The sequence below is a fragment of the Aristolochia californica genome, unplaced genomic scaffold, assembly GCF_029961685.1.
Source record: "Aristolochia californica isolate CCGP_79_NKW_82.1479 unplaced genomic scaffold, dmAriCali1.0.hap1 SCAF_10, whole genome shotgun sequence".
Classification (NCBI taxonomy): domain Eukaryota; kingdom Viridiplantae; phylum Streptophyta; class Magnoliopsida; order Piperales; family Aristolochiaceae; genus Aristolochia; species Aristolochia californica.
The window spans coordinates 2,135,827-2,204,204 of record NW_027181771.1 but is presented as its reverse complement, the minus strand read 5'-3'; the positions used below and the strand labels follow the sequence as shown (position 1 = coordinate 2,204,204).

Below are 68,378 nucleotides of genomic sequence, written 5' to 3'. Positions count from 1 at the left end.
TTGTTGTAGAACTAAGTACCCATGACTCTGCAACATCCTAGTAAGGTTGTAGATTTTTAAGGTATATTGCTGAGACTAGATTTTCTCTTTGCTTTTCTTGAGTTGCAATATCTATTTAGTAAGGTTGAGAAAACTTTGATTCTTGTAATAGACCTTTGAATCTAGCAAAGTATTCAACAAGGTTGTCCTTATGCTTTGTGATACATATCTCTAATTATATCATAAATCTTTTGAAGACTGTTAGGAGTAGAATATAATTGAAGACATGTGTTCCAAATCTCCTTAGCTATTTTAAAGTGACAAAAATTATTTGCAACTTATTCTTCCATGCTATTTATTAGCCAATTGATAACTAAATTTTCCCTCTGACCACTTGTCATTGCAAGGTTCATCAACATGCATAAATGGCTGGTTTATATGTCCAACAAGGTCTCTAGTAATAAGAAAACGTTTGACAGGTTGAGATCATGAAGTGTAGTTACTCAAACCCTTGAGAGCAATTGTAGCGGTTCTCAAGGGATCATGCTTGCTTAAATTAGCATTTGATGAGGAAGAAGAAGAATTACTTGAGATTTCTGCCATGCTAGATCAATTACAAACACTCTATTTTATAATTAACTCCAGATATTAGTAAGGCAAATACACAATTTCAGAATTAGAATCAACACAAATTCACAAGGTATGTTTGAATAGTTGTAGAATAACTTTATGAAGAATATGACTTCATATTTGAACTAAAATGCAAAATTCGAAATTGAATCAATTCCAACAATTAAACATTGAATTAATGCTAAAAAAATTGATCACTAACCCACAAAATAATACACTTAAAGGTGGGATTGAAGGTTGACTTAAACAAACATTTTCCTTCAATAATTAACTTCAAAGTCTACTTTAGGGTAACATTGATTTGAAAACTAAAGTTTGCATTGAATAAGGGGAGATTTAATCCAGATTAAAAGGGATTTTTTTTAAATTAAATGCCTTAATTTTGGACATCAAATTTATGGCTAAACAATTTAGCTTTAAGAACTTATAAGAAAATTGGAATTCAGCCATACATGACTATGAAGAGACTTGTTTTTTTTTACTAAATCATGGAGATTGTAGCTAAAACGAAATTAAAATATTTAGGACTTTGATTTGGATGAATTAAAATGATTTTCAAGGATTAGGAACCACTTGTCTGATTTAGAACCTTACTGGAATTTGGAAAATTCAGCACCTTGCTTCCTTCAATGGTTGAAAAAAATTCATTTGCACACTTTACATTTTGGGAGTAGCTTTATTTGAAACCCTAGAATGTGTGCTCTGACACCATGTAAATTCTAGGGTTACATTCTTGGAACGTAGACCATAGAGAGATTCTTGTAAATGAGACGCTTGGGAGGGTCATATACACTTCTTCATGCCAATCTCTTTGTAAGAATGCAATGTTCACGGTCATCTAGTGTAGATCCCATTCATGTGAACTGACTACAACCAAAAAATAACATATGGTAACAAGTTTTGGGATTGGTGCAAATGTTTTATAAAAATTCATGCCTTCCACTTGAGTGTATCCTTTTTGCAACTATGTTGCTCTTGTATCATTCAATTCCTTTCATGCTTATCTGAAAAATTCATTTACACCTGATTGATTTCTTGCTGGGATGGAGGGATGTTTAGGTCCAAGTGCCATTGGCATGTAAAGCATGAATTTTGGCTATTATGAATCCCTAACTGTCTTATAATAAAACCCGAGTTCCTTTTCAAAATAAAAACTGCTAGATAAATTTTTATGAGTAGAAGAAAACCTATCATAAGTGACATAATTTTATATAGGAAAGAAAAAACTGAAAGAGGCCACTGAATGGAGAAGTGCTTCAGAGGGTGAAGTGAGATGTGCAATATGACATATATAATCCTTGAGATAAGTAGGTGGATGTTTATTGCAGGGTGGTTCTTCTAGAATAACTAGCATAAGCAGTTCTTTAGAGAAAGGCAACTAGTTGCTTGAGGGATTAGAGGAGGAAAGTCTTTGCCTATCTAGTGAAGTGGGTGCAGTCTCTTTTGGAATATTAAAGGAAAAAGAGATCCTCGCAGGTTCTTCATTGTGAAGGTTGGGCTGTAAAAAAGAAGGTAATGAATCGGGTGGGACATCAAGAATGCTTGATATGATAGTTGAGGAATAGTAGGTTGTGCATGACTCTCTATAACATCACCGAATGAAAATACATCCTCATAAAAAGTCACATCACGAGAAATACTTATTCCAAGAGTAGCAAGATCAAATAACTTTTGTTATTTTTCGACTAAGGATAATCAAGATACATGTAACAACGTGCATGCTTTGCAAACTTGTCCCTTGGCTGTTGATGAGTATAGCAAAAGGAACTAAAAACCCAAATCTAGGTACATGTTGGGGTCCATCTAAAGTGAATGTCAAAAAGTGTTTTCCTATAAAGTAAGGAGTGGATGTATGATTGATAAAATATGTAGTAGTCAAAATATATTCCCCTTGAAATTGTAAAGGTAAACTAGCTTAAAACATCAATGCTCCTGCAACTTTAATATGACAATGTTTTCTTTTGACATGACTGTTTGTTGGGATGTGTGAATACAATAAGTCTAATGTATGATTGTTTGTTTGTGTAAAAAAATATGTAATAGACAAGATAAAAATTATTGTCTTTGAATTTGAATAATCTTCACAATAAAATTATTCTGAGTCTTAGTCATATTGCAAAAATTCATTAGTAGATAATACACTTCAAACTGTTCATACAAAAAATATACCAAAGTGTTGTGAGAATGACATCGAAAATAGTAAGAAAATAATTTGCATTACACAAGGAAACAATATGATAAGGCCCCCAAACATCACGATGAATCAAATCAAAGTAGTACAATGCTCTAGTAATATTTTCAAGAAATGTGTGATGGGTCTATTTGCATGATGACAAATATGACAATTGTCCATTTTGTTTGGTAAAGACAATTGAGAAATGAGAGATAAAGCCTGATTAGAGTGATGTCCTAGGCATCGATGCCAAAGTACATATTTTTCTTGCTTGACTAGTTGAAATGTTCTCATCAACTAAGTCATCTCTTCCTTGAGCTACAATGTGTTATTTCTCCTTTTGAGAGATTATAGAATAAACTTTGCTAAGAGGTGACAAAGGACCCCTCCCTAAAATGTGAGATCGAACTATTACAAATGTCTTAGAAACTAGTCCCATAAAAAATTGTTAAACTTTTTCTTTTTCTCTTTCCTTTACCAAGGTTCCTCTTGTACCACAAGTACAAGTAGGAATCGTAGAGTAGTTGTCAAGTTTGTCCCACATTCCTTTTGAGTTTTGAATAGTAGGACGCAACAATGAGACTCTTATGACGTAAAAGACTTATATTTGTTTTGATTTGATATATACGAGACAAATCCCCTTAACAAAAATGCCCATTCAAATCATCCTCACATGTCCTTTGTTTTTTCTGCATAGGCAATGCCTCCATGTAGGCTCTTGTCAAGCAAATTAAATATCTATGAGATTATCATTGAATTGAACGTATGTCCTTTCTTTAACTCGATGGAAGTCAAACTTGGTTTGACAATGAGATTGTTAACAAAACCTAGTTTATTCTTCGCATGTAATGTGTTGATCGCAATGTGAGACCATGAGGCTTAATTTTTCCCATTCAACAAACAGAACATCAGAACCATACGGGGATTACCTAAGTTGTGATGGTAATAAGGTGAAGAAGCATCAATGAACTTACTGTTATTTGTAGCCATGTCTTAAGAAGGTGAAGATTATTGTGCTTTTGAGATTTTGTCTTTGATGCCATAGAGGAGAAAGAGGGAAAAGAAAAGAAATTCTTCCTTCACTGATGAATTATATGTATTGGTTACATGTATTTATAGATTTATAAAAGCAATCAAAATCAAGTAAAAAAATGTGGATCAAGGGATTATATACAAGAATGATAACCATGTGAAACACATGATTATCCAAGATATGTAGGATCCAATACACTAAATTATTACTTGAAATAGAGGATTTATTTCTTCAAAAAAGGAAAAAAACTAAAGCAGAGAATGAACTCATTCTTTCTTTAAAAGAAAAAAACATTCATCTCCTAATTGAAAAAATGAACTCAATCTCATATTACATAAAAATTCTAGGAAAAGAATGGATTCGAAGGAAGATAGGAAGTAAAATATTTTTTTTAAAGGAAAATAAAATAAAATAAATGGGAGTTTCATTCGTTTACTTCTTCCTCGACATTTTGGTTTCCTAGCAAGGCCTTTCATCATCAATGGTGTAAATAACCAAACTTTTGGCCTCTTTGTCTCATCGAGGTGGTCATCACATTGGTTTTATTTCATCACATTATTTAGAAGTGTATTTTAATTATTTTAGATACATTGATGAAATACATATTAATTTTTTTTTGTTATTTCATACAATATGTAAGAAAGAGCAAATAAAATAAAGTTCTAGTACTTTTACATGACATTTTTGCGAGAAGGAGGTCAATATATTTACATTATCGTAAAAAAACATGTAAGGAAGAATAGACTAAGAAAAGTTGTATAATTATTTTATTTTAAAACACATGGCACATAAATTTATAACAATTGCATATCTATATTTACTATTTATGTCAAAACGTAAAAAAAACTACTTAGGTCCTATTAGTGCACTCTGAAAGTGAAAGTGCAAGTATTTTCACTAGTGAAAATAACACAAAACCTAGTAGTGTGACCTGAAAGTAGCGAGTGAAAGTAAATTCCTAGGTAATTCACTTTCACTTATTTTTAAGAAAAACAAGTGAAAGTGAATTCACTTCCTAAGGCTAGTGAATTCACTTTCACTTGCACACTCAATCGCTCTCTCACTCTTGTTCTCATTTTTCCCTCACACTATTGCATTTGGATGTTATAAAATTAAGCATTTGTTTAACTATTTTATTTTATATATTTAATTAATTAAATAAATTGTAGTTTATTTATTTATTTATTTGAGCAAGTTGATATTTATCTTAGTTTATTAACAGAATAGTTAAATAAAATTATCTAATAAAAATTAAATGAATCAAAGTAATTTTAAATAATACAATACCTTCTTTTTTATTTATATAAAATAATAATTTTAATATTATATTTGATTTCAAATTTAAGAGTGAGAATTTAGATATAACAAAATTAAAAATTTTATTAAGTATTTAGATATTATATAAGTAAGTATTTAATTAATCATTTTATATTTATATATTTAATTAAATTAATCAATTATTATTTTTAAATATTAATTTTAAAAAGTGAAATATTATTTTATTTTGGTCAAATAAAAATATCTAAAATAAATTTAAATCTACTAAATTAATTTTATATAACAAACTAATTTTTTATATAAATTCGTTATTTTTAATATTATTTTAATGACTATTTTAAGAGTGAGAATTTAGATATTGTAAAATTAATAATTTGACTAACATTCGGAAATTATAAAATTTGAAAATTTTTAATCATTTTATTTTTATATATTTAATTAAATAATTAATATTAATTTATTAATTTATAACAAGTTAAAAATTATTTTAGTTTAGTTAAATAAAACTATCTTATAAAATTAATTTTGTATAACCCTCTTTTTTATTTACATAAATTTATGATTTTAATATTTTATTTATTTAATGTTTTAAGAGTGGGAAATTAGATATTTAAAAGTAACAATTTGATTAAGCATTTGGATATTATAAAAGTAAAATTTGTTTAAGTATTTTATTTTTATATATTTAATTAAATAAAATTTTATTTATTTATTTATTACTTTGAACAAGGTAAAATATATCTTAATATTTAATAAAAAGTGAAATAAAAACAATCTTATAAAAGATAAATCTATTAGATTATTTTATTAATAAATTTCTTATATAATTTCCTCTACTTTTCATTATACACTAACACAAAAAAAATATTTCCGCTATATTTTCCATTGAGCACACTAATACAAAAAAATAATTCAGTTTTAGTTTCTCTTTCACTAGATAATTTCACTTTCACTTTCACTTTCACTTTCACTTTCACTAGGTAATTCTTTCAAAGTGCACTAACCCCCTCCTCTCCCTTAATAATATTTTCATAATTAATGATGGTTAAGTTAAAAGTAGGGTTTTTTTTCAAATCTTAGATGGACTTAAGTCAAGCACAATAATCAGAATAGATCAACCCATTAAGAGTCATATTTATGATTTATGATTTATGATAGTGTCAACATTCGAACCCTCATTCATTTCAAATCAAAACCTCGATGGGGAGGTCATGATGCTAAGAAGACACTCCAAGGAATCTTCAAAAGGTATAAGGCAAGGATGATGAGACCTCCAAAGGTATAAGTCACTCTCATATTCACTATAGGCCTAACTTTGACCATTTTTGAATTATTTTTGCATAAGAAACTATTTTTGCCTTTTTTTCTTATAGCTATTTACAAATATTTAAAATGACAATGATTTAAAAAAAATATTTTTAAATTTAAAATCATAATTTATAAAAAAAAATTGCTTTTAAAGTCATTCCAAATTGAGTATTAGTCTCAATAGTGGTATCTTGGTGATATACAACATGTCATATCAAATATGCCCTAGTTTCCTAGGGGTGGCATTAGGTTAAAACCTCTATATGTGTAGTTCTTCTTGGCATGTTTAGATGTTATTGGGAATGTTTCAACATATATAATAATCAATAAAAACAATCATAATCCGAAACAGGCTATAACGTTTGGCAAAGCTCTATACACGACTAATCCAATATAAAAAATCATTTGGTACAAAACATACGAAACGACTGAGATAGCCGCTGATCGGACGGTTAAGATAGTGTTGATCGGACGACTGAGATAATCGTTGATCATGATCAAACAACTGAGATAGTGTCTCACATATTTCGTACCAAATGGTTTATTGTATTGAATCAATCCTCTGCCCTGGCAAATCATAGTCGAAGTTGAGCTAAGTTCTATAGACATGTACACAAATCTTGAGTTTTTGACTATTTAACTAAAAAAAAAAGGAAAAAAAAAACTTCATAAGGTGAGCACCTCAAACCAGATGGAGAAGAAAGATAGAGAAACCAGCTTATATTAAGAAAAAATACAAAGGTAAGAGATGAAGTCATGTACACAACTCCATTACATCAAATTTCCACCTTAGTTTTTTACGTGGGTTTTGTCTCCTTGTGGTTAAAGTGTTGATAGAGAGTGAGAAAGGAGACATCATGATCAAACTCAATCAGCATTCATGTCCTCATTTACCAACCAACAATAAGGAAGTTCCTCGCGTTCTTTTCAGTATCAGTCCTCGCCATTGAAGAGAAAACGAGTTATGTTTTGTGTTGTCATCGTCTCCCTCGATCTCTACTGCATCTGAAAGCTCGAAATCCCTTCTGGGTGAGTTAATGTGGCCTTGGTGCCCTCAGTGGCGTGGGCAAACTTAGAAACAGATTTCTCTCCTTTGCTTCTGTTGAAAGTCACGAACAATTCCTAACAGTTTCGGCACATTCCCCATCTCTGAAAGAATCCAAATCTTTTTCTCTGATGAATAAGAAGCTTTACTGACTAAAAGTATCCAAAGCTAGTGAGAAGTTGATTCAGCTCTCCTGGTTTAGAACAAAAGGGACCACATATTGAACCATTTTGCCTGTCGATAAAGACCCATACCTCATATTCTATAGGGGTTACAGAGCCATTCATTCCAACCACTTTCATTAAATCTGAGTGCTCTACCTATCAAAAGCAGTAGTCCATTGATGAGTTGTTGGGGACTTTGTCTCATTTTTCTTTCCAGCTAAGGGTAAGAGTTAGGGTTAGGGTTTAACTTTGGTGGCGTAACGTACTATCACTTGAAAATCCATAAGTAACGTCAGGATGCTGACCCTATTGTAAACAAAGAACCTGACCTCTAATTATCTGTTTGGAACCCCATGAAAATGAAATAATGATCAAATTCTCATCTTCAATAACTATTCTTCTCTTTTCTTTTCGATGGGGTTCCAAACAGACCCTAAGAGTCTCTAAATTTCTTCATGGACAGAAGCTAACAGTGCAGTTTTTGGTTCACAGTGAGGCATTGCCAAACTCGCCATAGAATATCATCCCTGGAGGACACCTTCATAGGTGCCCACAACCCACTGTCTCATTAGATTCTTCTCCTCTCCCGTCCTAATCTCTTGATGAGTACATCTAACTACCTCTCTCAAGATTCTGCTTAGAAATTTGTCTCCCATCATTTTCAGCTTTTTCTCTTCTCAAAGGCTTCCTCAAGAAACCCATCACACTTGAGATTTATTATTCTTCTTAGACCTGAGAAAGGTTAGGAAAAGCCAAAAATTTGCTTATTATTCTGCTTAGCCAGGAAAAGCTAGCTTTTGATCTGTTTACTGTGATTGGAGGACAAAAAAGTGATACCCACTTTGTGTTTTCTTCCCACACTCATGCCCATGGAAGCCATGAGAGATGGCTTTCACCTCTCCTTTCCTTAAACATAGCATGTGTTATGTTACATTCTTTAAACATTGGTGAGTAAATTGCATCTATATGCAGAATTAAATCTGTTTTAACCAATTATTTAAACCTTCTTCTCCATTTAATTACGTGATTATCGAACGATAAATAATCATTTGGTAATCTATTTTCTTATCTCATAATGTGGACAAACAAATAAGCCACAAAACTAGTAAGTTGTTTGGTGATAGTTCTCTTAGATATTGTATTATTCAAAAAAACTTTGTAATCATTAAGATAATTGAAACACCATTAAAGGAGATGTTGCTTCAACCTATTTTCACATTAATGCTCACTAGTCGTTTGTCGATAGGTCTAGTTGAACTCAGTGAAACCATCTTGCCTTTTTTTCTCGACTTAAAACAACTATTCCCAATCGGTAAATTCACAGTGATTCATATGGGAAATGGACCATATAGAATAACAAATGAAAGCAAGAACTTTTGTTGAACCATGAACAAAGTTTTAGCTAATGAAAAGTCGAATTTCACTATAGTGATAGCTTATTAAACATTTGAGAAGAATCCTTTAGGATCATCTTGTAATAGGTTTTTTTCCCCTTCACATTGAAAGATTTTCCTTGTAAATTTGATGTTATGTAATGTGTTTTTGTTACAATGGGTGAATGTCTTTATTTGATTTGATGTTTTGTTTGACCAATTTCTACCTTGCATATAAAAGTTCAAATATTATAGTATTATGTCACTTATCATTGGCAAAAGTGGTGTCAATTAGACATAGAGAGAAATAATGTATGAATAGTTAGCTTGAATGGAAGTAAAAAAATGTATAATCAAGAAGGTAAAAAGTAAAAAATGAATTGCAAACTAAGGATAATGTACATTTTGATTTATGATATGGAAAAGAAAATTGAGAACTCATCTCTAGAAGAATAGAATATATTTCATAGAAAGAGTGACAATTAGTAATTGGAGTTTATGACTAAAAGCAAAATATTTTATATGGTCATCAAATTTATAAAATGATGTTCTTAATATCACTTAATGGTCATTCCATATTTGCATACCTTGAAACATAAATCAACCCATTATTTTGTAATTCTCATAATTACTACAAAAGAAACAAATGAAAAAAAATTCAATTCTACAGAAATTTTGCATTTGCTTAATATAAAATGCTTTAATTAAACCAATTATGAGATACTTAAAATTTTATTTTATTATTTTTTATATTTTCTTTAAATATTAGGACTGACCCTAAACCCTAAACACTAAACCTTATTTAACCAATTACGAGATGCTTAAAATTTTATTTTATTATTTTTTATATTTTCTTTAAATATTAGGACCGATATTTCACATGGAAAGTTTCAAATACATCTTTCGACCAACCTCTACACTAAAAAATATACTACCCATTTCTTGACCTCTATAATCACTTTATACTGATAAATATTAAATTATGCTTATTTGATAAAATATTTTTTATTATTCTACAATTTTTATATAAATTACTTGAAAATTTTATGATTATTTGTCATTGTTTGTAAATAAATTAATTAAGAATTTAATTCATAATATCACTTTAAAATAATTTTTAAGACATTGCTCGAATGATGCGTTCCCTTGTTTATACTTACCATTTCTTTTCATGGAAATGTGTTTTAGCTTTCAGTGACCCATCATCTCTTAATCTCATCGTGCAATGGGAGTTAACGAAAAGTTGAAGATAAATTAGTTTAACATTATATCATGAGATGGTCGACATTCCTTTTCAAATGACATGATTAGGCCTTCGTGGGATCTTCCAAACTCATTGGAGAATAAAATCATCACTTTTTGATTTGTGGACTTAATAAAGTATAAACAAAAGAAAAAAAAAAGCAGGTTCATTTCTTCCTCGATGCAAAACGGCAAAATTGTGACACCTGCTCTCTTGGTAGTCATCGGAATTTTGTCTTTTTGTTTCTGCTGCTGAGTTCTGTAAATGGGTGTTCATGGAACCATTTTCAGTATCTGTCTTTAATGTTGCACTGAAGAAAATGAGAGGGAAAATGTTTTTTTTTTTTTTTCCCGTTCGCAAAAAATGGGTTTCTTAGGTTCTTGAGTGGCAATATTTAGATTGTGTGCTTTGTTTGATTGTTCTAATTTCATAGGTAGTTCTATTTGCTGGAAGTGCTTTTTAGTTTTTTTTTTTCTGGGAAATTTTATTGCAAATGGGTATAGTTGTTTTTTTCTTCAGAGATTATTTCATGCGATGCAGTCTCACTTACTGGGTTTGATTTCTGAAAGTCTTAGTTTGATTTCGTAGTATGAGTCTGCTCCTCTGTCTCTCTGTCTTGATGCTTTGGGTTTTTCGTTTGTTAATTATGTCATCGGCAGTGTGTGTATCTGTTGCTGTGGTGTGGAATCGGAAAACTCCCTTCGACAATTTCCGTTAGTGTATTCTTTTTGTTCGTGGGTGAGGTTTCTGTATTTATCATTGCTTTCACACAGATAATTTACCTTGTTCCTTGTGAGGGATTTTGAAACATGATTAGGCTGTCTTAGTCGGGTTCTTGCCATTTTGGGTGTTGTTTCAATGGGTAATGTTAGTGTGAAAGAGGAAGGAAGAAGCTCATCTGGAGTTGGAGTGGAGGAGGGCCAGTTCCAACACGGCCAAGCTGAGGACGAGGTTACCTATCATGAACACAAAGGACTGGAACTGATGGGGCATAGTCCTCCGCACAGTCCAATAGCTTCCCAATCACCTCTTATGTTCTCTCCACAGGTTCTCTCTCTCTCTCTCTCTCTATACCAGTTCTCAGGAGTAACATGTTATTTTCTCTATGGAGGAGTATTGACCAAAGTGGGAATAGAAAGGGGTTGTTAGACATGCTGATGAAATGGAAGGCCATTTACTAATTCAGAGTTCATGAGACTGTTCTGCTGTGATTTTCTTCAGGCAAATTGTTTGTTTTTTTATGGTAGTCATGTTATATGGAACAGATAATGTGTTTTAGGTGCTCGATTGTTCAATACTCGATTCCTGGAATTTTCGGACCTTTGGAGCCGCCGTTTAACTTTTTTATGTTTTGTTGAAGAGGTGCCGAGGCAGATTTAGATGTTGTTCTTTCAATTATGTGACTGTTATATGAGATTACAGTGCATTGTCACATAATTATGCGAAAATTATGTCTTTCAGTACACTGGCCCTTTTGTCATTTCAATGGTCCTGTGATGTATTGTCACTTTGTCCTCTTAAAAACATAGGCGTTTAAAAGGAGTTTCTCTATCCCACCTGAGAAGTTGACACAAGGTATTATGTTGCACTCATGGGCATGAGGTAATAGACATAATTGATTGTTTACAGAATTCTTTGCGCTGTCACTTATGATATATTTCAAAATTTTGTTCAAACGAAGTGCCATAGCTTTCTAAATTGAGTTTTCTTAGTACAGACAACAAGATTGCCTCATACGCACTGGAATCAATTACCATTGAAGCCTTTTTCATGCTCTAGAACTCATCTTTTTTGTCCTTAAAATTAATATTTCTATATTGTGCAAATCAAGTACTGCTTTTAACTTTTCTTCAGGACCAGATGTTTCAGAGCTGCTGTCATATATAAAACCATCTCTATTTTCTGTAATCTTATCCTTTCTTAGTCTGCAGATCCCTATGGTTCCATTACAGAAACCTGATGAGCCACATATCCCAAGTAACTCTTGGATGCAACAGACTGATGAACATGAGGACATGTTCTCGGAGCAAGGGATACCGACCATGATTACATGGACTCATGGAGGAAGACTTGTTGCTGTTCAAGGATCATGGGACAACTGGAAGACAAAGTAATAGATTCCAACAGTACATTTATCTGAGCCTGTTTAATTCCATTTAGAGTTGGGTGAGGGTAGAGCAAAATGAAGCATTCCATGTTGTTGTGATAAGGCTGATAATGATGATCTCATTTTGCATTAGTGAAAGTCAAGTCTACAATTGTCCTAAATTTGTTTTAGAGCTTTCCAGTCTAACTGTTTGAAGTTTAATGACAACAGGCTCTACTGACCTGTAACCCTCCAAAAGACCTCATGAACTTTCATGGCGTTTGGGATGATGAGATCCTGAAAAATTATCTGTTTTTCTTTCTTCTTTTTTTCTTTACTGTTTTTTGGCCTCTTATGCTGATCTATAAAACCATCTGATCATGGTGTATAACTTTTGAAGTAAAAAGCCCACTACAAGTTATTATCTCTCTTCTTTTCACCAAAATGCTAAAAAAGCTTTTGGTTCCTCCTAGAAAAAGTTAAGCAAACATAAAGAAAATGTAGACGACCCCCTCACCTAAACACATATTAACCATGAAAATCTGTCATGACATGGTGAACTTCTTTATTTATTTATTTATTTTTGGCAGAAAACCCTTGCAGAGATCTGGAAAAGATTTCACAATCATGAAAGTGCTGCCTTCAGGTGTTTACCAGTATAGATTCCTAGTTGATGGAGAATGGAGATATGCTCCTGACCTTCCATGGACTCATGATGATTTTGGGAATCCTTACAACTTGTTGGACTTACAGGTATATAAAGATCTCCATTCTTATCCCTTTATTATCCGCAGTGATTAGTTCCATGGGCCACTTTTGATTCTTCTTGTATTTATCTGATTTTTAACTCTGGTGCTTGGTAGCTTCTTATCTTAATAAAATTTCTTGTCTCTATAGAAAAGACAAAAAACTGAACTAACAAGACAAGCAGCTGAAGCGTAGTGGTTATCTGGTTGTAGTGTTCAAATGATCAGGCTGGAAGTTGCCTGAACACTCCTTTGGTTCCTTGTCAAATATTCCAGTCTTTTCTGTGCATCAAATGTGTTGCTTTTATATATATTTACAATGACTAGTAGGTAGTAAAAAATGGAATATGCAGTGGTATATTCGATCAGTTTACTGCATAATGGAACTTGGTAAACTAGCATCCATCAAATGCCTCTGGAACGTGCTTAATCCCAAAACCTCAGCATATAGAGTACCCTGCCTCATTGATGGCTATCGATGGCTCAAGTTTGAAGATATCCACTCATCTGGTTGCTTCTCATCTTGAAGGTGACTAATTACTGGTAATAGTAGAGGGGAGAGGGGAAAGGGTGTGACAGACATAATTCCAATGATATATCCAGTGTCCTTCTCTAGGGCAACAATATGTAAATACTATAAACTTTCTGTCCTTGGCTGTAAGATCAAATCCTCTTACTCAATTTAACAAAAAAGAAAAACCCTCTTACTCAGTTTTCTGTTGCAAAGTGGAAGTTAGTTTGCTGGGACATTTTTTTTTCCCACTTTTGCTGCCATCCTGCCCTAAAAAAGGCATTCCTATTTTGTTCCGGGTAAAATGTTTTGATTAACTTAACAGATTAAAGATTGTTAATATAATGTTCACCCTGAAACTTTTCAAAGATTTGTAAAGGGAGACTCTTGCCTTCGTCAAAGCGTTAGTTATGTCAATTGCAAACCTATATTTTGATAATTATCCTCAATGCTAAGCTAGAAGCGTACATATGTCTGACAGTCTGTTGTCAGACATTATGGGTCTGTTTGGAACCCCATGGAATAGAAAAGAAAAGAAAATGAGAATTTGACCATCATTATTCCCAAAAATAGTTAGTGAAAAGGAAAATTTGATCATTATCTCTTTTTCATTAACTATTTTTGGTAATAATAATGGTCAAATTTTCATTTTCTTTTCTTTTCTAGGGGTTCCAAACAGACCCTATATGATGTGTAGATTTTTTATATATCCAGTTCAACACTTTTTATCAGTCGATAGATCACAGTTTCTATTGTGTACTGGTTGTTTTTTATTGTACTTTTGGTGAAGCAATATATTTTTGGTGATTCATGAGACTTGCAAAATTAAAGCTTGTATTTTGCTATTCAATGACCAACATGTCCTGGATCTACTATCCTGTGAATAGTCTAATTAATCTCTGGTGCAGGATTTTGTTCCAGATGACTTAGAAAGTGTTGCTGGTTTTGAGCCGCCCCTGTCCCCAGAATCAAGCTACAACAACGTGCCCTTGGGTTCAGATGATTATGCTAAAGAGCCACCGCTGGTCCCTCCCCACCTAAACTTTTCCCTGCTTAATGTGCCTTCATTCATGGATGGTCCCATGCCCTTGTCTAAACCACCACATGTTGTGCTTAATCATCTATACGTGCAAAGAGCGAAAAGTGGTCAACCCACTGTTGCACTTGGCACAACACACAGGTTCCAGTCCAAATATGTCACTGTAGTTCTATACAAGTCCTTGCAGAGGTAGGTAACCTGCCTATTTTCCTGAACTGTATGATGTTGAGGACAGGTAGGGAGCGGGGCCTGCTACAAGAATGAGATTGAAGGTGTATCTATTAAGTACCATATCCATATATGGAACTAGAGGTGAAGATTGAGCAATGGCTTTTGGAACAAATATTTCTGGTTGCAGAAACTGAAATTCAATAGAAAATTTCATGTTTTCAACTAGTTGCTTTGAACTATCAGTTGTTTTTCGATGATGATGAGTTCGGCCTGTTTAGAAAGCCGAATTTGTGAATGAGAGTTTTCCACAATCTCCTGTCTGTTTGATGACAGAATGTTCTGTGTTCTTCTGTTCACTTCTGTTTGTGATATTGATGAAGCAATACGACTGATATTTACCGAGAATGCTTGACATCTTGAACTTAAAGTGGTTCAAAATCCATAAATTCTTGATATCCTTTGACGATTATGGGGATTTTCAAATTTATAAGCTAATGTGCATGGCCAATCCTTAATGGTGTGGTTTGCTTCAATAGGAAATCATTGGAAAAAAGTGTCAACAGAAGAGTTTTCTTTTGAGCAATTTTTTCTGGGTTTGTGTCAGTTATTTGGAATAGAAAAAAATCACCTCAATTCCTCTCATTTCATAGAAAACCAAGGGCAATGTAAATTTGTTTTCTATTGCCTTAATCAACCTACAAGCCACAAATTTAAGAAAACTGATAAAAAAAAAATTTCAATGGGAAACTTAGTCAAAAGAAAAATAACTTTCCTATCATTTTGTAACAACACAAACTGTCTTTAAGAGGGTACAACTACATGGCCTAAATTGAAGATTTTATCGTTTTTGCACGTAAAATTACTTTTTCCAAAGACATAATATTTATGGGATCAAAAAGGGTTGAAAAAAGAAGATAGTATTGAAGTCAGACCAAAACTCTTTGATCAGAAGACAAATTTGGTTAAAAAACTCGGATTTTAGGAGAAAAGGAAACTCAATTCACTCCAATGCCTAGAGAGATAATAGGAAAAAAAAAGAGATTTTCGACCGAAATGACTTTTGGTACTTCTGATATCAATTTCTCCTAAAATATAACTCAAAATCACAAACATTTATTGCTCAAGAAGCTAGATACGAAGAGATTTAATTTGATACTTAATTTGATGCAAAAATATTCATTCTTGAATCTTTTATGACCTCTTGATTATCTTTGTTTTATAGTTTGACCCTTACCGATTCCAATGCGAATATCTCTTTAAATAAAGATTAGATTGACATGAAATTTTCTCTTTCTGAAACTAGAATTCAGTAACTTTCATCCAAGTATAAATTATGTTAATAAAATATAGTTATCTTGAGATAAATAATCTGATAGATTTTAGACTCTGTAATTGGGCCGAATTGGGTACTCTTTCTTTTTTGGCTAGCTTGACCATTGACTCTTTCAAGATCATTATCTCCTTCTAGAAAGGTCGGATTGAGAATTGGTTGAATAGGTAAGAAAATAGGTTTAAAAATATTTATTTTGATATATAACTATACACATAGAATCTCATTCTTAATGGCATAAAATAGCTCGAAAGTTAAAATTTTTTGTTACTGCTTGAACCTCTCTTGTAGTCTGACCTTTGCTGCTTCAAATATTGATTTCTTTTTGTAGAAAACTCCAATTGCCAAAATTCTTTTTGCGTTGGGAATTAGAGTTGAGGATCTTTCTATCCATATATAATTTAAATATGAAAAGTTCATTATGGAAGTGAGAATACCAAGAAAATAATAACTACTGGGACTATAAAGAGAAAAAAAAGAAGATAAACTATGAACCTAAACTACTAGAGATGATAGATCAGAAAATGATCATATTATCTCTGTAGGTTGACCAAGTCAACTCATATAACCTATTTTGATACCATGTTGAATTTCTGGAAAGATAAAAACTTCACTAACTTGTTGTAATTTGAGTACATAAACCTCTATCTATAATAGAAGAAATTAGTAGAATCCAATTACAATTAAACTACCCTTGTCCAAATTACACCCAAAGTCTATCACTTAAAGATAAGTCCTAGTATAATTAAACGACTGGACATAACTAAAACTCCTTGTAACTAAAACTCTTTTGTGAGACCTTATACCATAATAATTTTGGCTCTATATGACTTCTTATCGTGAGAGGTACGTAAGATTCTTCCATATCTATTCTTCAACATATTTTGTATTTTGTAAACATAAAGATAAGTCAAGTCAGTGCTTAATTGCACATGCTTAAAGCGCACACATACACACATATATATAAAAAAAAAAATTCAGAAAAGTAGTTATGAATTTGAAGCAGAAAATCATAAATGCTCGATGCAAAGAGTAGTATTCAATTTGTATAAAGAAGACATTTAGTTGTTTGCCGGTAGCATTGAAGTGGTGGAATTGCAACAATTAAATCAACATTCAAGACACAAGTTATGAATTTGGTTGGCATTTGGCTGTGGCTGAAGATAGAATTCTCTGTTGCATACCAAAGAGAAAGAGAAAAGACACAGCAAACAATTAATGAAATGGGTTACCATAATTTTTTTATAATAAGCTTTTGATCTTGTTTTTCTGGGACCCAACTTCCCCTTTTATGCTTCCTAGTCTATTTTTTTTTTTTTTTTTTACAGAACGATAAAATGATGATTATATATCTCCAATGTGTAAAATAAAAACATTTTTAAATTACCCTTTTTTAGTTTCTTCTTGCAGATTGTATTAAATATGGAACCAATGAAATGATAACATCCATTAATGGTCTTCATTACAATGTCAATGCTACAATGGTCTTGCATTAAAGAGCACCTTGGGCTTCATAAACCTGTGACTTGATGACTATTTACTCCTAACGTGCCCACCTCCTCTGGAAAAGCTTCTGCAATTAGGAAAATATCACCTCAACCAACTCCCTGATTAATGCTGTGATCATTCATTCCATTGGAAATTAAAAGAGCTTTCTACATTTTCTACTGAAAGTTGGTTCTCTTGTATGAACAAACATGTCAGTTTTCAATTGTCTATCTATAAAGCTAGTGAATTCAAATCGAAACAGTAAGTACCACACTATCAGCTCGTTCCATTTCTGGTTTCTTATTCAGCTTTCTAAGGTACTGTTTATCCAAATCTTGTTTGTTTTGTTGTTCTTTGTTTCAAGTTTGAGTAAGGTTTATAAAATTATGATCTTCTTCAGAGATGGTGGATACTAACATTGCAGTGTTCATATGAAAAGAATCGGCTAAATGGAGACACTTTGCGAAAATAGCTGTGAATTTCGAGTTCACAGGTTCGAACCAGTTCTAGTCTATCCAGCTACCCAAACAGATGTGGAGTTTTACTTCCTCTCGAACCTTGACCAGAATATCGCCGTAATCATGCAAACAATCCACTTCTTCAAGGGAGAGAAGGGAAAAACTTTAAATGTTTGTCAAGTGATTAGGGAAGCTTTGGCAAAGGTACTGGTTCATTTCTACCCACTTGCCGGAAAACTCACTGTCAGCCCGGAGGGAAAACTGGTGGTCAACTGCACCGGAGAAGGCGTACAGTTTGTGGAGGCTGTTGCTGACTTTGAGATTGATGTGGTTAGTGATTGCAAGATGCCTTGCTCCAAGACACAGGCTAACCTTGTTCACACAATTCCTGGTGCGAGGAGTATCTTGGAAGTTCCCTTAGTAACATTTCAGGTAAGAACTCTAATCTCCCCTTCACCTTGGTGAAGGTAGACTAGCTCTACCTTGATTTCTATATTTCAAGAACTTTCTTTGGTTCTGTAATAATAAAGCAATTGTCCCAAGAAACGTTTCTCTGAGTCGGGTCTTGCTGTATCAAACAAATAAAAAAAAAACTCCAATACAGGAGACTCAAATGGTTTCTTGATGAAACTCATTGTGAACATGGAAAGCCTTCTCTTAAGAGCTCCATATTTTTTTGTTTCAGTAAATCTTAACCCTGTTTCTTAAATCCAAGTCTTGCCTTCAGGTGACAAGGTTCAAGTGTGGAGGGTTTGTTCTTGGAATGGCAATGAATCACTGCATGGCTGATGGAGTATCAGCATCTGAATTTCTGAATTCTTGGGCTGAAACTGCCAGAGACTTATCTTTGTCTACTAAGCCATTTATTGACAGAACAATGCTGAAATCAAGAGAACCGCCCAAGATAGAGTTCCCCCACCATGAATTCCAAGAGATTGATGATATATCAAACATTGAGAGCCTCTACAAAGATCAGCCAGTTGAATACAGGTCATTCTATTTTGACTCAGAAAAACTGCTACACCTTAAAAAGAAAGCCATGGAGGATGGAAGGATTGCAGGATGCACCAAGTTCTCATTGCTGGCTGCGTTTGTGTGGAGAGCTAGGACCAAGGCACTGAAGATGGGAGCTAACCAAAAGATAAAGCTACTCTTTGCCATTGATGTAAGATCCAAAATGGATCCACCCTTACCAAAAGGGTTCTTTGGCAATGGCATTATCCTCGCACACTGCCTATGCACCGCCGGCGAGTTGGACGAAAGACCGTTTTATTTTGCAGTGAAGCTTGTCCAAGATGCTATCAAGTTGGTAACAAAGGACTATATCAGATCAGCCATTGATTACATCGAAGTAAAACGAGCACGACCTTCACTGACTGCAACTCTGGTGCTCACTACATGGACTACATTGTCGTTCGATAATGTCGATTTCGGATGGGGGCGGCAAGTGCAGACCTGGCCTGGAACTTTACCAGAAAGGGATGTAGTTCTCTTCCTCCCCCACAGGAATGAGAAAAATGCCATTGACCTGATACTGGGTCTGCCATCTTCTTCTATGAATATCTTTGAAGAGCTGACACAAACGAGAATGTGGTAAGGGAGTTCTCAGAGCTGTTTGTCTGAAGAATGGATGGAAGTGTGAAGAATTTCTGTTGTTGAAGAAGGTGAGAAACTAAAGCATCGATAAGCTAATATATATGTATGATTACTCTGTAGCCCTTTCTAGTATATTGATGAGAAATACAGTCTAAATCTTAACATTAAGTGGACATGTTTGAAAATTTGTGTCTCTTTCTGTGGGATTTATCCTTGTTTGTGTACAATGGCAGAACATTAGCAATACAAACTGAAGATCCAGATCCCATGTTTGTGTACTAATGTAGATTTTAAACTTTTTCTCTAATTTCATGGGCGATTTTGATTGAATAATTCAAGTTTGATGCAAATTAATATCACAAACTTGCACAAGTGTTCAATGACTCTACCTAGGGTTGTTAATCCATACTCAATTCTCAAAGTGTTTTATACTTTGGAGTTGATTCACAAACTTTATAAGCCCAACAACACTTACAACTCAAAGTCATAAAGACCAAATGACATTAATGGTTGTTCAATATTTCTTCGACTCCTATCACTACACAAAGCAAACTACAACAATGCTCGCAAAGAGTTTACGATAGATTACACAAGCCTAAACCCACTAAGGGATTTTCACAAACATAGACATGCAAAAGTATTTTTCTTAACTTACTAGGGTACACAAACCTAACCCCATAAAAGGATTTTCCTCCATACAACTTTAGCTACAAAGGTTTTATTCTTTGTTGTGAATTGGGGTTCTAGACTTGCACACACAAGGCTTATCCAAATACACTAGCAAGGTATTCTTACTTTACAATGTAGCTCAATAAATGTCTCTTAATAGGTATAGGCAACAATAGAGCACCAAAAAAAGAAAAAGTGCAACCCATATGACCTAACAATGATGATAGTGGCTCAATGATATTCAAATGTTATTAATTTGAAACTTAAGAGCAGATTTGCAATTTCAAATGAAGATCCAAAAATTAAAAGCTCTCTTTCCCGATAAAGAGGTGGATTTGAAAATACTAGCTCATGTAAGTGGGAAGTTCAATTTGAGCAGCAATGGATTTTAAAACTAAACGCACTAGTTTGCTCAGCTCTAAAAAATTGCTCAACATATATACTAGAATATATAAATTGATCTAAAAATCAAAGAACAATAGTTATTGCATGATTAAGACCACCAATAGTTTAATTTTTTCAAAACCCAAAGCTCTTAATATTTTAGATTGCTATTTTTATAGTCATTTAAAATCGCCATTTTTGATTGCTACTCCACTCCTAGGGAATCCTTGCTATGGAATTAAAAATTCTACTATTAATTACCAAACGACATCTACAACTTAGAACCACAAAGGTTCAATTACAACATCTACCTAAACACCTTCTTAGGGACATGCACCTAGACCCAAAAGGGATTTGGATTACAACTTACTCATCCTAGCCTGATTGATTTATGAGCAAAGGTTACTTGCTTATGCAATGAAGCTTACAAATGCCTCTTTGTAGATAGATATCAAATTGAAAATAATATTTATTTAGACCAAGTTCCTAGGAACTACTAGATGATCAACACCACTAATACATATACATATCAAAATAAAGTGAAGTGATGCTAATTGAATAGACGTTTTCAATTTGAAAAAAATAGTTCAAATAGAAGAAGTAATCAAAACTTCTATCGCATTTAAAAAGTATTAAACATATATAAAAATAAAAGCAAGAATGCTTAGCTTTTTGGGACTAGAATTTGGGTAGTAGACTTCGAATCTCAGATTTAAAAATCCAGCATTAAGAAACCACTAAAGATGACAAGAGAGTTTTGAATTTTTTTTTTTTTTTTTTTTTGTGGAGATGATGTTGTTTAGGCTAAAAAATATATGGGTATTTATAGAACGAAATCCCAGTTCAAAAAATTAGTCGTTGCATACAATTAGGTAGGCTCCTAAATCTTGTAAAAAATTAGTGAAACATATTCTAAATTTTTTTAAAAATAAACATTTTGTTGAAGTTGGTCAAACCATCATGCTTTCTATGAATGTCCCTCAATATTATTGGCCTAATGCAGTCCTCACAACATGTTTTTTTATTAATCGTATGCCCTCTAGTGTGTTAAAAGGTCAAACATCATTCTCTAAATTGTTCTGACTCGGCTCCTTTTCCTCTACCACCTTAGGTTTTTGGTTGCACCTCATTTGTTCATAATTTAGGTCCTCATCAAAGTAAATTCAATCCCCAGGCCATTGTGTATTTTCCTGGGGTATTCAAAAAATCAAAAGGGATGTCTCCTTCTTTGAGGTCAAACATTTTTTTTAGTGAGCTCTCACCTTGTTTTATACCCTCTACAAGGATACCCAAGCCAATTATTTCAGTGGACCATGACCAACCACCAAATGACTCTCTCTCTCTCTCTCTCTCTCTCTCTCCACTAGTTGATCACTCACCAGTGGAGTCACCAAATTATCCTAAGGTATGTTCTCGTCCCTCTCTGGTAGTCTATGGACCACCTTATGACATCAGACCTCTTGCTCTTTGTAAGAACCCCGTACCACTAATCTTAGACCTCCCTCCATTTCTCATCCCATTTCACATTGTGTCTCCACTCATCGATTCTCTCTAAGTTGTGTTTCTTTTTTGTCTTCCTCCATTCTACCAATTACGAGAAGGCTTCAACTGATCCAAGGTAGAAAGCTGGCATGGAGGAAGAGATCCAAGCCATGTATAAAAATTCCACTTGGGATTTGGCATATTTTCCTCACAAAAAAAGGTAGTTGGTGTAAGTTGGTATTATCCCTCAAGTATAATCTAGATGGCACTATGGCAAGGTACAAGGCTCAGCTGGTTGCAAAGGGTTATATACAGTCAAATATTGTTGGTTATGATGAAACTTTTTTACTCGTGCCAAAATGAATTTGGCAAATATAATGAAGCTACCACTAAGTTTACACTAGAGGTGGTATAATGAAGCTACCAATGGTTTGACACCAATGGCTACAACTTCATTTGAGAGTTGGTATGCCAATGCGACCCAATATCTAGTTTTACATGGTAGTGTCATAAAGGAATGTGACTTGAAGTGTGTAAAATCAGATGAGAAAGGGATGGGCTTGGTGTGTTTTCTTTTGTATGATATGGGCCTTCTTTCAAATTTACCCACCTCTATTGTATAATTCGGGTCAAGTACTTGATAAAACCTAAAGGGCAGTTAAACCGGCTAACCCAGTCGAGTTTATTGGTTAAACTAGTAACCCGGTTGACTCGTCCGGGTCATTCTGAACTGGGATTAAGGGGCAAAGAAAATGAGGATCGGGACCTTAATGTTTCCTCCTTCCCTCGTACTCTCTTTTGCTCTACTGGATCAGAGCCCTAACCGCTTACGAGGAAAGCTTGGGGATTTCTGGCGGCGGCTGCTTGGCCATGGCTCGAACGGCGACGGGCAGCTGCTGACGATTAAGGCATGTGATGTTTTTCTATTTGTTTTTTTTTTAAATGACACATTCATAGTTTTTCATGAGTTCTTCATTGAACTCACGTTTTCTTGTATTGGGCTGTTAATGGAAGGATTTCGATGTTGATATTGAGGGCAAAGGGAAGTTCGGGAGGGCTAAGGGGAAACTGAGAGCCCTGGCCGGTGTGGTGAAAATCCTCTTCTGTTTTTCTACTAACTCTCTTAAGAGATTTTGTGGCAAAAAAAAAAAAAATGTTTTCTTTGTTTGTTTCCCAATTTTTCAGTATTGAGGTGTGCCCAATCTTTTTTGGTCCTTCCCTTCCCGGCAGACTATACTTCAAGGCTACACAAGAGTAGTGCTGAGCCAAAGATTGACTCGAGAAGAGCGAGTCCAGGTTGACTATTGATGGGATATTGGCGCGCGTCCCCTCCTACTCCTAGGTTGAAGGCACTGAGTAGGTAAGGGAATACGGCTTTGAGTCGGGGCACCCTGCCCCGGGAAACCCCTCTTGTATCCGTTGGCCTAACTTTCTCGTCTTATGGTCGACAGCGTAGTTTCTCCGGGGTATGGGAAGAGTCACTTTAGGGTTAGTGAAGCGACCTTCCGTAAAAGCATCACGCGGGCAAGGCGCGAATACAAATACGAGACACTCAACCGGCGTGAAACCAATCTTAATTGCATTCCGGGCGGCTGTACCCCGTACCCCGTACCCCCCTACCTTCTCCCCCTTCCCTGAATTTCTTACGACCGAAACTGACCCGCCATCCAATATTTTTCTTGTTTTGGAATCAAAGCACCTGGACTTCCTAGCTGCTGCTACCACTCCTTTCTCTTGGTAATTCTGTTTTGAGTTTTTCATTGATGCATAGCGAGTATTACTCCAATATTCTTTCCCATTTTTTGTATTTCATGTTAGTTCGGTTCTAAAAATGCAGTTTCTGCGATCTCCATTTCAGTTTTTGCATTTTTTTTGTAATTATCAAATTGCTTTTGTTTCGATTTCAGTCCTTGCATAACTATTTAACCAATTTATAATTATTCCTTACTGCTATTATCATATTGCATGACTGTGTCTTTGGTGAGAATAAGACCATTTGAGGCTACTGATGTCATGTTTTAGGGTTTAGGGTTTTCAGGTTTTCTAGTATTATTTATAATCTATATTTACATTTTAGTATTCATGTCGCCGTCCCGATTTAATCAGCTGGGCAACCTGGTTGAACTGGCTTGGCCCGATCCTGTCATATTTCTGGGTCGGTTACAGGGTCGGGTTTGATAACATCTACACTCAACAAGACCCACCTACTGAAAATGACAAATTTAACCGTGAGAGCTTTCTTTTCTACTTGCTCATTAACCCACTGGATTTCAGTGCAACAATAACGGTCAGCCGGAGGTCTCTCCCTGAGTTAGAATTCGCGAAACTTCTTTAGTTTCAGTCCAATGGCGGTTTTTGATTATGTCGGGAACATGTATGATATCAAGTTGAAGCCGAGATTGCTCAAGTCTCTGATAAAAGATTGTTTGCCGGATGAGAAACACCCGTTTCCGAGTCCCTCAGAGCTTTCTGCCGCCATTTCTTCTGTCAAAACGCATGGACTACTGTCCGAGGTTTACGGAGAACAAGTTGATCGGAAGCTGGTTGATAGCTGGAAAGCTTCTATAGATGCTTGGGTGGAACGATTGCTTTCTCTTGCGTCGAGCAAAATGGTAATTTTCAACTACACTTGTTTCGAATGAAATCATTCGGTGTTGGGTTTGCGATGTTGTTTATTCAAGATGGAGCTAACGAACCACCCTTTTTAACCAAGTAAAATATGTTTTTTTTTTTAATCACTTTTGGTTCTGTTTTTTTCCAAATCACTTTTGGCAATTCCTTTTCTTTCTTTCTTTCTTTTTTTTTTTTACCTGATGACATGGTTGGATTATTATAGTTAAGTGAACTGGTTAGTCTCTCCACTTCAAGGCTTATTTGTAGTATTTTTTATTTTATGAAGAGGGGGAATTTGGAAGTGGAAAACCTTTGTTGGGATCATTATTCAGCTGCAAGGTTGCATCTTAATGATTTCAATTTTCTTTGATGCAAGTGATGGTTTATATTTTTACTTTCTGTTTTCTAGCCAGATAAATGTTGGGCTGGCATCTGCTTGCTGGGGGTCACTTCTCAAGGTTGCAGCTCTGATCGTTTTCTAGCATCTTATTTTGTTTGGTTTCAAAAGCTCCTATCACACATTCAGGTCATATTTTCAGTATTTATCTTTTAATATTCCTGAGCAATTTCTGCTGAGTTTGCTCAATGCTGATCCTTTGTATTTTTTAATTTTTTGAAGCAGCCCCCTTCTGATTCACACTTTGTTAATGTGGCCTGTTGTGCTTCCTTGTCGGACTTGTTCACAAGGTTTTATTTCTAATACCTGTTGGAAAAACATAATTTTACAGAGAAAAATTGTTTAAGCTTGCTCCTTGAAGTGTGTAGGTTATGGATATTTTGGGCTTCAATCATCTCAGTATCATTTGTTAGAAAGATAAACATTTTTTGGGTAGTCTGAAAGATGAACACATGTAACTACTTTCTACTTGGTGATTACATACATGCTGACTTTATCCTTATTTGACTTTTCTTTGTCTCTAGGTTGGGTTGTTTCCCGAATGCGAAGAAAGATGGGACATCCCATGCTGGGAAAGTCATTCAGCCAATTCTAAAGTTGTTGACTGAGGATGAATCAGAGGCTGTATGGGTCAGTAGCTCTTACCATACCATAAACTTTTATGCCCCATTGTTCTTCTCATATTATTTTTTGAGGGAAACAACATGTCTTCCATCTTTTTACTTGTTTTTTAATATCATCCTCCGAGACTTGATATGTTTTTCTGAAACTTTAGTTTATATATTTTTTTTATTGTACTGCAGAGAATTTTCTGTGCACTTTTGCATCTCCATTCGGAAAAAAAGAAAAGGAACATTCAACTTATTTTAGTTTAGTAAAACACCATGTAAGGTTTATAGTGTTCTTCATTTTGGTGGTTCTATGTGCAGGAAAGCGCAGTCGATCTGTTATGCACACTGTTAATATTTTTTCCAGCTTCAGTTCATCGCCATTACGACCGTGTGAGTTAGAGGTTTTTGTTTTGTTATTAACTCTTGCTGCACTATATGTGACATGAATTGAGTCTCAACTAACTGACACTTAAAATATTCTTTGTACTTTGCATCTAAACCTCTTCTTGCCCTTTGCTCAAGAAACTCTTCTTTGAATTTAGGTCATTGTAATTTGTTTGTTACATTGTCCATCTAATGATAGAATAGATGATTTCTTTTCACTGTATTTCAAGTTTACTTAGTTTCATTTCATGATCTCTTGTTAAAGCTTGCTTCATCTAAAAAGGGTCATGATGGATCTTCTTTTTAGTCTAACACCTAATGCATTGGCATTTGGCTGTCTGTTGTATCAAATAGTACCATATTGAAAGGACGGAAAACTCTAGAATTGGTTAACTTCCCATATGCTTTGGTTGTTGCCACAGGTGTAAATCTGTTCCCAGATGGTGAACCTGGGGATTTTTTTTCTCAGCAAGAGAATAAAAATTTGTTTTTTAGGGAGAGCGCACCTAGGTAGTCTCTTGTTACCTGAAGTAGCTCTCTTTACGAAGGAGCATACCAATCATGGTGATTGTAACTCTGGATTTTAAAATGTTAAAAATTACAGGTAACGTAGATATTAGGGCCATCTGACTAATTTATTCCCCGTTAGAGCTGTTCATTCTTTTAACTTTGAGACTGAGTGCATACTTTTGAAATTAGATATTCTACTCTGGTTAAAATGTTTAACTTAGTTGATGACTAATGACAGGTTGAAGCTGTAATTGTTTCAAAAATATTGTTAGGAAAATGTAGTTCAAGTATCTCTAAGGTAATCATTATTTCTTTCTTGTTTTTCTTTTTAATTTTTTTTCTGGTCCAAGCAAGAAGGTGCCGATTTTTTCTTGTTTGAACTTTCTCCTGATTGGAACTTCCTTTTTTTTAGAAATTTTCACGCTGTTTATCACTACTTCCAACTACAAAGGGTGATGAGGATAGTTGGTCCTTGTTGATGCAAAAGATTCTTATCTCTATCAATACCCATTTAACTGATGCATTTCAAGGCCTTGAAGAAGGTATGAGAAGTCATCTGAGTTAAATAAGTTCACTCTTCTTTTTCTGTTTTGGTGAGATCCAACATTTCTATTTGTGTATGCTTTGCAGAAACTAAAGGTACCGAGTTTCTTAGACTCTTGGTTCCACCTGGGAAAGATCCTCCTCCTCCTCTAGGGGGTGATGCAATGACAGGTGACCATGGATCTGGTCAATCAACAAAAAAGTTTCAGAGCGTGTCTATTTCTAGCATGTCTTCATTGATAGAGTGTTGTTGCATGATGCTTACTAATACATATCCAGTCCAGGTAGAATGCTTTAATGACTTCTTTTAATGATTTTACATCCAATTGTTTAGGATTGTCTACCGACTGAAACTAAAGAAACAAAATTTACAGAACCACGGAAAACGAAGAAAGGGTAAAGAGGATTTTCTCTAAATCACTATTTCGTCAAAGAAAAAAGACGAAAGGATTGATCAGAAAATTTATGATCTTTGAAAAAAGGAAGCAGAGAGAGATGGAGAGAGAGTGGAGAAGAAAGAGCTCCAAAAGAGAGCTGCGTTAGGGGTCATACACGACCCCAACCTATTAATTTAAGAGATTTGATCAAAATTATAAATATGCCTCTTGCTTTAAGTGAAACCCTAATCTCCTTATATCTTCCATTCTACATGTCCTATATACATGAAAATTGGATTATAGACATAATTCAACATAAAGAACAAGATTACATCAAGATATACGAGTGAGGGTAAAGTGAAATGACCAAAATGCCTTTGTACTTGTTTTTCAACAATCTCTTTTTGTAAGTAGCTGATCTTCCGCATACCTTTTGGAACAGGTTACAGTTCCTATCCGACCCCTGCTAGCTCTTGTTGAACGAGTACTTGTGGCGGATGGTTCCCTCTTTCAATCACTAGTGCCCTTTACAACTGTCAAGCAACAAGAGTACATTTGTTCACAGCTTCCTGTATTGCAGTCTTGTGGTTTGGAGCTCTTGAGTTCGGTCATTAAGAGTTTAAGGAGGTAGATATTGAATAAGTATCGATATTTCTATCACCTCCTGCATATAAAAAGCTTAATAGGAAGAATCTTTATCTAATTTGCACTTTTGGGAGATGTTGGGTTTTAGGACACTTTTCTGATGGTATTTATAATTTCACTATTTCCAGTCAACTACTACCACATGCCGCGGGAGTAGTACGCCTGCTTAGTAATTATTTCAGAAAATGTGCGTTGCCTTCATTGAGGATAAAGGTCTACTCAATTATCTGTACTCTCCTGATCTCTATGGGTGTTGGTAATAAATTATTTTATCCTTTATTCAGTTATTCCCTTTAGAATTATTTTTCTTTGTTTTGCTCTTATATGACTGGTATTATGCAGGAATGGCGATGTATCTTGCTCAAGAAGTAATAATAAGTGCATTTGCTGATCTGCAATTTGTGAATCATGAAATTAGAATTGGTTCTTTTAACATGTATGCTTCAAATGGTCCTGGTGAGGCATTACAGCCTCACAGCTACAAGAAAAGAAAGCATGTTCCAGACCCTCTCGGAGAGGTGCAGAGTGGGGCTGGTTATGGAGTGGAGACAGCTAAGTGCAAACAACCCATTGCTGTTCAGATAGCTGCTCTCCAGGCACTAGAAGCTCTAGTAACTGTGGTAATGCCTCAGTTGGGGGTCCTTTTTTTTTCATTTTATTTCCTATTCTTTTGGAAAAAGATGTTTCATGTGGTTTTCATGCTCAAAGTATTGAATTTTAGTATCTAGCCTCAAAAGAAAAAGAGTTTCCAATCTTAGTTTTGCAAGGGGCTATCATCTTTGATGTAAAAGTAAATTTTAGTCATTATCACATCTTTTCTTCTAAATGTTCGTCTCTAAGGGATATCGCGATATTTAAGTTTATAAGTTCTCTCAGGAATTTTACAATAAATTTTACTTTATCTGCATCAAATGTGAAAACTTTTTATATCTTAAAGTTTTTGTGGTCTTTGCTCTATATTTAGAGGTATTGATGGCTTTTTTCTGTGCCATTATGTACTAGCTGATATTTTACTGGTTAAACTGGTGTTCCGTAACACATAAACACTTGCTTAGAGAGTTGATTTATCGGCTCTTGATTGTTTAAAGCTCTTTCATTCTGATAAAATGAAAAAAAAAAAGTGAAAGTTGTGTGTGGAGGAAAAGAAGGAAAGTTTTCTTTTTTTAATTTTTTCTTGCTCTCTCTGCACTTATAGCCAAAGAGTTCCTGTGTTTGATGAGTGTGTAAAATATTACTCTGGATTTGCCATGATGTTATCTCTAGGGATTATAATATGACCTTAGGATTTATGCAGGGTGGTGCCTTGAGATCGGAATGTTGGCGGTCAGATTTAGATAGGTTACTGATAAATGTGGCTACAAGTGCTTTTGTGGGGGGATCTACCTATGATGCTGATAAGGATTTTGTCCTTACTGAGGAACAAACTTCTACACGAGAAGATTTCCTGCTGGCTGCATATCATGCTCTCTTGGCTTCTCTACTATCTCCAGCTCGTTTTCGCCCACCCCATCTATCCCAAGGCCTTGAACTTTTCCGCAGAGGTAAAAATTCTTTTGCAATCATTATTTGAAGTTATCTTTTAGTAATAGGTCAGTTCTTTTATTCTGTAACATTATTATCTATGGAAATTTGTTTGCAGGCAAGCAAGAAGTAGGAACGAAGCTTGCTGAGTTCTGTTCTCATGCTTTGTTAGCATTAGAAGTGCTCATCCATCCCAGAGCACTTCCTTTATCTGATTTTTCGGTCTGCAACCAAAGCACTCTTGAGGAAGAATTTAATCATGGTTTTGCTGAAAACATATTTTCTGGAGGACGGAAACCTAATACAACATTTTCTAGAGTTTTCGGGGTAGATGAGTTTGAACCAGATACTGACTTGTGTGACAGCTGGCTGGGGAACGATGAACAGACTGAAGCTCAAACAAGCAACTTTCCATTGGATATACCAGTGTCAAACATCAACAGCTCTTCAGTTAATTTGGTTGAGCCCGCAGTCCCAGCACCAAAACCCCAAGATGTTGTCTCTACAGCTCCAATCAGAGATGAGACAATGATCGACTTGGATCGGACAGAAGTTCCCAATTCAAGTACAGAGCCGCAGGTACTGTCCGGTGAAGAGGTGCCTCCGAGGAATGATGTTCCATCATCCACTACTGATGCTGATGCAACTCAGGGGAGTAGCAGAGTAGTGATTTCTGGTGGCGATGATGGATTTGCTACCACAAAAGATGTTTCTGTTTCTTCAACTCTGATTCCCTGCTCTGATAAGGGTAAGGGCTTTAAGTACTCTAATTCTGATACATCCTCTTTAGATTCTTTGCCCGACATAATAGATGCTGATCCGGACAGCTCTGATGCAGACTCCAGTTAGTTCAAATGTTTCCTAGCCAGTTTTGAAGAAAATTTGCCGCATGTAGTGATGTTTGTTTTACGAAAATGAAAGTTTTAGCTAAAAGCAATTTTCTGGCCTTCACTATCAGTGCAAATAGTCGCTGCTTATAAAAGACAGCAACTTTTAGAGAGGTTTATTCATTCAAGCGAGGACAGATCTACATTTCTTGAACGCTGCATAATTCGAAACGATGGAATGACATTTTCTCCATTGCTATGAACTGTGTTCCTGAGGAGAGTCACTTTTCAAACTTTAGTCTAAGCTTGTCCATCGAATAAAACAGACTCGCATTGGGAGATAAAAAATTTCTGATCATTACCTTGGAAGAGCTCCTGCAAATAAATCATATCAATACCAAAAGGAAGCATTTGATTTTAGCCTGGATGAGCGTTACGATCACATAAACAAAATTCATCTCTCATCAAAGTAATATTTTTCTTTTATCACTTATATCATGATATGGTACTACGACAATATCCTTTTTCAATCGTTTACAACCCCATTACCATCCCTTCAACAAGCCTCACTCAAACCTCCCTCCATGGACAAACAAGAACAAGAAGTAAAAGAGCAGAAAATATGACAGCTTGAAAGTAGAACAGACAATTTGAAGTAGACCGAATTTCTCATAGCACAACAGGAAGGTTTTTCTCATTAATAAACTAATAATGAAGAAACCGAAAGAAGAGTGGTAATAGTATGACAGGAATGATGAGACAGACGCTCGAATAACAGTAATTTAAATGTAGAATTACCAAGGATGATCAAAATGGAAGGATTTTCTTGTTAATAGCTTCTGATATAAGTGGGATAATAACAACTATCACAATCCTCATTTCAATTAAGGGTATGAGATCTCATAGTCTTCTTCCTAACTTGGCCATCCAATCATCCCTTTCCCTCTTCCACAGATTATCAGTATAGACATGGCAGCCTACTATTCTCCTTCAATTTGTAGCACTACCCACCAAGACTCACTACCAATTCCTCTTCTTGTCCATGCCTGAATCTAGCTTCCAACACATCGTGCTTACTTTTTGGACAATCTGTGCAATAGATGCAGCTTGATAAACACAATCAGGGAGGCAAATCAGGGTTAGTACATGAAATGACAACAGACAGCTAATATACTGCAAGTCCTCGCTGCAAAAGTTTAAAATACAGTAGTGCAAACTTGATGACAATTAATGAAAAATCTTAATTCATATCCACCAAAGTCTTAATCCCAGACACATCTGCATAAAATTTGTGCACAGCTTTAATCATCATCCTGCCTGATATAAGATCTGCTAGCTTCATCTGTAGGTTTTATTCAACTCTTTTATTACAACCTTCATTCAATCATGTCAATTTCGAGTCTCCTATATTCCCTTGTTTCTCCTTCACCTAATCTAAAACACCTCTCATTGACTTTCTCATTTATCAGCCTTACTTCTGACTAGTAAAGAATTCATGGCAGCAAAGCTTAGTCTCACAACGCCATGGATGGTATCAACCGTATGTGAAAAACTAATGAATCAAATATGTTGGCTATACAGTACCCCTCTCCCCTAAACCTCAATCAAGGTGAATAGTTTATGTGGCCTTCATCAGGAAAAATGAAAGTCCGTACAAAGAGTGGCTGCATCCATAGGAAGCTATTGACAAATTCACTCTGTTATGCGGTTGGCAGAAGTTTTTCCTTCAAGTGAGAAATCAATTTGAAGGTCTCCTCTGCCTCAACCTGCTGGCCAATGCTAGCTGTAGATGATCGATCTGGATGGTATCTAAGCAAGGCTTGTTTGTAAGCTGCACGGATCTGCCAAAGTTTAAGAAACCTTGGTTATACTTTATGATAGTACATATTCTTGCTGGCATCTATACACAGATAATTGCTGAAAATATACATATCAGAACTCATTTATTTTCTTAAGCAGGAAGAGCATTGGGGTGAGAAAGATTCAACCATGGAATTATAGAAAATGAAAGTACTTAAAGAGTGCTATTAGTGGGTGGAATATTAGACCCAGCACTGAAATCACACTCTAAAAAGATTATTTCTTGAAGCAGCCAGGTGAACATGTTCTGCTCAAGTAAACAGGTATCCTTCAATTTATATTAAAAAAGGAGTATCAAAAGGGAAACATATCCCTCACCTCATGCAATGTGGGGTGTAGTCCACCTTCAACATGGATGCCTAAGGCACGAAGTAGTGAAGCCATGTCCCCATACTTCAGCTCCAATACCTCAAGTTTCTTCCTCACCTCAACACGAAGCTGCTCTTTCAAATTTATAGTTTCTTCATCCTGAAAATGGCACCAGAAAATATAAGTAAAAACATTTAATTTAGATTCGAATATGCAATTTCATGTTTAGAGGTGCATTTGACGTGCTTCAAGGAAAACTGCTAAGGACCCAAGCCACATGTCCAGTAGCTTGCCGATGCCTGGCCACATTGTCAAGAAGTTTACAGGTTTAACCAAGATAAATCAGTCAGACAGAATTAATTCCAAAACGTATTGACCTAACTAGCAAAAAAATAGTAATATTGATCAAAGTAGTTTAGAATATAAGAAAACACAGAAGACAAACACCAAATTATGTACAAGAAACAGTACTTGGCAACCAATACAAAAACCATGCGAGAAACACTAGGTTGATGAAATTGAAATAAGCACCTTTTTTTGGGATTCACGTATTTCTTCCACACGCTGCTTCTGCCTTCTCTCCATATCCAGTAATCGCAAAATTTCTGCCTTTTTTCTCTTTCGTAACTGTTTTGCTTCTTCTGCCTACATAAATGAAAAACATGTCCAGTTGAACTGGCAGTCTTAAAACCATGAACATCAGCATAGTCTTATTTATCATATGTAGGATATGAAGTGTCATTACTACAATATGCAAAAGTATACGAAAAGACTATGGAAACTGCATTTCAAGAAGGGAAAGTTGTGGGTGGGTGTGTGTGTTATGGGGGGTGCGGGAAGTCAGTCAGAAAACAAGAGGTACATGGCACAAAAGTTTTAGTTACATCCACTTATTTTGTAGCTAAAGAAGCAGCATTATTGGCAAAAAGTATTAGAAGAGCATCATTTTGCCTATGGCTATTACCCAGGAATGTTTGGCCTTGATGAATTTATAATGAGAAAATTCATCATAATTTAAATAATAATTATTTGTGTATCTAATTCTTAGACAGTCCACATTAATGAAAACTCTACAATTATTCTCAATATGCCATTTAAATTCACAAGGCCCACTCAAGGATAAGTATTTAAACTAACTGGAATTAATATTTTTTAATTCTCTGTAATTCATTGAGACTCTAATTAAATATAAATTATTTTTTTGCCCTAAAATAACATATATCCTTATTGCATAGACTTGAGGATAAGTATTTCAACAATTAAAATTTATAATCCTAAAATTACTTCTAACCTTAATATTCTATCCCGATTTGTCTTTATTAATTTTATAAAATAGAAAATAAATTCTTTTTAATATGGAATAGTATCCTGTCTGTTGGACAAGTTTGGTTGCTTGTTAAAACTAGAGTAGTTCCTTGATGCAGCTTCCACAGATGCATTCCCCTTGCAAGTCAGGGTGTTTAGCAGGACTGCTAATTTTGATAGCAAAATAAGTAGCATCACCAGCAAATATTAATGAAATAATGCAGTGAGAGGCAACTTTTTCTTCCAATCTTTATTTCTCAGATTTTTTTGAAATGCATCAAATCATCACAAAGCCAAGGGATCAGCTCCCATGGTGTAGCTTTCCCAAGTACTCTACCATGAAGCAAGATCAGAACCTAAAAGCTCTTTGTGGAGAAAGATCAACACCTGTATTTGCAACTGTTGCCGTCTGGCTCTCCACTCTTCATCTTGTGCACGCTTGTATTCCTCAGTCTCCTTGAGTCTTTCACGATCACTAATCAAAAACTTCTGCTCTGACCCCTCTTCAGGTGTTCCATCTTCACGATGAAAAAACTCTCCACGAGCCAATTCCTTGTTATTCTTAATCACTTCATCTCTGTCGGTATTCACAAAATGGTCCTCCCAGCAATCCTCTTTCTCTTCAAAAATCGCCCTTTTGGGGTCCATTTCTGTTCCAGAAACAAGTCCCTCCTCGGAACAAGGCCCTTCAATGACAACCTTTGTGTGTCCAAGATGATCTAGTCCTTCATCCTGTACAGTGACATGTTTTTCTTGGCCAGATTTTCCTCTGTTAGTAAAACTACTGTACTCATGGTCAAATTCTGTTTCATACCCTGCTTGAGCTCTGGATGCCAATTGTGCTTCTGAAACCAAATCATTTTTGTCCTGGTGACAATCTTGGTTAACAAATTGACCAGAACCTTTCACAGTGACATCATCATGTTGGAAAAATAGACTGTCCACAGAGAAATTATGATTAACCTGATTATCCATGCCATCACAACAATTAGATTGTACTGATGTCTCTGAATATGAGCAACTTCCATTGTTGTCTGTATCAAAAATTTTACAGCTCTTACGATGTTGAGGCTTTTGAGGATTAGTACAAGGTTCAGAGGTACTTATCTGATCCTCTAAAGATTTTTTTCTCGATGCAGCTTTCTCCCATTGTTCACGAATTTTCCCCATACTGCCTTCCATTACCTCACAATCTGAGTTGTCACTTTCTGATGGACGTACTTCAGAATCAGTAAACAGATCAAAATGGTTTCTAGGATGCACTTTTCCAGAGAACTGATGAGAGAACTTTGATAACTTAAAAGGTAAATTTCTTCGTTCATAAAATATTTGACAGTCCTCATCATCTGATTCTTCAGTGAAACAATGGTTGTTCTTCTCATTAGCATAATGCTTTCTACTTGACGTGATGTCACTATCTAGATCACAACCATTTTCATCATCTATACTGATAACATTCCAGGCAAAGCCTTTTCTGTTTGTTCTTAATCTAGAAAAAACCCTACCTTTTTTATGAGAAGATTCTGGAACGTCCACGAAATCCACATTGCTACAATCACTTTGATCAATGTCAATAATCACAACTTGAGCTGATTTTCCTTTCTCCTTGTGCATGCAACAGGTTCTCCCTGGCTGGGCTCTTTGCTGAGACTGATGGTGAGACATCATTGTCCCTTCTCCTAAGATTTAGACTTGAGCTTTCAACAAGTAGAATGACTGTAGTTTACAACTGTTTCTTTCTGGGCACTGTTTCCACCAATTACTTTTCTGCCACCGCATATTTGTTCTGCTCAGACGCTTATCTGAAAAATAGCAAGTGTTTTGATTCCACTTAGTCTACAATCTTCAGCTGAACGCTAAAGGGGAACTAAAGCAGGCTATCTTAATCACATTAGAACACAAGAAAAGTAGCCCCACAATACCACCCACCAATACCCATAGCATCTTCATGCGACTAAGGTTAAAAACAATAGTTCGTCCATACGATGAAAAAAAAAAAAAAAATCACCCTACAAACCTGGTACGAAGCGTTGGAAGATGTTCGGTTTAGAACAGAAGCCACTAATATTACATGTAAACATATAGATATAATTGACCTTCAAATAAGCTACTAAATAATGAACAATGAGAAAAATGAGACTCTACAATCAATCGTAGCTCATTTGTAAGATGTAATAAAGGACTTCTACCCCCAGTAACCAAATTTGCAAGTCCTCAGAAAAGAAAGCTTGCTCTAAACAGAAGGTATCCAAGTTCACTTAGATACTTCGAGCACAACGTAAAATCAACTAACATCCAGCCTCCAAGACTTAGAGATAAATACGCTTTCAAAATTCCATCAACAGTACTACCACAATAATAATAAAGACACAATACCTTTTCTAACGCAGTTCTTGGCTCCCAACTTCGAGAACCCTAAGCACTCCAAAAAATCGAAGAATTATCCTCGTGCATAGAAGAAGAACGCGACGATTCTCACCAGAATCAGAAACAAAGGACTTCTCAACAGAACCCTCACGAATATCTAAACCAAAATGCGACAGGATTCATGAAACTCCAGTAAACTTGCTTTGGAAATTCAGAATCGGAACGCAGAGGAGACCAATCGCAATTTCCAAAAGAGAAGAAAAACCAAGACCAGCAAAACCACGCGTTCCGCGTTTCGACTGCCAAAGCCTACTTCTCGTTAAAATCTCGAACCGCGAGATATGTAAGAAGTCGACAAGAGAAGACAGAAGCGGACAGCGATCCGCAAGGAGGGAGTGCTAGGGAGCCTCGCAATCGCATGAAAAATAATATAACATATTATAATTTATTAATGTTGAGACGGAAATACCCTTAGAGCTCCTCTTTGCTCTCTTCAACCCATTTTATTCTTGAGAAAACCTGAACCGGCCCTTCCTAACCCATTTCACTTACTACCTTGCACGGCTAATCCAATACTTAGTTGAGATAGTCGTTGATCATGATCACACAGTTGAGATAACTATTTCGCATGTTTCGCACTAAATGACTTTTGAAAGAATTGAATTGTAATCAGAAATTATAAGTGAATCAGACATTTTTTATTGTTGGCAAGAAACTTTTAGAGTTAAGAGTGCCTGGTTTTGAAATCATAATCAATATTCATGAGTTCAATTAGCTGAAAGCTAAACCTAATAATAATATAGGTCTAAGATGAATCATAACATAGTAATAAATTATCATTATGTAACCTAGTTGAAACTTAGGTCTAGGTTAAATTATAACATACTTTTGGTTCACTCTTTAACCTAGTGTCACATTTATAAGTTAGATAACTAAATTCTATTGACTTAGGTTGACTCTAAATCCCTAATTTTTATTATAACAAGACTTAAATTAGTGAACTAATGTTGTAAATCAAACATTTTTTTATTTTGAAGAAGAAATGTATATTGCCTTCAAGAGACACTCACACAAAGTCTACTTGGAAGAACTGTTTCAATCAAACACGAGAGACTTCAAACAAAAGCAAGAACAAATCATATTGAAGAACCACCCACAAAGAATGGGGCATGAAGGATTGGAGATATAGAGTCCAAGTATCATAGAAATTCTTAAGAACTCTAGTCATGTAAGAGGATAACCAGCTAATTTCTAAAACTTGGGTAAAGTGTGGATTCGAGGATTAGGGCATCAAGTTTTTCTAAACCCGTGTTTTAAAATATCATACAAATGTTTTAGAAATAATAATTCCTCATATTCACATGTTTAAAGCTTATTTGAAATTTCTACTAATATGCATGATCAATCATTAGTTTGAACTTATGATTGATAAAGAAGAAATAAACAAATATTTTATCACAATGCATGATCAATCATCCTTTATAGTGAATGATCAATCATCTAGAATACTGGAAGGTAAGTGTATAAAGCATGATCGATCATCTAGAATACTGCATGACCGGTTTATAAAGCATGATCAATCATGTTTTATAGATAATGATCAATTATTAGGCCATGGGGATCCAAAAAAAATATAATCATTGGAGCTCAATGATCGATGATTGAAAAAGTATGATCGATCATTTGCTCAAAGCATATTTTTGTCTAGTTATCTAAATCGGTAAGTTTTGCTACCCAACATACTTATTGTAGACATAAGCAACTCCCAAGGCATTCAATGAGCTTGTATTATATACCTAAAGCCTTCTATAGATATTTGTGTCTCAAGTTCTTGTAAGATAAAATACTGAAACAATTACATTTCCTCTTATCATCTCTAGTTTCTACAAGCTCCACACATTTGACTATTACCCATAGGAGTTTGGTTATTTCTCTAAAGAAAAGTGTAACCTATCACAGTTTACATTTGTATTTCAACTTTCTTTATAACATGTTTTCTATAACCTCGAAATTTAGAAAGATTGACATTCTAGAGCCTAAATCTAAAAAGGTGAGTGTCCACTAGAGTTGGAATCTAATTATATAAAATCTCTTAGAAAAAAATTGGGTTCAGTATAATTGGATATTACACTTGGCTTAAAGAGAGCCAGAATCTCTTGGACAGAATACCATAGAAAAGGTTCTTTTGTTGTTCTTTGCACCAAGTAAGATTACAACTTGGACGCCTAAATCCAAGATGAACCAAGCTTTCTCTCAAACAGGCGACGGAGAAGATAGACCTGGAGCACACTAGCCCCAATAAGTGCAGCCGATTCAATAGTAGCCTTGTGAATGGCCCTTTGACTCATTCCTTCATTGACTGTAAGAGAAAAACATTTTTTACTTTGTCAGCAAAATTATTTTCAGACAATCCAAGGGGAAAGCATGAATTTAACCAAACAGAGATTTAAGTAAAGCATCAGGAATAACTACCAGATCTTAGCATACCTATTGCTTGCCTGTCAGTTTGAGCCTCCAGCCAATGCTGCTCAAACTGTATATTGTAAAGAGCTTCTTCCAACTTTGCTATTTGTTCCAACAAAGGGTTGAAATCCTCTGCAAAGAATTCAGAGATAACAGGAATTAGAGGGTCATTTCCCATAAATGACCAGTGAAATCTAATCAGAAGTCAAGATACCCACCATCTTTTGCATGCTGATCAGAGTACTGAAAGTGGCCAACATGTATATCAAAGTCAATTGTCTCATGGTAAGGAGATTTATTGGTAAAACAGAACTGATGAAGACCTTTCTTGTTAACCACAAATTCAAGCTTCTCACTGGTTTTGTCACGAGAATCATGAATTTGCTCACCTGATGGACCTTTCACCTGAGAATTACACATTTGACTATCAAAGGAATAACCACAACAAACAGCACAAAGATAATACTCATGAAAGAAGTGTGAAATTCTCAGCATATGAACAGATAAAATAGTCAATTCTTAGAAATTGCAAAACAGCAACAGCACTCTTAATACTCTTATTAAAAATTAAAGGTCAGATGGCTTCCACCAAATACAGATGACAAAGGAATATGAACCTACATTTTTTATAAAAAAAAAGTTGATATGAGCCTTTTTCTTTTCGAAATGCAATATGAGCCTTAAAAAAAAAAAGGTAACTTTCAAAGCAGTCAATCTATGGCTTTGCACAAGAAGAAAGAGATACTCTGTGGAAATCAGGCACATGGCAGAAGTATGATCATATGATAAAAGAGGATATATAATTATTAAAAATAAAGAGATCATGATTCAGTGAGCCCAATTGCAAAATAATAAATAGATAAGTAAAAAGTCACACAGAGTATCCTTCCACAACACATGCAAGAAGCTCAGTATAATTAATGTACCAAGAAGTAAACCAAGTAACACAAGCTAGCCATGTTTGAAACCCAGTCTGGTCCAGCAGGTCAAACCAGCTTGACTGTGATCCCAAGACCATTCTTTCCCACTACTGATCTAGAGAGACTGCAAGATTGACATCCTAATCAATCATCAGCACTGCCTACCGAACATCCAGGACGAATATCTCCCAGAGAGAATAAGGGTCAGCCTCCTGCCTAAAAAACAACTAATGGCTTATTTCCTCCTTCACTGCTTCCACTTTGAATGCCTTCCTTGCAGCTCTACACTCTCAATCCATTCCTTCATCATACTCTGTGGCCTCTTCTCAAGCTTGCTGGCAACAAGCAATGAAGGAAGAGCTTGATAAGCTCCATCAAAAGAAGAAGAATTGAATCCTCCTGAAAAAGATGCTATTGGCTGCCGTTGGGTGTATACTATTAAGACTAACACAGATGGGACTGTTAACAGATACAAGGGTCCCCTTGTTGAAAAGGGACGACCAGACCAGATCAAACACAGCCGCACTATCTGGCTTTTGAATTTTTGGATGACCCAGTCCAACCAGGTGGGTCACATTGAATGCTTTTCAAGCATCAGCAAAACATGCAGCCGGGAGAACTAAAACTAGTGAGCAACCATCCCTCAAAAGGTGTAAAGAACCATTGAACCACAATCGACACTATATTGCTACCTTGAAGTTGATTGATTTTGTATATTTTATATAGTGTTATAGTATTTACATCACAGTATAGACCCTTTTTTATTAACTTTTTCAATTTAAGCATCTCATATTTATTTAAAAGTTATTATTTACTTTAGTGAATATTGTTCATTCTTGCAAGTAAAAATATATAAATTTGGTACTTCAAGAACATAACTTAAATATCCTAGAAGATAAAATAAATGAAGCGTGTATGTAATTATATTTAAATATTTTATAACTATTACATTATCATCATGTAATCATCAAAGTTTGAAAAATTAAAAATAAAGTATTTGATATCTATGAAGTGGGAAAAAAATCCCACATTGAGAAATCCTAAGAGAAGTGAATGAATTATAAGGTTAAACAATAGAGCTCATAAGTAGCTAGTCATTTTGAACTTCACATAGTATCAAAGTAGGTACAGTGTGTGGGCCAAGGCCTAGTATGCGATCCCCAGGTTATTTGTGTATTATAGGCTCCATGAGGTGAGAGCCAAGTTGTTTGTGTAATATGGACATGTCACAAACCCGTTATGTGTAAGCCTGGACGTGAGGGAAGAACGAAGTGGAAAAAAGTCCTACATTAAGAAATCTTAAGAGAAGTGAATGAATTATAAGAATGAACAATAGGCCTCCTAAGTGGCTAGTCATTTTAGGATGAGCCTTGCACCAAACTTCACAGTATTACAATCAACATCATTGTATTTAACTTTAGGGAGTATACACACATATGTGTGTTTTATTTACATATATGTACACATGACTGGTTGAACTAGTTGAACCATTGCGCTAACCAATTGAACCACATCCAATGGCTCGAGTAGGTCAAGTTTTAAAACATTACACCGTTGAAGCAAAAAAAGAAAAGGAAACATTAAGAGTTGAAATAATAAAATTGAAGACAGATGGTTCAAACAGAAGAAGTAAACAAAGCAATGAACAACATGTTGCAGACTCACGTCAAAGAATTGAAAAACTAGGATCAAGCTTAGAATTTGAATGTAACTATCTAAGAACAGGACTACAGATTGTTCTCCATTCAAGTGGTTCATGATCACAACCTCAAGTTTCTCTAAATCTTACTCATCTTCCAATGTTTGGTGCCAAAATAAGACAATAGCAGACGGTCTTTGCTTTATGTGAATTCAATGAAGCTTGTGTCACTAGCTAAGCAAAATACGAAGTGAAAGCCGTCATTCTAAGGAATCATATCCGAGTGGAGAATACCAGAATTTGAAACTAAAAAATACTGGGCTTTGCAGACTACTTGCTAAGCTGAATGGTGATGACCACATGATGGTGCCACTTGCAGACTTACAAGTTGGTAACCCCTTAACTGAGAAGCATATTTACCTTATTATAGAGAACATGCAGGTGAGAAGAGAACAACAGAGCACCACGATATTGAAGATTGGCTCAAAAATACCAACTGATAGGAGACCACCCCAAAGAGCACTCTTGTTTACAAAATAAGGAGGAAGGAAGCTCAAGTTAGAAAGGATTGGCTGACATGATGGTGCCACCTGCAGACTTACAAGTTGGTAACGCCTTAACTGAGAAGCATATTTACCTTATTATAGAGAACATGCAGGTGAGAAGAGAACAATGCAGAGCACCATGATGTTGAAGATTGGCTCAAAAATACCAACTGATAGGAGACCACCCCAAAGAGCACTCTTGTTTACAAAATAAGGAGGAAGGAAGCTCAAGTTAGAAAGGATTGGCTTTCCGATGTTCTAAATATGTTTCAACTTCCAATGTCATTTAAGATCTAAAACAGAAAATCTGTAGTTGTGACAACTTGTCATTTAACTAAAAGCTTCAATATGACAGCAACTTGCTATTTTAGTCAAAAGTTTCCACAAGAAAGTCTAGCGCAAGTAGTGCGAGTGCAAGAGAAAGGTAGAAAGAGCACAGTTTTTTTTCTTAAACACAATGAAAGAGAGATGATTAAATCTAGCTTAAGGATAACATAAAATAAGGCACAAGGCACTGCTCCATCTAAGTAATAACTTTTAACCATCCTGTTGACTTCATGCTTACCAGAGTTTCACAGCCAAATATAACCAATTATGAACACCCGTTAACTAATCCATGGACCTCCTAAAGACCCTGGTAATCCTCATTCTTAGAAACCCTAATACCAATGGCACCTCATAAGTCATGCCTGCTTAACATTGTATCAGAAGTTCAGTGGGTTAACGCAGGCTATAAGCGGCATAGGTAAATAAAGCTTCCATTTCAAAAGCATGATCACTGAAGTGACTTCTACTCAACTTACCAAAACTAACCCACCATCCATATCTTCATAAAATGTGATGACCACAAATTAGCTAATCCATCAACTTTGTAATAGCCAAAATAACCTCAAAAGTCCTGGCCTAGGACTCTGGTGGGGACACCAGTATGCCCATCGGGTTCCAGTGGACCCACCAATTATGGTTGAGATTATTTATTTTTATAATCTCTTATTTTTTTTTTATTTTTTAGTTTATTTTCCTGATTTTACTGGATTTATCAGATATTAATCTTATTTTTTTTGAGTTTTAATTTCAATTTTAGTTATTAATAGGTCGTAATTGCACGTTGGATGCAGATTTGAAGATGAATTTATTAAAATCTCTTTGTTTCCCTTCTCTTCCTTCTCTCCTTTTCGGCTCCCCTTCTTCTCTATTCTTCTTCTTCTCCTCGCCAATTTCTTCTTTCTTCCTCTCTTTCTCAAGTCTTCTTCTTCTTCCCCTTCTCAATTCTCCTTCTTCTCATTCCCAATTCTTCTTTCTTCTTCTCTGTTTCTCTGTACAAAGCCAATTAATCAGCAATCCGATGCCTCAATTTAAATATGCGTACTTGTCCCACATCACACTCTGGTGCCTTATAACTTATATTGAGTACCCAACTTTTTATCTCTTGATTATAAGTTTCAGTTTTGGAACTGACATCTACAATAACTGAACTGGGACCAGAATAAAAATGTCTCATGCCCCCTGTTTCCACCTAAATTATGCATGAAGCAGTATGTAACAGGCGACAAACTCTTCAAATACAAAGTTAGTGGTATACTTCTTTTCCTTTGACTGTTGATTACACATGGCACCGGATGCTTGACCCCAGACCAAACAGTAGAAACCAACCAAATATACAACCCCCCACCCATCCTCACAAATAAAAAAAAAATTAAATAAAAATTCCCACAAGTTGTCACTGAAACAAATGCCCTGATGCTACTATATGAAGAAAAAATTGTGCTAGAAGTTTCTAGTTGACATAGAAAATCATGAATTTTTCCCAATCATGAGAAATAGTGATGACAAACACCACTGTTACTCATTGGACCACAAAATGACCACCTATTACACCCTTAGTGTTAGAAGTCAGGGGTATTTTAGTAATTTCATGTGTGGGTAGTTCTGTAATATTATAGTCAAAGTGGCCCAGATTAGTAGTTTAAAGTTGCTGTGGTTTAACTAGTAAATTCTGGATGCTTTAAAGTTTTTACACTCATTGATGTATAACTCCTCTTATGAGGAGCATTTTTGTCAAGTTGTAAAATCACTTAAGTAAGATTAATAAAGAGAATGGGGGCCGACTTTCCCCATTGAATAATAGGCTCCACCTCGCAGACCTATTTGCTCCTTTCTTCTTCTTTTTTCTTCTGTATTTTCTTCAATCTCTCTTCCAACTATCTAACAATTATGTTTTGACCCACTGTTAAAAACTGCACAGCTACTAAAGTAAGAATCATTTAAAAAAAAACAATAACTAAAATGAGGATAACTTCATCTTTGCTAAAAAAAAAATAAAGCTAATAAATAAAAAATAAAGAAGTAACTCCATCTACTTATTTCCATACCAGATGACTCAAAACCATAAAGAATCATATTTGCACCTACGTTCAGGGAATCATAATTTCCTACAAGTTTGACAGTAGTGGTTTATAGGATATCTCATTTTAAAATTAGAAAAAAACATTCAAAAATTTCATTTACCTAAAAATACTTATTCCAATACACATATTCAAAATTTTATGCAAGAAGCTCTTCAATTCATATACATGATGATATGCTGCTCAACTGAAACCACCATGCAAAGACTAACATGAGATGCATGAACAAAAATAAAGCAATGCCATGCAAAAATCAAACCATGCACCAACGTATTCCATGATTTCTTCCAATTAAATTGAACAAAAGTGAAACTCAATAACAACACAATATATATATATATATGTGTGTGTGTGTGTGTGTGTTTGTTTGTGTGTGTGTGTGTGTGTGTGTGTGTGTAGAGAGAGAGAGAGAGTGTCTATTTTGAATTGTCTATTGGGAATGAGAAACCATACCACAAGGTCTATGCCTTCATCACCATTATGCCATGGTGTGTCAGTTTTTATTACAACAAAAGACACATGAACTGTATCCCCTTCATATGGAACTGAATGAGAGAAACATTCCTCCCTGTCAATAACAAATCTAATCCCAAAAGCCAATTGTAAACTTGACAAAAGGCCTATGATTACAATGATAACAAATTTTGGTGTGAAGAACTCCATCTGCACATTTGAGTCGAGATGAAATCAGTCTCGGCCTATCAAACAAAATCATAACACTGACTAGACACACGAGAGTGCCAAAATAACATCCACACCAAAAAAATATACAGAAAGTCAAGTACAGAATTTGACAACACAAAAGTGACAGTTGCAAGATATACAAGCAGAACTTTTGCATGTAGTAAAGGAAACAAGAACAATTTCATGGTTATTATTGATAAGTACTCAGTTAAAGACATTCACTTGAATCGGTCTTGCCAACTGTAGTTCATTGGCTTCAAAATGGGGCCTTCCCTCCATATGTCTTTTTCCTTTTAGTCTTACTTGACATTCTACAGTAGTTGCAGAGTTTACCCAACTTAAAGTCATCTCCATATATTAAAGAGGAGAAACATAATTCGCTATGGTTGGGAGCAGTCAAACTCAGAATATACGATATGCATGAAATACTATTAGGCAATACAATATGCACACCTTTAATGTGTAAGAAATTAATAACCAATTGAAGAACGCTCTTTTCTTCTTTAATGTTTCAAAATTTTATGTGCCCAATCAAACAACATTGCAACCATCTTAGGCAGCCAAAACCAGCTGAGAACTGTCCTCCACATCCAGAAATCAACAGTAATACCATAATCTAAACAGACAATAAGGCACTTATCACACAATCCTGCTTCTCAAACTAGGTTTTGGATCTTAAGGACACGGTTGTATGATCCAATAGAACAGATCCTGTAGAACCCTCTACATTACACCTCATTCAAATGATTTCATCGTCAAGAATAGCCCAAAATATACAAAAAACGGAGAGAAATAGAAAAAATCATTATGAAGAAAAAATAAAAAGTGAAAGTTAAAGATATTGATTTTAAGTAATAAAGATAAACAGCATGAATCACAAAGAAAAAAAAAAGCGATTTCCATAAGTTTTAATCAGAGTGGTGCATATACGAAGGGTTACTACAAGTAATAATAGCTTCAATTTTTCCCGTATCAACGACTGCAACTCGCAAAGTTCATTTGCTACATAGTTTTGGCAAACCCACTTTCGAAAGAGACCAACTGCAAAACTTACTTCCGAATCACCATCCTATTCTTCCCAATTTGAGAGATTATTAGAAGGAAAGAGTATAAGACAAAAAAAATACCGACCCACAAAATATTTTCCAACCACCAAACCTATCGACATGACACAGACTTAAAACAGAGATAGGGCAGATTGGAGTGAGGAGAAACGGAGAGAGTAACAGTGATTGCAGAAAGAATTGTAAAAGCAAACGGAAGTGATTAGGATTACCTGCGTCGAGGACGAAGAGGATGACTTTAGGAGGCAAACAAATGAGTCCTCTGGAAGAAGGGACCGGTGACCGGAGGTGTGCTCTTTAGCAGCAACGAATCCGTAGACTTTGAAATCCGGGCAAGGTTATTGATCGCATTCTCAAATAGTAAAACTTGGGCACTTTTAGCAAGGTTGGGTGGGTAAAAAAAACTCATATAAACATGGAAAAGAGGTGGGTTTTCTCACATCTACCTTGAACGTGAGTTGTGCAGGAAAAGCGTAGATGGATGCTTTTAAAGTTCATAAAGTGGGAATGAATTTTTAAAAACTTAAAACTAAGTTAGGCCGACCAAACGGAAACGGCTACTCCATATGATTTCTACCATTACAAAGGGAGTGAATTGAATCAAGAGGTAGAACATTGTAATTAACAACTCATCCAAAACTTCATTTTTTTTGTTAATCACGGTTTTATTACCCGAAGCGCAGCTTCTTTGTTCACGTTTGCTTCAAGAAAATTTTGAGATTTATCACCCAAGTGTAAACCATCGAATTACATTAAAAAATATTTTATTTTTTTAAAGAGTGATTAAGATGTAAAATATGGGAAAGCGTCGAGAGAAATCAGACAATAGAGTGAACGATTTTGCTCTTGAGCATAGCGATGCGACTCACTTGAGTTCAACCCGGATTTTCAGAGAAAGAGAATACAGGGCAGTAAACAAACAAAAGAAAACTATATATGTCTTCAGCAAGAACAAAAAGCCATCAGCAATGTGGGCTTTTAATATATGTGAAAAGAGTTCAGAAAATACAGATCTTACTTTCTTCAAAATGGAGAATAACAACTGAAAAATGGCACAATTAGCTAACACGGAACCAGACACAACAATTAACAACACCTTCGTTCTTAAAGCATTCCTACAAAACAATCTAATCTACTATTCAAGTGCAAACTCTTCTCTATCAACCGTATAGACCTTCTATGGATTATCCGTCGAGCTTTTGACAAGGTTATAGACATTCTTCCCATGGAGATTGTGCTGCAAGCTTCTCCATAATGGTTTTATGGCTTCCATTAGTTCCCGGCGAAGTAGAGGGTAGCCCTGTTTATGAAATCAAACGCATCTGTAAATCACGAAGCTTAACGCAATTCAATCAACTGTAAACAAAACTATTACCTTGGTGACCTTCCATGCTGTCTGGATTATGTAGTTTCCATACTGATCAAGAGCTATTTCTGATAATGTGCGGCAATGCAGAAGACTTGATACCACCGCCTCCATCATACGAGATTTCATAAGCATTTCCACAACATGGCTACCGGATTTCTGCGTGCTAAGCCGATCGTAGTGATCCTTAAGTTTGTCACAGATAATGGTAAGGATTTCTGGGATATCAAGTTCAATCACGTATTGCACCAGGTAATTTCTGCAGGAAAGTTGCAGTTAAGCAAAGCAAAACGGAGACTATCGTGAACAGGAGCAAAAAAAAAGCTGATGAGGTTGGAGATAAATTCTTACCCATAAGGATCTTGAGAGAGACAGAAGGAGTTCATTGCAATTTTTAGCAGTAGAGGCTCTCTATGAGGCCATCTTGAGTGATTCACACATTCTATCAGACATATGCAGCCTTTCTCTCGTCTTCCCAATTCATCACAGAAATTTATTGCAGTCGAATAGATGAACTGTAATGGCGATCAAATCAGAGAGTTTAGTTGTTGCTGAGAAATACAAACTGTGAAAAGTTGAAGGTTTAGATGTAATCACTTACTTCATTCTGGTGATACTCAAGGTGCTTCAGACAATGTTGAATCACTCGGAAACCCACTGGATGTGTGATCACGAATAGAAGATGAGTAGAGAGAGAAGATATTACAATTTGAAGCAGCCTCTTCTCTTTCTTGAGTCTTGTTATGAGCCTCTGAACTGATCGGGAGCTGATCAAGCAAAATTACAGAAACATGAGTTCCAAATTTTCGAAAGAAAACAGAAACCAGAGATTTAAAAAAAAATAAAAAAATCAGTACCCATATTCACTGATTGACAATGCAATTAGTGGAAGACTCTGTGATGCAACTTCTCGAACAATTTTTCTCAACTGTTCGAAGTTGCACACTTGCAAGAGCTTCTGAAACAAGAAATTGCCAAATTGGTCTTTCATAATCTTATCAAAGGACCCTTTGAGGCCGATGAATACTCTTTGTACAGCTCTTGCATCACTTATGCAGAGAATTTTTTGCAAACACCGGGAGCCTTGTTGATCCAAAGCCACTGAAAGCATGTCAGTGGCCTCAAGTTGATCGAGAATGCTATTGTCTGTGCTCCCCCGGTCCTGAAGCGGTGTTAAACCAGCCATTGATATTCCATCAGATACATGGTTTTGGAGAGAGTGATCATTAGAAGCTGTATGAACTGGATTTCCTACTAATGAAGAAGGAGAACTCCCGCCGTAGCTTTCTCTGTAAGGGCCTAGAACAGAGCTTCCCAGAAAATTTTCCGGGCAATGGTTTTCAGGAAGTTGAAAACCACTTGATCGGTGGGTGTCGTTGATGAGAGAGCCAAAACTAGAACTCGAGGATGAACTTGGATAAAGGCCACGAGAGAAATCTAGTTGCCGTGGGTACAGGGGCAACGTTCGAGTAGAACACAGCAGGCAAGAAGAAAAATTATTCATGCCACAACTTCCAGAGCTGCTTTGATCATACAATCCTGGTAATTCCAACCCATGATGCTGAAAACCAGTTGATCGGTAGGTGTTGCTGATACGAGAGCCAAAACCAGAAGTCGAGGATGAACTTGGATTAAGGCTAGGGGAGAAACCCAAGTTCCGTGGGTACAAGGGCAATGTTCGAGTAGAACACTGCGGGCGAGAAAAATTATTCAGGCCACAACTTCCACTGCAGCGTAGATCATGCAATCCCGGTAATTCTAACCCATATTCTCTCGCAGAACTGCCATTAAGAACATAATTCAAATTTCCGAGGTTGCCAGGTAGAGAGGTACCCAAATCGTTCAAACCCAAATTCCGCAGAGGATTCAGCAAACTGTCTGCAGAAGAAGGGAACATTGGTTCACCCAAAATCGTGGAAGGAGTTGGTACGCTAGAGAATGAAGTATACGAAGCTCCAGCCATGAAGGACACAGACGACTCTACACCAAGCTTTGCTGCAGATTAAATAACAAAGAATGAAGCAATAAAGAGGAAGATGATTGTATTACAAGCCTTGCCGCAGATTAACTAATGAAGAATTTCACTTTTTTCCAAAGCAGAGGAGGAAGAAAGAGGACGATGAACTACTCTCTCGGATGGAATCGTTCAAGCAGGGAAAGGCTGTTTTATAGCAGAGAGGAAGAATGCTGTTAACACGGAAGTTGTATTCTTATCCTCTTTCTATTTAGATTGAAATACATAGAATTGGAATACGTAATGGCGCGAAATTCTCTCATAATCCAAGTTGAAGTTTCCTATTTGGCAACAAATAACTTTAACCCAGAATAGGAAAGTGATTGAAAATATAACTTTAACCCCGAACAGGAAAGTGATCGAAAATATTCTTCCATAATATCTTTTTGAGATAGAAGTAGGATCCTATTAGGAAACAAACCCTTTTTAGTGCTCTCGAAGTTGAAACCGATCTTGATTTTTAACCTGTTAGAGTCATTCAATAACTAATGTTAGAAATCGAGTCAAACTCAAATTCTTAAATCTTTCTACTTCGTTGGTGGGATCTCAGCTTCTTCAATTTGGTTTTGAATACAGAGAGTTTTGTATATTATCAGGTTTTTAATATATTATTTAAAATTTAAATTTTTTATAATATATTATTGAAATATTTATGTAAATTAAATAATATAATTATAATTTTTAAATGAGTTACTTGATTAGATAAAGTGAAATATATTTAATAATTTAACTTATTAATTTAATAAATAGAATATAATTAACTTATTTTAAATTTCATACTGTTGTTTATTCTTTAGTAAATAAGTTAGTAATATTTCAACTTAAATTAGTAAATTCATGAAAAATATTTTTAAAAAATAAAAATACTTATCATAATTTGACCAAATGTAGAGAATTTTATTCATCCAAACTGTCCTATCAATTCAAAATATTCAAACCTCCCTCCCTCATAGATCATCTTTATTGAACTAGAAAAATAAAAAAATCTGTTCATTGCCGTTTGGACCATTTGATCAAAAGAAGGTACCATCTTCTCCATTTTAAAAACCCTACCTGCCAAAGTTAGCCTCCTTCATTGCCACTGACTGCTAGACCTGATTTCCTACAAACCAGAAATTGATGATAGAACACCACTAACAGAATCCTCTTCCTCTGATGAACATTTTCCAACCAGTTAAGGTTCAGTTTTTGTACAACATTTAGTTTGTTTTCTATTTTTCTTTTTACAGCTTTACTGCAATTTCTCTATGTTAACACTCCTTTTCAGACACTTTCTTCCAAGCCAACCATGCCCCTGCGCGGTTCCCTTCCTACATTAAATTCCATTGAGTCACTGCATTAAAAGGTAGATTTAGGCACATGAACACAGACTCGGACACAATTTTGACATAGTATAGTTCTCGGAGGTGTAAAGAGCAGACAAACAGTCTTGCCTATTACCACCATTTGTTGTTTGTAAGATGCTCACATTAAAATCCGACTTAACTTCCTCACAGTCACTCCCTGGCATCAATCAACCAAGAAACTAGGTGTTGGAGAAAAAAAGTAGAATTCATTGCCTTCAATCCATCTGAATATTCCTCTTTCATTGATAAGTTACTATAAGCTTATCTCTAAATAGTACAAAAGATGAAGAATAATGAAACAGTTTAGTCTCTCCTATCCATATTCTTTTTTTTTTTTTTTTGTTGAGCAACTCCTATCTAAATTCTTTTGGCAGGCGATATCCAGTCATAACTATTTTATCAGCAAACATTTTTCCTGTCTTGGGCATGACATGCCAATGAAGGGTCAGATTAAATTCCTTCCCTCGCAGATTGCTTCCCTACAGGAAAGAAATAAAAACACAGTTACTAGGATTGGAACAAATATGCAGGATGGCAAAATGCTCATAGATATCCTTCTCAGTATACAGGTTTTGTTTAAATACAATGTAGAACTCCTATTTTACTTAAAACCTCAGCAAGCTTGTAAAAGATGCCAAGTCCGAGGGGGATGGCCGTGGTGAGAAAAAAGGGGAGGCAAGAGGTGGACATCCCCCTTCATTTTCCATCTCTGTTGGGGGAATGTCCATCCCATGAGGTGGTGTTGCAAAACCTGTCTGCACTTTAGAACCCAGATGTTGTTTTTTGCCAGACCCCATCACTGTCCCACAGGATGAGGGAGCACTCCTATCCTCTCATTATGGGAGGAAAGGCCTGGCTGATTCCCTGTTTTATCCCACCCCACTCGAACCCTATTAGCAGGTCTATACCGTCACTCATGGGGCTGAAGCTGCTCTAGTCGTTAGGGTGGTAAAATAAACTGGAGATGTAAAGAGTTTGTTGGACTGTTTTGGCGATACGTGAACACAATGATGTTGAAAACTTACCTGTAGGCACTTCAGAAATCGTCTTCATCTATTACTTGAAATGTAATTGACCGAACCAAAAGGACAGTTGCTCACCTGATCAATACAACGGTACTTGTTTGGGATCTGAATCCAAAACTTCGCATTTTCTTTTGCTGGTATAATACCATCCCAGAGTGAAACCTGTACAAAACACTCAATTAAAAGTCAAATACAAGAATTAATGTAACTACTGGGTATGAATATTAAAGGTAATTATTTTTAAATAAAAAATAAAAGAAATTAATCATGTAGTACACATATCAAAATCAAGATATAAGAATGAAATTACAAACTCTGAAATTGTTAAATTAGTCATATGTCTGGATAGGCTGGATTTCTTTTGTTTTTTTGTCACGGGGAACAAATCTAATATGGTACTGTGAATCCACTATCATTTGACAGATATAAATGACGAATAGAAGAGAGCCCAATACACTGACCCCTTCTTGTACCTCAGAGAAGGATAAAGTTGATTTTATGTTTAAATAGTGATTTGATATTTGTTTAAAAAAATATTTAAAAAAAGAGAAGCTGTTGCCTCTTATTGACTTCTCACTCTTCTCCACTCCTCCCTCTTCTCACCTGGAGAGGAAAGAAGGTTGAGATGACATGGGAACTGTCTCTTTCCATGTGCACAAAAGCAAGGAACAGCTTCACTATTGGTTTTGATAATAGGAAAAAACATATAGTAACGGTATGCATCGGATCTTGAGAAATAAAAAAGCAACAAATTAATTTCACTCTAACACGTACATACATATATGATATTGTATTAAATAGAATAAAATGAACAACCTATCTGTAAAAATTTCATTTACTAATAAAAAGCTATTCAACATTTAAAAACAAAAAGAAAAACTTTATGTACCAGTTGAACAGTGAGAACTTCTCTGGGGAGAAATGGGGGTTGAAGAAACCTCACAAAATATAAAGCAATGGGGGAGACATAATTTACAAGGTCACACTTAAAATCAAATATGAACTGGTTTTGCAAGAAAAGACTAGCAAATTAACAGGCCAAAGTGAAGGGAACAAAAACAAAACATAGGATCCAGAACACCTGGAAAACATCTAAATCTACTTAACCAATGCTCCAATAAACAAGCAGCGACAGAATTAATATAACCAGTCTCTTCTACTATTTCCCCCAAGATTGTGGATGTTAGAAGAGTTCATTTTTACTTTTACTTTTGAACTCGTAACATCGATGTTTTATAGATACAAACTAACCCAGATAAAGAAACAAAAGTAGTAGTCTGGCAAAAGATAAAGTTGTCATAAAACTCTACCTGATTTAAAGAATTTTCTGGGGTCTCATACTCAGCTGCCAGAAAAACAAAAACCTGTACAAATAGAATAGATTAAAAACCTATTGTAGTAATGACTGAATGAAAGAAACAGCACAAATTGCTACCATACAAAAAGAGCAGCAGTATTTAACCCAAAAGTGTTTTTCCTTGGGAAGAAAAACCAAGCAACCAAAAAGTATTATAAATAATCAAAGTCGAATTCAAAGAGTTGCAAATGTCACAGTACATATACAGCATACAGCTATAGCATAGAGGATCATTTGTAAATTGCAAGTTTGAAAAGTTAAACATACGTTGATCAAAGTTTGAAAATTCCATTCTACATGCACAACAAGTGGCCCGGAGTCCATTAGTGGAATATGCCAAGTAGTCCATGTCATTTTTCAACACTCATCAGAAATTGAGGTCCAAATTTTCAAAATTTAAGGAACAAGTACTATATGGAGAGACATTGCTAATTCAGATTTACATATGACAAAGAATGGATAAAACTGGTACAACACAAGATGAATGACTTGACTCTAAAATTGACAATCAACAGTAAGACACTTTATAAACAAGGATTTTCTAATCCAAACACAGAATAACAACAATATCTTGCTCTTGTGGAATGAGGTAAATATTGAAATTGAATAGGTTATCCCTCAAAGAGAAAAACGACCACAAGTACCTATAGAACAATTTAGGCATATAAATGAGTGAAAACAAGGACCATTGACAGCAGTAAGAAAATATGTTCATGAAGTAAACCTGTTTTGTATTCCATGTAAACAGAGACTGCAGATCTGCCGATATATTCAATGTCAAGCTGACCTGCAACAAGCCAGAATAAGTATCCTTGCATCTAAAAGGACTTCAAAACTGAAGTAATACATAGACTTTCAAAAAATTCTACACAGATAAATGCTAAAACCATATGCATGACAAATTAAGAAACAGAAGAAAAAATATTTGGTCCATTAATTGATAAAAACGACATAACAAGGATATTTGGCAAATTTGTCACGCCAATGGTTTTCATCATCTTCTAATTTTCCTTGTTTATTACTCTATTATAAATCATTGCTTGATCTTTTGCTGTTGATGCCATGTAATTTGTTCCAAGACAGCTGTGCAGTGCCTCCATGTTAGTTTGTATTAAAAAGTAGTGCAACTGAATTTTTTTTTTTTACTCTGATCCAACCATTCTTGTCAGTCGTAATATTCATTTTCACTGAACTCGATTAACAATAGCATGAATTCGTAACAACCATTTGAATATTTTGTCAACATGATTAATTTTCCTTTTAAAATAAAACATGAAGACCTTTTCCATGTTTCAGATCAATGGATGGGCACTCTAGTGTTTAAGGTGTTTTGAGTAAAAATGAGAAAATGTTTAGCAAGTATTCAGTTCAGATGGTCTCACTTAAACTAGTTGAGCTCCAGCAGACCATTAAAATAAGCCAAGAAATAAGATATTTGCAAGATATACACATGTTAAGAATCATTAACTGTTTTATGCAGTTGTAGTTCCATAAGTGCAAGGCACAGCTTTAAAGGAAGGGACAGATGACGACAATCATTAACTGTTTTATGCAGTTGTAGTTCCATAAGTGCAAGGCACAGCTTTAAAGGAAGGGACAGATGACGACGAGGTGGTTTATTACGCTAATGTCTTAATTCACTAAACTTCCTCAGATTAAAGAGAAGAAAGCTAACAAGAAAAAGTTCAGATCTGTCATATTATGAACATCATAACAATGAGTATACACAATGAGTAATAAATCACAAACTGCATATATTATGAACAGAGGAAAAAAGTCATAGAAAAGGAAATTCGTATCACCAAGAAGCATAGAAGATCACCTCGTCATTTCCATTTGCTTGCTTTTTAAACCAGTTTACATTCAGCACCTGTATCAATATCACATCAAACAGATTAGAGAAACATCTAGTGAGCCAACAAAAATTGAATTGAAGGGAGACATAAATGTCCAGGCCAGAAAATCAGATTTAGGTTAGATCTTGAGGGCATTAAAAGGCATTGAAGAAGAAACCTAAGCAGCGGTATCAAGACATAAAAAAAAACAGGACAGACAAATTTTAACAGTCTCATCTAAAAAAATTTGTCCAGTGGCCCATAATTCTTTAAGAAACTATCAATTTTTTTATAAGAAAGGATACGTTAAGATCACTCCGAAAAAGGATTTATCGGCAATAGGTAATCTGAATATAAGGTCAAAGGAAGAGAGACAGATGGACAAGAATATCGTGTGGTCGTGAAAGAGAAGAAAAGTACCTCAACTTGTGCAGTTGGAGAAGGAACATTGAGGTTGTCAGAAAGAGACGCCATGGCACAGATCACACCGAGTATCATCAAAGCAAAAGTTATCAGAGCATTAGCTCTGTATGCAAAGGAATGCATCTCTCCGTCCTTCTCCCTCCCTCTCACAAGTTACTCCTCCAATGGTTTCTACAAGAAATATAATGAACTGAATATTCAAATGCATACAACGATTATCTTGACTTTTCACATGAATTTCATATATAACTATAAAAAAACAGAAGAAACAGCAATTCTACTTGTTATAGAAAAGATAAAACTAAATAATGTGATTCAAAGCCAGGTGTTATAGGAAAAAACGCATCCCAACTAAGACAAAAACAAGTAAACTGGTAACATCAAATCACAAACATTATCTGTGGTGATCTGTTGACCAGACTAATACTGAGAGTATCATGTACAACTAGAAGCTAAAAAAGAATCAAGCCAAGAACAATCAATAACATAAGCACTGGCAGCACACGCCACACTGGCACTGATTGAAATGAAACAATAAGGAAACAGCCCATTTCAAAATTGATTGAAATGCCTTTTTGTATAAGAATTCTACAATCTGAATTGTAACTCCTGACTGAAAATCAGCAAGCAGACTTCTAATCCCAGGTGATGCAATTTGTCCAACTGAATTCTGAACTGCATTTGTTGCATTGTAAAATCCTGCAGTAAGGATTTTGATTTGCATTTCAGACATGTATCAGATTCATCAAACTGTACTCCAGTGTGCAGTTTCTACTTTCCAAGCCAACCACTTTAAATTCTAACCTGCATTTCATACTTTTAAATAAGAGTTCAGCAATCAGAATTCTAAACTTCATTATAAAATTCAAATTAGAATTCAGCAAGCTGATTACTAATTTCAGTTTATTTCTAACTAGAAAAAATAAAAAATAAAAAAAGGAAAAAACTTCTTCTGCTGAATTTTAAAATTTAAACACTAACGTAGATTTTAGATTCCTAATAGAAACTCGTCGTGTTTAAGTAAAGAAATCAGCATTTCAGAACAGTAAGAATCTGAACTCTGAAACAAGAAATATATTACAACAACAAAATCTAGTACAGCAACCAAATTTCATCAACTTGTACTCTTATCTAAACGAGCAGCAGAATTCAGACATCGAATCCATAAAAGTCAGATCTACATTTTTTAAATTTTTTTTAAAATTTCATAACCAAGCCTGAGTTTAAAGCTGTTCCGCAACACCAGATTCAGTGGGAATTGTGTCGCAATATGAGTCTCAGAGGGGGGACGTGTGAAGGCCTTTAACCTCCCACAGCCCCGGGAGAACCTTCCCTCGGTCCTCCCCCTCTCTTTCTGTAAGACGGAAAGGAAGACCAGAGGGCCAAAGGGAAGGGCATCCCCCGGTTCATCCTCATTTATGAACAAAGAAAAAAACGGAATTTCCCCTTCTCCAGTCCCTTCATCATTTTCGAGCAGAAGGGGAACACCAAAAAATAAAAAAGAGACAAAAGGAGGGAGAAGGGAGGGAAACAGTGGTTACCAGGAGAAGAAGCGGCTGTATACGAGAGGATTTTGGAGGAAGAGAGCTGAGCGACAGGTCCTAGGGCACGTCGATGCGACAAGCCCGATGGCTTAACAAGTAAACAACTAACGAGTCAATGAGGGAGAAACCGTGCGAGAGAATAATTAATTAATTATATTATACAGTTATGCTTATAAAATTTAAATTTAAAGTATTAAATGCATCACAAATATAAAAATTAATAATTTAAATATCTTTTGATTGGTTTGGATAAAGGGTTGAAATTTTAAAAAAATTAAAAAAAAAGATTTTTTGATATGTCAATTTTAAGGGAAATTTTAACTATAAATTAATTAGATAGAGTATGTCCAGATTAGATCATCACATTACAATCTAAAGGAGAATTAAACATTTATAATTATTTTATCTTAATAAAATGGAAAGAAAACTCAAGGCATGGTTGGTGTTCTTTGCAGGAAATATATATTTCATCTAACAAAAATAAAAAATATATTAAAAATCAGTTTATATAAAAAAAATTAATGTATTACTAGGAAATTATTCCAAAATTTAATATTTTCTTAATAGATATCACCTATATTTTTTAAGGAAATAATAAAAGTTATTAGTGTATTGATGAAAGATGTCGTGTCATTCAACTCAACAAGTGCTTATGTGTTATGATGACCTGGTGACACGTAATTAGTCAAAACATGTGTTACTTTTTACTTTATTGTCAGAAGTTAGGTGGTTTCGTCTACCATTGATGGGTTAAGTACTCGGCTTTTCGTACTTAATATACGGGTCTTTTGGGTTGTATTGGCTACGTTTGACATGGTATCAGAGTTGGGCACCACGTTTCACGTTCGAATCCCGGGTGAAACGCTGGAGAACGGGAACAGTGGGTATCAGAGCTAGGTGGTTCCGGCTACCACTGATGGGTTAGATACTTGGATTTCCGCACTTAACAGATCGGTCTTTTGGGTTGTATTGGCTAGGCGTTTGATATTTATACATATGTAGTTGACTAGTCAAAGTTGGGTATTTTTCTAAATAAGTTCAAAAGTTCATCATTTGTATAATTATGTTTAAAAAGTCGGGTAAAAACCTAAAAGTCTCTTAAATTAACTCAGATTTTGACCAAAGAGAAGAACAGGAACGAGATACTAGAACTCTAGAGACACGGGATGGGTTAGGTACTTGGATTTCCGCACTTAACAGACCGGTCTTTTGGGTTGTATTGGCTAGGCGTTTGACATTTATACATATGTAGTTGACTGGTCAAAGTTGGGTATTTTTCTAAATAAGTTCAAAAGTTCGTCATTTGTATAATTATGTTTAAAAAGTCGGGTAAAAACCTAAAAGTCTCTTAAATTAACTCAGATTTTGACCGAAGAGAAGAACAGGAACGAGATACTAGAGCTCTAGAGACATGGTTGAAAAGTATTTTTTTAACTCTCGAAGGCTCACTTTTTTCTCTTCATTTAATTTGAGTTTCTTTCTTCTCACAGAGCATTTTGAGTTGTAATTCCCTCTATCCCTGCAATAGTTGTTCTACTTGTATCCATCTCGCTAAGATTTGAAGATCTTTTGTACTTCTTCAAAAATAGCACAATAAGAACATAATTCATACCCTTAGACTCTTCTTTCTCAACGTCGATCACTAGGGGTTCTTCTTGGTGATGGTGGTAATCTTCAGAAGAAGGGACAACCAAATAGCAACGATGACAACAGCTCTCGAGGTTAAAGAAGGAAAGGTTGATTGAAAGTCAACCAAGAAGCACGACGACAGTCATGGACAGGATACAGACCTGTGGCTTCGATGGGAAGAAGAGAAAGGGAGGAATGAAGAAGGTTGGATGCGAGCAACAGAAAGCTATGGTTGTCTCCGTCGGAAGCGAGGAAGGACTTTTCGATTTTTATTTTTTTGTCCGAAAACTGTGTTTGGTCTTTTAAGATGACCAACGATCGAGCAAAAATAAAGACAAAGGGTAACTAAGAGTCACATGACATACCTGTGGAAGGTGACGGAGGAAGGGATTCTCGTCGGGCTGGAGGAGGAAAGTAATGGAAGGACCCATAAACATTTCTGAAGCGTTCATCTCTCTCACGAACAATATAACTGTAAGGGTGGCTTTGGTAGTAGAAGTGGATACCAAGACTAAAGAATACAACTTCAATTTCTTTCATATTTTCTCATTCACATCGTCAGCTTAAATAGCCGTTTTACAAACTATACATGGAGAGTTAACTGATTAACGGAAGTCACGTAATTACAGAAATTATAGAATATGTACTAAGAAGGTAAAATTATATTTATTCATAAGGAAAAAAATCTCAACACTCCCCCTCAAGTTGGTGCATAGATATCACTCATGCCCAACTTGTCGAGATAATTGTAAAAAGTTGGTAAGACACTGCCTTGGTCAGCACATCGGCAAGCTGATCTTGAGACCAAACATGAGGGACTTCAATGATTCTTGCTTCTAGCTTTTCCTTAATAAAGTGCATATCAACTTCAATGTGTTTAGTTCTATCATGTTGGGCTGGGTTGTGGGCAATATCACATGCTGCCTTACTATCACCGTATAATTTCAAAGGACTTGTCTGTTCAATGTGTAATTTTTGTATGACATTTTTTATCCATAATAATTCACATATTACCTTGGTCATTCCTCGGTATTCGGCTTTAGCTGACAATCTAGCCACCACCTCTTGTTTCTTACTTCTCCAAGTAACCAAATTTCCACCTACAAATGTGAAGTATCCAGATGTAGATCGTCGAAGGTTCGGGCTCGACTCGATTCAAAGCCACCCTTATGCGCAATTTTAAGTAGAGGTCATGCTTAATTTTATGTAAAATGTATGCATAATTTTATATACAATTTATTTTATATGCATTTTTTGAAAAGTTTTAAATGTATGTCGGAGCTTGAACTCGAGACATGTATTTTTTGAAAAGTTTCAAATGAATGTTGAAGCTCGAGCTCGATAATAATTTTAGGCTCGAAGCTAGGCTCGACTCGAACATAGGCAAGTTTGGGCTCTGCTTGGCTCGATGCCACCCCTACATGCGGCCAATAAAAGTAGGGCACATTCATAGAGTAAAGGAGGGCACGAGACACTTCAAGGAGGTGTCGATTTTTTCTTTCAGCTACACTATTCTGTTGAGGGGTGTAAGCACATGATGTTTGAGGAATAATGCCATTGCTCTTAAAGAAGGTTTGAAACTCCCTTGACATATATTCTTTGGCATTATTGGAGAGAAGTACTTGCCATTTATGACTAAATTAATTTGAGACCATGGCATAAAATGACTTAAAAAATGGAAAGAACTTCAAATTTATCCTCGAGTAAAAATAACCATGTCACTCTAGTGAAATCATCAATGAATGTAATAAAGTACTTAGCTTGAGAAATATTGGAAATATTCAAGGGTCTTCATATATCAGAATGGACTAAGGAAAATAGAGCAACACCTTTAAATTCAGCCCGATGAGAGTAAATGGTTCTTTGGTGTTTGCTCAATTGACACACCATACAATTCAAATTTGAAAGGAATTGTAAAGAATGAAACAAACACTTGAGTGATGATAATGACAAATACCCTAATCTATTGTGCCATTATAGTGCCTCTATATGGGAAATGGAAGCAACAGTAACTTGGTAGAGACCCCCTTTTTCATGGCTTCCACCAATCACCTTTTTGTAATCGAACCACTATGGAAATTGTAGCGAAAATCAGGCAGTAAATGGAATACTTACCAAAAAAGTTAGTCTTGGGCGACAATGAGGCTAGAATAGAAGTTCTATAGAACTTGGGACACCTGCCACTTTGTCATTTTCCACCTCCTCTACTTCCCTATGCTCTCTCGATTCTCGTCTCACAACAACCCCAAAATGCAGAAAGTCAATAAGCATCTCAAACCACGCTTCAATAGAATAAATCCCAACAACTAGCCAACATAGACAATTGGTATTAATGAAGTATTGAGGAGTAATACGCTGAGGCGTCTTTATCTTCCTTCGCCTCATCCCATTGAGTTGTGAACTGAAAATCTATTTAGTTTATTAATTTAGACTAAACAATTTTTTTATTTTATTAATAAAATTTTAAATAAAACCATCTTATAAAATTTAATCTATCAAAGTATTTTTATATAATAAAATATTTTATTTATTTTTTATATAAATTCATGACTTTTAAAATTATATTGAATTACTAATTTAAGATTGATAATTTAGACATTATAAAAGTAAGAATTTGATCAAGTATCTTCACATTATAAAAGTAAACATTATTTATTTTAAGTACTTTATTTTTATAATTAATTAAATTAATATTTTTATTTTACTTTGTAATAATTTCATTAATTTAGACTAAACTAAACTATATTATTTTATTAATAAAAAGTTAAATAAAACCATATTATAAAAGTTAAATCTATCAAAGTTATATAATAAAATACCCTATTCATCTCTTTAGTACTCCTTTCATATCACAATCATGAATCACTTGCCTTCGATTGTTTATCTCAGCTAGATTAGATTTTTTACTATTTGCCAGTCCAATGGACAGGCACCTTTTGTTTGTTTGACTAAAATGGCAAACTCATCTCCATCGCGAAGAGGCCAGGTGGAGCTTCGTTCCCCTAAAGTTCAAACGGCTGTCACCCTTAATGCTTGTATCTTCTTTCAGATTCGTGTATCCCACAAAATTCCAGCTCTCAAAAAAAGTCTTAAAAATATATTGGAATAGATAATTGAGGCAGGTGTTAATCCTTTCCGCGATTTGACGTCCTCGATGCTCGCTGACGTTAATGGTGCGACCCAAATTTTTGTTTTTTCTGCTGTCGGCATTTCAGTCCTTCAACCCAGTCAACACTTCCCCATCTATAAAATCTTCCCATGCAAACACTATAGAAGCACTGCTGCTGCAGCACTACGCACTTGTTCCTGTGGAAGAAGATGGCTGCTGTGGTGGGCAGAATTAAGCTCGGCTCTCAGGGCCTGGAAGTCTCCGCTCAGGGCCTCGGCTGTATGGGCATGTCCGCTTCCTATGGTCCCGCTAAGCCCGAGTCTGATATGATCCAACTCATTCACCATGCCGTCAACAGTGGCGTTACCTTCCTCGACACCGCCGACATCTACGGTCCCTTTACCAACGAGCTGCTTCTAGGCAAGGTATGACGATTCAGCTTTCCGGTATTCCCTTTGTTATTTTCATCATAAAAGGCATAAGAGTTCTGATTTCTGGACTGCAGGGCTTGAAGGGAATAAGGGAGAAAGTCGAATTGGCCACAAAATTTGGGATTAGCGTAGACGACGGGAAATTTGAAATACGCGGGGATCCAGCGTATGTGAGAGCTTGCTTTGAGGCTAGCTTGAAGAGATTTGATGTAGACTGCATCGATCTTTACTACCAGCATCGGGTTGATACCAGGATTCCAATCGAGATTACTGTAAGTTGTTCATTATGTTCTTCACTCTGCGGTAGGTTATATACAGAGATACTCTAAAATCAGTAGTTTCTATTCTCAGGAATTTCAGGCTCTCTATTTCTGTTATTTCTCTTCTTTCTATCTTCTTTCTTACTGTCTTCATGCTCATCTCCTATTGTCTTACTATTGAATCATCTGGAGTCTGTAGCAATTGGCCTCATTTACAAAATAAACTCGAAATTTCTGGGAAAATCTCGCCTATGAAATATGAAAAGGGGTATTCTGATTATGTAATAATTAAGGGGCTTTTCATTAGCCGGATAAGGAACTTTGCTTGAGATGTTTGAATTTCTGGATATATTCATGCCAGATGCATTAGGAGCTCGGTTTGGGTGTTCTCCGGACAAGCTAGATAGAGTCTGTTTGGAACCCCATGGAAAAGAAAAAAAGAAAAAGAAAATGAGAATTTGACCATTATCTAACTCATGTTGAAGTTTACGTAAGGCTCCTGCTATTCATGCTATAATGTTATCAGTTGTTTCTTTCAATTGACATGCTAGTGTTTCATTTGGCCATTCTCTTCCAATGATTAAAGAAGTTTTAAAGACTTACCCAGATTTTCATTGATTATGTACCTCTCTCTTGGATGAAAGATGATTTTCACTTGGAAAAAAAGTAAAGTTTCAAGAAGAGAAAAGGAATCACAAGTTCATGTTACATGGGTGTTGATAATAAAAAGGCGAACACGTTTTCAAGAGAATAAGTGCATGAATCTGCTGATCCTGTCATTTCTTTTTTGTCTGATTTCTTGTTTGTTAAGCCTATCTTTTGAAACCTTGGGAGTTCTATTGAAAGTAAACTTGTTCTATGAGTGAGTTTTATGCAATTTGCCTGTGTTTCTTTCAAAGTTCAGTGACTGGGTGAAGTATATCAAGTCATCCATCTTTTTAAAGTATGATTTTATTAATAAGTGCCATTTTAAGCATGAATAATGCATTATGGTGTGTATCAGCATGAAAAAGTCCATTTGTTTCTGTTGAAGAAGGTCAGTTTAGTAGTACTGATTCTGAAAGTCTGCTAGATGGGTGAACTCAAGAAACTAGTTGAGGAAGGAAAGATAAAATATGTAGGCCTCTCTGAAGCTTCAGCCTCAACTATCAGGAGAGCCCATGCTGTCCATCCAATAACTGCAGTACAGTTAGAATGGTCCTTGTGGACTCGAGATGTAGAGAAAGAAATAGTACCCACTTGCAGGTAAACTTGATCTACCATGACTTCCAATACTTGCACCATTACTTTTGATCGGATCATTCAGATCTTTTTTCTTCTTCTTTCAGGGAACTTGGCATAGGAATAGTTGCATACAGCCCACTTGGAAGGGGCTTTTTCTCATCAGGGTCTAAATTGGTGGATCAGTTTTCTGAAACTGATTTCCGAAAGGTATACAAATTGAATACAATTAGTGGCATGTGCCCGACTTGGTCGGCCTCAACTAAAACTTTGTTGGCGTGCACACATACTTTCACTTTACTTACAAATGTTTTCGACTTATTCAGCATATGCCAAGGTTTCAACCAGAGAATCTGGAGCATAATGCACACATATTCGAGCTTGTCAATGAGATGGCAACAAAGAAGGGGTGCACTCCTTCACAGCTAGCATTGGCCTGGGTTCATAACCAGGGAAACGACGTATGTCCCATTCCAGGGACAACCAAGGTTGAAAATCTAAACCAGAATATTGGAGCTCTTTCTCTGAAGCTCACACCAGAAGAAATGGCTGAACTTGAGTCCTATGCTTTGTCTGTTAAAGGTGAACGTTATTACCTTGCAATGGCTTCTACTAGTTGAAAGAAAGCAGATATGCCAGCTTTGGCTTCATGGAAGTAAACGATCGCCATTTCATTGTGCTAATCTGAACATTATACCTGTTTCCTACAGGTCAGGACCTGTCTTGTTTGGGGTTGTAAATGCTATAGCATGTGTATGAAGATGTTGTTATCCTAGGGCCTCCTAGTATCAAGTTTTCCAATATGAGAATATGTTTCTCTCATATTATGTTACTCATAGAGTTGTTGACTCTATTCAAAGATAAATGTTCTTGTTCACTATAATACAAGGTATTTTTTGCATGTGAAATGTTTGGTCTGGTCACAGTGAGGTAAATAAGTTTTTTCACCAGTATTTGATATTTTCCCACATCAACATCTTCACCATAGCCTACACATAATTTTGTATTAGTATCCATAGAAGTATTGGTTAGTCGACATTCCATCATTCCTGTATACTCATGTAGATCAAGAATATATTTCCTCTAAGATAGGACAATACCATCCTTGGATTGGAAAAATTCAATATCGAGGAAATATATGAGAAGTCTAAGATCTTTTGTTTTGAACTCGCTGCATATTTTCTGTTTGATTTCCCTTATGTTATCTATATCATTACCAGTAAAAACAATGTCGTCCACATATATTGCCGGTAATATGATTCCCTTTGTGGCATTTTTTACAAATATTGAATGATCTATTGAACATCAGTTAAACCCAAACAAAAACATAGCTTGGCTACACTTGTCAAACCAAGCATGAGGAAATTGTTTTAAACCATACAAGGATATTTGCAATTTGTATACTAATTCCCCCTCAACCACAAATCCAAGTGGTTGATGCATATAATTTTCTTCTTTAATATGATTATTGAGGAAAATATTCTTCACATCAACTTGATGTATTAACCAAGAAGAATTAGCAACAAGTGATAACAGAATACATACCAAATTTTACTTGGCCACATGGGAGAAAGTTTCTTCATAGTCAACTCCATAACATTAAGACTATCCCTTCGCTACCAGATGAGTTTTGAGACAAGCCACAAAACCATTTGGATTATGTTTAACAACAAAGACCTATTTACAACCCACAAGTTTCTTACCGGGATTAAGTAAAACCAAAGTCCAAGTCTGATACTCATATAAGACAGTCATTTCCTCTTCCATCGCCGCCTTCCATCCTGGATGTTTCAGGGCCTCCTGATATGACTGAGGAATATATACTGAAGAAATAGGAGCAAGAAAATGGCAACAAGGAGACAAAAATTAGTGAAAAACAATGTTAGATATAGGGTGGGAGGTAGATGACCTAGTACAAGTCCGAGGTTCCTTATGAAGAGGAATGAGCCTAGTATCAAAAAGTAGACTAAAAATAGGAGGAGAAGAAGGAGAACTTACCTTAGAGGGATTCACAGACGTCATAGGTGTAGTATCGACCAATTCTTTAGGGGTTTGTAAAAACGATATCCTTATCAATGGGCTTAATAGGTTTAGAGGCTATGGGGATTGAAGAAAGACTCGGAGGAACATCCTTGGAGGAGTAAAAAGATAAATCTTAAAAAAATGTCGCATCCCTGGATATAAACAATTTGCTAAGAGAGGGGTTATAACAAACGTACCCTTTTTGGGTGCGAGAGTAACCCAAAAAGATACATTTGGTAGCCCATAGATCTAACTTAGTGTTATATGAAGATGTAACATGTACAAAACAAGAACAACCAAAGACACTCAAGGGTAGTGAAAATAGGTTTTCACTACGGAATAATAAGGAATACAGAGATTTATTATTGAGTACAGAGGATGGTAGCCTATTAGTGAAAAAATAAGTTGTGAGAATGGCATTAGGCTAGGGGTGGCATCGAACTGAGCCGGTTTGCCAGCCGCTCGAGCTCGGCTCGATTCGATATTTCTGGATCTCGAACCGAGTTTTAGATCCAGATGAGGCTCGTTTAAGTTAACGACCCAAGCTCGACCGAACCATGATTCTATTCGAAAGCTCGTGAGCCAGCTTGTTAACTTAATGAGGCCCAGGAGGCATGAGTCAGGAGCGGGATGGGATGTCTTTGACACTGATTCACCCCGTCTAGGTAAGTACGTTTTGCCATCCTTCTATCTAGAGTTTTATAAGCTCTCCTCTCATGCGATTATCTTTTTGTTACCTATGTGAGACTAATAAGCCTCTAGTGAAGAGGAGAAGGAAAAAAGAAAAGGAACAGGAAGGGGATAAAGAAAAAATAAGGGAAGAAAAAAGTAAAAAATGGGAGAATAAGGAAAAAAAATGGAAGAGAGGGAAAAAGGAAAATAAAAATAAACAAGAGTTGAAGGACAAAAGGAATAGGAAACAAATAGTAAGAAGAGTAGAAGAGGAGAAAAGAGAAGGAAAAAATAAAAAATTTAAATATATATTTAAAATTTTAAAATGAATTAAAATTATAATTAAAGTAAAAAGAGGAAATAAATATAAACTATTTTTATAAAAATATAAAGAAAAAATAAGGGAAGAAAAAAGGAAAAAATGGGAGAGTAAGGAAAAAAGGAAAATGAAAAAAAGGAGAAGAGGGAAAAAGGAAAAGAAAAATAAATAAGAGTTGAAAGACAAAAGGAAAAGGAAACAAATAGTAGGAAGAGGAGAAGAGTAAAGGAAAAAAATTTAAATTTAAATATATATTTAAAATTTTAAAATGAATTAAAATTATAATTAAAGTGAAACATGAGGAAAATAAATATAAACTATTTTATAAAAAAATAAAGAAAAAAGGAAAAATGGGAGAATAAGGAAAAAAGGAAAATAAAAAAAATGGAGGAGAGGGAAGAAGGAAAAGAAAAATAAATAAGAGTTGTAGGACAAAAGAAAAAGGAAACAACTGAAGGAAAAAATTAAAAAATATATTTAAAATTTAAAAATAAATTAAAAATATAATTAAAGTGAAAATTAGGAAAATAAATATAAACTACTTTATAAAAAAAATATTTTTATACATGAGAATATTTTGTTAATATTTTCTTGTACAATTGAGCCATGTACTTAAATCATTGTACTTAAATCTTGTTCTCAGTTTGAAAGTTTATTTTGTTCATAACTTGTATTTCAAGCCTTTGTGAGGGTCGAAAGGTCGAAACCAGACGAATGTAGGTAAAGGAGATGAACTTAATTCTATTAATTGAGACTCAATTATTAATATGGATTGTCAAGTAAATAAGACTCATCTAGAATACCCTTTCAATTTTATTGACCCATCACAAAGATAAATTTCATGACATACAAAATAATTTGTAGTATTGCTAATAAAATTTTATTAAAAACGAAGTTAGTGGGTTTTTCAAGAAATGTTGAAAATATATTTTTAGTAGAAATATGTTTCCAGGGACTATTAGTGCCTCATGTTTTTTGGAAACATTTTTCTAATTGGAAATTCTTATTAAAAAATCATATAATTTTCTAGGTAAAATTTTCTTGCCAAGATGGGCTAGAAAACTGTATAGAAATTTTTTGAATAAGTATTTGACAATTGATGTTGTAATACTTTTAGCATGAGGCAATTTTCATAGCAATTTTGTGTTTCACATTTTATTTGATTAAAAATGTATTGATAAGTATAGTAATATATTATATTGATTATTATTTTTTATTTATTTCACTAGAAGAGGCAATAAGAGGTCCATTTAACTTACCTAAGAAAATTTTAAAATATTTATTGTAATTTTTTAGTAAATCACTAATAGTAATAGGATTTTATTTAAAGGTTTTTTTTTGGAAATATGTATCCTAGGAAAAAAATTCTAGTTTTCCTAGAATATAAATTTTCTACCAGGGGCACTAAGGAGGTCACAATAAATTTATGGCTAGATTCAGAAATTACAAAATAAACTAGATAACATTTGGGGTAAAAAAGATTAATATTTGTGTGATCTAATCCATCATCAAGATTCAATCCCAAACGTCCCCTATCATTCTTTTTTTTAAAATGTATGCATAATTATATATATATATATATAAAATTTATTTGACATATATTTTATGTAGAGTATTAAATGTAGGTTGA

The 68,378-nt window shown here is 35.1% G+C and overlaps 7 protein-coding genes across 14 annotated transcripts; 4 read left to right on the top strand and 3 right to left on the bottom strand.

Moving 5' to 3' along the window:
* The first annotated feature begins 10,371 nt into the window (after positions 1 to 10,371).
* On the top strand, positions 10,372 to 15,209 carry LOC137967073 (SNF1-related protein kinase regulatory subunit beta-2-like). The gene is made up of 4 exons (XM_068813500.1): positions 10,372 to 11,273; positions 12,158 to 12,336; positions 12,903 to 13,065; positions 14,478 to 15,209. The coding sequence occupies exons 1-4, from the start codon at positions 11,085 to 11,087 to the stop codon at positions 14,799 to 14,801; spliced, it is 855 nt and encodes a 284-aa protein (XP_068669601.1). The 5' UTR covers positions 10,372 to 11,084; the 3' UTR covers positions 14,802 to 15,209.
* Positions 15,210 to 17,870: 2,661 nt separating this feature from the next.
* LOC137967025 (omega-hydroxypalmitate O-feruloyl transferase-like) lies at positions 17,871 to 19,950 on the top strand. Of its 5 annotated transcripts, none has more exons than XM_068813483.1 (3): positions 17,871 to 17,914; positions 18,037 to 18,487; positions 18,771 to 19,950. In XM_068813483.1, exons 2-3 carry the CDS (start codon positions 18,047 to 18,049, stop codon positions 19,650 to 19,652), a joined length of 1,323 nt encoding a protein of 440 aa, XP_068669584.1. In that variant the 5' UTR covers positions 17,871 to 17,914; positions 18,037 to 18,046; the 3' UTR covers positions 19,653 to 19,950. The 5 variants fall into 5 exon arrangements, with proteins under 5 accessions (XP_068669584.1, XP_068669585.1, XP_068669591.1 ...); XM_068813484.1 differs by having other exon boundaries at positions 17,877 to 17,914; positions 18,022 to 18,487; XM_068813490.1 differs by having other exon boundaries at positions 17,884 to 17,914; positions 17,998 to 18,487; positions 18,783 to 19,950.
* A 3,034-nt stretch (positions 19,951 to 22,984) lies between these two features.
* On the top strand, positions 22,985 to 30,784 carry LOC137940201 (uncharacterized). Of its 2 annotated transcripts, none has more exons than XM_068785146.1 (14): positions 22,985 to 23,094; positions 24,461 to 24,798; positions 25,209 to 25,325; positions 25,422 to 25,486; positions 25,721 to 25,826; positions 26,126 to 26,197; positions 26,940 to 26,999; positions 27,114 to 27,243; positions 27,332 to 27,528; positions 28,064 to 28,248; positions 28,395 to 28,522; positions 28,609 to 28,886; positions 29,561 to 29,807; positions 29,906 to 30,784. In XM_068785146.1, the coding sequence occupies exons 2-14, from the start codon at positions 24,532 to 24,534 to the stop codon at positions 30,634 to 30,636; spliced, it is 2,583 nt and encodes an 860-aa protein (XP_068641247.1). In that variant the 5' UTR covers positions 22,985 to 23,094; positions 24,461 to 24,531; the 3' UTR covers positions 30,637 to 30,784. The 2 variants fall into 2 exon arrangements, with proteins under 2 accessions (XP_068641247.1, XP_068641239.1); XM_068785138.1 differs by having other exon boundaries at positions 25,419 to 25,486.
* Positions 30,785 to 31,462: 678 nt separating this feature from the next.
* LOC137941303 (stress response protein NST1-like) lies at positions 31,463 to 36,749 on the bottom strand. Its single transcript, XM_068786656.1, has 5 exons — positions 36,465 to 36,749; positions 34,476 to 35,890; positions 33,315 to 33,428; positions 32,793 to 32,942; positions 31,463 to 32,455 (listed from the first exon to the last, which is right to left on the bottom strand). The coding sequence occupies exons 2-5, from the start codon at positions 35,754 to 35,756 to the stop codon at positions 32,315 to 32,317; spliced, it is 1,686 nt and encodes a 561-aa protein (XP_068642757.1). The 5' UTR covers positions 35,757 to 35,890; positions 36,465 to 36,749; the 3' UTR covers positions 31,463 to 32,314.
* Positions 36,750 to 38,577: 1,828 nt separating this feature from the next.
* On the bottom strand, positions 38,578 to 46,642 carry LOC137941250 (transmembrane emp24 domain-containing protein p24beta2-like). The gene is made up of 5 exons (XM_068786578.1): positions 46,388 to 46,642; positions 44,881 to 45,090; positions 39,137 to 39,323; positions 38,943 to 39,050; positions 38,578 to 38,814 (listed from the first exon to the last, which is right to left on the bottom strand). Exons 2-5 carry the CDS (start codon positions 45,088 to 45,090, stop codon positions 38,681 to 38,683), a joined length of 639 nt encoding a protein of 212 aa, XP_068642679.1. The 5' UTR covers positions 46,388 to 46,642; the 3' UTR covers positions 38,578 to 38,680.
* A 4,445-nt stretch (positions 46,643 to 51,087) lies between these two features.
* On the bottom strand, positions 51,088 to 57,187 carry LOC137967013 (signal peptidase complex subunit 3B-like). Of its 2 annotated transcripts, XM_068813479.1 has the most exons (8): positions 57,083 to 57,176; positions 56,113 to 56,240; positions 55,539 to 55,712; positions 55,106 to 55,153; positions 54,008 to 54,070; positions 53,237 to 53,290; positions 52,002 to 52,088; positions 51,088 to 51,380 (listed from the first exon to the last, which is right to left on the bottom strand). In XM_068813479.1, exons 3-8 carry the CDS (start codon positions 55,662 to 55,664, stop codon positions 51,255 to 51,257), a joined length of 504 nt encoding a protein of 167 aa, XP_068669580.1. In that variant the 5' UTR covers positions 55,665 to 55,712; positions 56,113 to 56,240; positions 57,083 to 57,176; the 3' UTR covers positions 51,088 to 51,254. The 2 variants fall into 2 exon arrangements, with proteins under 2 accessions (XP_068669580.1, XP_068669579.1); XM_068813478.1 differs by lacking the exon at positions 56,113 to 56,240 and having other exon boundaries at positions 57,083 to 57,187.
* Positions 57,188 to 62,016: 4,829 nt separating this feature from the next.
* On the top strand, positions 62,017 to 64,636 carry LOC137967002 (probable aldo-keto reductase 2). Of its 2 annotated transcripts, XM_068813475.1 has the most exons (6): positions 62,017 to 62,248; positions 62,329 to 62,526; positions 63,587 to 63,759; positions 63,843 to 63,945; positions 64,062 to 64,317; positions 64,446 to 64,636. In XM_068813475.1, the coding sequence occupies exons 1-6, from the start codon at positions 62,033 to 62,035 to the stop codon at positions 64,472 to 64,474; spliced, it is 975 nt and encodes a 324-aa protein (XP_068669576.1). In that variant the 5' UTR covers positions 62,017 to 62,032; the 3' UTR covers positions 64,475 to 64,636. The 2 variants fall into 2 exon arrangements, with proteins under 2 accessions (XP_068669576.1, XP_068669574.1); XM_068813473.1 differs by having other exon boundaries at positions 64,062 to 64,636.
* Positions 64,637 to 68,378: the final 3,742 nt, after the last annotated feature.

What these genes read in the sequence shown, in the direction of transcription:
- LOC137967073 (XM_068813500.1), top strand. Translation starts at nt 11,085, where the DNA reads ATGGGTAATGTTAGTGTGAAAGAGGAAGGAAGAAGCTCATCTGGAGTT. An exon ending in CTCTTATGTTCTCTCCACAG is followed by an intron (nt 11,274 to 12,157) that starts GTTCTCTCTCTC and finishes CTTAGTCTGCAG; the next exon opens with ATCCCTATGGTTCCATTACA. An exon ending in ACAACTTGTTGGACTTACAG is followed by an intron (nt 13,066 to 14,477) that starts GTATATAAAGAT and finishes TCTCTGGTGCAG; the next exon opens with GATTTTGTTCCAGATGACTT.
- LOC137967025 (XM_068813483.1), top strand. Translation starts at nt 18,047, where the DNA reads ATGGAGACACTTTGCGAAAATAGCTGTGAATTTCGAGTTCACAGGTTC. An exon ending in TTCCCTTAGTAACATTTCAG is followed by an intron (nt 18,488 to 18,770) that starts GTAAGAACTCTA and finishes CTTAAATCCAAG; the next exon opens with TCTTGCCTTCAGGTGACAAG.
- LOC137940201 (XM_068785138.1), top strand. Translation starts at nt 24,532, where the DNA reads ATGGCGGTTTTTGATTATGTCGGGAACATGTATGATATCAAGTTGAAG. An exon ending in ATGAATCAGAGGCTGTATGG is followed by an intron (nt 25,827 to 26,125) that starts GTCAGTAGCTCT and finishes TTCTATGTGCAG; the next exon opens with GAAAGCGCAGTCGATCTGTT. An exon ending in CCTGATCTCTATGGGTGTTG is followed by an intron (nt 28,523 to 28,608) that starts GTAATAAATTAT and finishes GGTATTATGCAG; the next exon opens with GAATGGCGATGTATCTTGCT.
- LOC137941303 (XM_068786656.1), bottom strand. Translation starts at nt 35,756, where the DNA reads ATGATGTCTCACCATCAGTCTCAGCAAAGAGCCCAGCCAGGGAGAACC. An exon ending in GGCAACAGTTGCAAATACAG is followed by an intron (nt 33,429 to 34,475) that starts GTGTTGATCTTT and finishes TCATTTATGTAG; the next exon opens with GCAGAAGAAGCAAAACAGTT. An exon ending in TACGTGAATCCCAAAAAAAG is followed by an intron (nt 32,943 to 33,314) that starts GTGCTTATTTCA and finishes TGCCATTTTCAG; the next exon opens with GATGAAGAAACTATAAATTT.
- LOC137941250 (XM_068786578.1), bottom strand. Translation starts at nt 45,090, where the DNA reads ATGGAGTTCTTCACACCAAAATTTGTTATCATTGTAATCATAGGCCTT. An exon ending in ATGAAGGCATAGACCTTGTG is followed by an intron (nt 39,324 to 44,880) that starts GTATGGTTTCTC and finishes TGTAATTCTCAG; the next exon opens with GTGAAAGGTCCATCAGGTGA. An exon ending in TGATCAGCATGCAAAAGATG is followed by an intron (nt 39,051 to 39,136) that starts GTGGGTATCTTG and finishes AATTCTTTGCAG; the next exon opens with AGGATTTCAACCCTTTGTTG.
- LOC137967013 (XM_068813478.1), bottom strand. Translation starts at nt 55,664, where the DNA reads ATGCATTCCTTTGCATACAGAGCTAATGCTCTGATAACTTTTGCTTTG. An exon ending in TTACATGGAATACAAAACAG is followed by an intron (nt 53,291 to 54,007) that starts GTTTACTTCATG and finishes CTATTTGTACAG; the next exon opens with GTTTTTGTTTTTCTGGCAGC. An exon ending in AGTACCGTTGTATTGATCAG is followed by an intron (nt 51,381 to 52,001) that starts GTGAGCAACTGT and finishes TCTTTCCTGTAG; the next exon opens with GGAAGCAATCTGCGAGGGAA.
- LOC137967002 (XM_068813473.1), top strand. Translation starts at nt 62,033, where the DNA reads ATGGCTGCTGTGGTGGGCAGAATTAAGCTCGGCTCTCAGGGCCTGGAA. An exon ending in GGATTCCAATCGAGATTACT is followed by an intron (nt 62,527 to 63,586) that starts GTAAGTTGTTCA and finishes AAAGTCTGCTAG; the next exon opens with ATGGGTGAACTCAAGAAACT. An exon ending in CTGAAACTGATTTCCGAAAG is followed by an intron (nt 63,946 to 64,061) that starts GTATACAAATTG and finishes CGACTTATTCAG; the next exon opens with CATATGCCAAGGTTTCAACC.